We start from the raw sequence: 72,089 nt of genomic DNA, 5'->3' as shown, positions 1-72,089 counted from the left end.
ATTCTTCAATAAAAGATACTTTCAAGTATTGGATAGTTTGTTTCTAAACTTGTTCAAAGTTTTGAATTCGACGATGTGACAAAAGCTTTTAGGCACGTCAATCGAACCGTAAGACTGAATTGCATAATTAATTACTTATTAAAAGTGTATCAGATTATTCTTTTAAATGAGTATGTTATATTCCACTTGATAGGTTCTCTAAAATAATAATTTTTAATTTTATATTTGTTTAAAGTTTATTATTATTAATATATAATTTGTTTTGATAATTAAGTGCTTTTATTTATATCTAAAAAATCATTATTAAATATTTATGGTTTATTTCTTTAGCCCTTTTTTTTTGAGGATACGTATGCTAAAAATAAATAAATAAAACGTATTTTCGGGAAGTTACTAAGATAAAAAATGCCTAAAATAAATTATTACAATGTCGACCAAAAGTAAAAAAGTATGCTGAAACTTGAAATTAAACTGAAAAATTTATTAAAAGAGGATGGGGCTAAAATTCATGATGCACAATGCCTATATCCACAAAATGATTTAGGCCACCACTGAATAACATTCTCGATCCCTGGACAGCAATAAACACTGCTGACGCAGAATAAAATTGTTCCAGATCTGCAAGCACGTCAGAAACTTTAAAGCATCATTTTTATGCAAGCTGAAGCCCCTCCATACATTAGATTTTGAGTTAAGGACGAATCGAAATGTAATTTAAAAAATGAATTTTCCTTTTACAATTCCCACATTTCAGCGAGTGCAAAGAGCTTATTGTAGTTACTATCCTTTTCTTTGCACAAGAAAGTAAAAAGTTATGGATTAAGGGCCAGACATTCAATAAAGTTTGATATCTGCATAGATTCATCTAAAACAATATCTAGTCATAAGGGATTATTTTGATAGTGAATTCTACTTGATGTATGAAGCAATGCATCAACTTTGTAACTGGTACAATTCATTTTTAATTTTGTCTAAAAAAATTCTCCTACAACTGCTACTGAACTTTTTCCGAAATTATTTCATGGCTAATGATTAATTCATTAATTTTTTTATAAAAGTCTCATTCGTTGTGACATGGTCTCAAAGAGCCTCACAATAGAAGAATGTTTCATCTAGGAGTTTGTTTTCTTTCTATTTAGATATAAACCATGCTGTACAAAATTTTTATATTTGTAATTTCATCGAATTAATCCCAAAATATTTGCTTTGCTTCGATATTTTTGATTGATATTTGTTTTACTTGAGCTAAAATTTCGTTTATTTGTCTTAAAACAATGTCATTTGACAAATAAACAACACTGAACTTGGACCTGTGGACCTAGAATAAAAATATGTTCACCCTATGTTAGGCTGCAGATAATAAAGATTTTCAGCTGTAGAGTGTTGATTTTTTTTATCAATTTTGAAACAAACCAACTATGATGTTTCAACTACACGTTCGTTGATTGTAGTAAAAAAAAAAAAAAAATGAACGTTTCATTATTTTTCGTTCAGTCAAATTTCAATTATTTTCCAAATTCTTGGAATAATCTATTACTTATTTTAAAATTAAGTAAAAGTGGTTAGTAGTAGGACTTGTCTAACGTAGACGCCGCTTTCATTACCAAAAAAAAAAAAAAAAAAAAAAGAGAGAGAAAGAAATATATATTTGAGAGTGTTGAATAATCAGTTTTATAACAAAATTTTAAAAGTATGCTATTTTGGATTTATTTAAAATATTCATGAAAATATTGCATTATTAAAAGCTATTTAATTTAACAATGCGGCATATGGGTTGGGAATATATTCGTTACAATTAAGATTTATTATTCGTTTTCTATTTTAAACATATCAAGAAATTTTGGTTTATTATTATATTATTTAAATTTTATGTTCCTAAAATTTATTCAAAATTCATATTTCTGTCGCTTTAAAATTTTAACATCATAAGAAATCAGCTTTTATACATTCTAACTTAATCAATAAAGTACTTTTGAGTTTTTATTTTCAATTTCTTAAAAAGAATAAAAAATGATTACTAACTAATGAATGGTCTAAAACGTTTTGTTATAGTACATTTTTAAAATGATCCTTTGGAGTATATCTGTTAAAATTGTTTGGAATTTTCATTCTAGAACATACGAAAATAAAAATCGTAAAACTATTAGAGTTTCTGTATCGAAAAAAGCAACTTTAAAAGATTATCCTTCTTTAAAAGCTTCAGCCAAAGCAGAATGAATTTGAAATGGAAGCCATTGAAAATGGAATGACTATCCGCTTGAAATAAGAAAATTTTGGAGAGTGTATACATTCTCAACTTTAAGCGGCATTCCTACAACCTGTACGCCTTCAGACGAGGCACGTTTTCCCCTGTTTCCCCTCTCTTGCGGTTTTTTTGGGGTGCTTTGATGCCTATCCAAACTGGACAGACATCAAAGCACCCCAGAAAACCGCAAGAGAGGTATCAAGGAGGGAAAGTGTGCCTTGTCTACTGGCGGGCAGGTCGTAGGAACGCTGTTTTACAGTTACCAGTATTAAAAACGACGGCGTTAGTATGACATATATTTATTCTTCACAATAAGTAAACGTACAAACATATAAGTAATTTTTTAGAATAACAACATTAAAAGGTGATGTCAAGCTAAAAGTAACTGTACAGAATTGTTTGCTTGCTTTCTTGTCTCAACAATCTGTAAGATTAATTGCATGAATTTCATTGGACAAGAACTTTACAGATGAATGATATTTTAAGATGTTTGGGTTGACATTTTGCTTAAATTGTTTTCTAAGTAAATACTGATTCACACATTCAGATGGAGTCAAAATTAAATTTGATATTGAAACAGTAGTGATTAACAGATAATTCTAGATTTTATGAAGTTATGTTATGAAGTCAAACATTTGTAGTCAGAACAGCTAGTGGGGGTGGTCTCCCCGAAACTTTCGCGCACATTTTAATAAAGGCGTTATCTCAGATAACACTTTACATGACATTTATGTGCAATAGTTGCGAAATACTAATCTCTATGAATTTAGTATTTTTGCTGAATCTGTCTTGTGATCCTTGTGATCCTTTTGCCTTTTGGGTGATTAATCCTTGTCATGCAAGTAGTAGTATCTGAAAGTCGTATTTGTGTTTTAGACGCAATTTTCCCAATGGAATAGAACAAAAAAAAATGAAGCAAAATTGCAATTGTAATCACAAAATCTTATTTCAAAATTGATATATTTAAGCCTGAGGGTTTATTGATATATTAAGCCTTATCGGGTTTACCTATTTCTGAAAGTACAGATCAACAGACGGCGCAACCCCTTTTGAATTCTTTTCAAAATTTGATAGATGTCTACACTGTAGACTTTAAATCTGTGTACCAAATTTTATCCATCTAGCTCACTTCGTTTTGTAATCCTAGCGTTAATTTATAATGGAATAGCTGGACAGACATATAGCTTCTGAACGAATTTTGCTCAAAATTTTATAGAAATCAACAAATTTGGTGTAAAGATCGCATACCAAACTTCATCCATTTAACTCAAAACATTTGTGAGTTATCTTTATCACAGACTTACAGATAGATAGACTTATAGACAGAAAGATTGAATTTTTTGACGATCACAATTTTTTCTCTATTGTTTGTATGCAAGAAAGTAAAAATGATTATGCGCCAACATTTATAGATTTAAAAAATATTTTCTAAGTCCACATGATTGAATATATAACAGAGCAGTAAAAATTGACAAAATTAGTGATAAAATATAATTCTGTTAATTTGTTACTGGATTACTTGCACCTTGCTCTCAGTTCTTGAGAAGCAACATATGTTTTTTATTATTAAATAAGAATCATAAAATATATTTTCAGTCGTGTTATTTTCAGTCTCTAAGAAAAACAAGTAGTCATCATATGGAATAGATGAAAAAATATCATGAATGCTTTCTAAACATATTGACAACGAAATTAAATGTATGAAAAAAAGGATTAAATCAAACATTAAATGGTATTTACAAAAAGCATAATATTGCACACACCAATGCAAACTCTTGATAAAATATAGATACATGATATGCCAACTGGGCACGTTATGAATTTAATATGAGACAAAATGAGTTAAACAATGAAATGAAATTGTGGCATTTTTTAAAAGTAATGTTTGAACTTAAAGTTCTGTGCAGAAATATTGAAGGATGCTTCATTTACGAAATCAAAGGAAAAATAAATGCTCGGTGGCAACCACTTTGGCAAAAGAGTTCAATATCAATCTTTGGCAGAAGAGCTCAAGTGAGAGATGTGATTAATCAACGACATAAATTCAATTTTTTGAGGGGAAAAAGAAAGTTTTACAAAAAATTAATTAGAAAAATGAATAAAAAACTGAGAAATAATTGTACAAAAATAAGACTGATATTATTAAAAAACTAATTTTTAAAATTTCAAAATGTATAAAAATAATTTTTTTTGCTGTGCTATGATCTAACATTGTAATAGAAAAACGTTACGATATTTTTTCACACTTCCTTTAACTTCCTTAAAAGAAGCGTATGAGCTTTTTAATAGTTTAGTAACTCCTTTTTGTTCCTTATTAATATGTGTGCTAAATTTCATTCAAGTAATAAAGATATGAAGTATTGTATAAGATATAAATAAACTAACAAATATCTGATACTCATTACCACATATGTAAATAGATTATAATAAGTTTGATATCTTTAAATTAATATTTTTCTAAAATTACTCTCAGATGGCGCCACAGCTCCAGAGTTGAATTTAATTATTTCATTCGATTACTTGAAAATGAAAGTATTTAAACGGCGTATTGTTATAGAAAATAGGCAGGGATATAAAATTTGAGGTCCCAGGAAGTCACTAAAAAAATCTTTGCAAAATTGAGTCTTAACGAACACGAAATAGATTAATTTAACTGTACGTTAATGAAAGGGAGCGTGATTTTACTATATCTGACTATCAAAAAATTATCAATGCTTTATAATAGCATCGAATATTAAAAAAAAAAAAACTGATTATAAAGAAATTCGAATAATTTTCTTATAAATTTATCTTTGAGAACTGTTATTTATTCATTCAGAATTATCTATCAACAGTTATAAAACGAAAGTAGATATTACAGGTACTTGATATTTTTCCAAATAACATGGCCATCAAGGACAAGAAATTATAAACTCCTGATTAAATAAAAATGATTAGATTTTGTGGGTTATTTTTTAGGACTTATCTCTACTTTAATCATATTCAGATCGATTAATAATATTTGTCTCTCAAGGAAAACACATTTAAACAGAATATGGCAGATTTCAAAGTCTTTCCATATTCTTACAGTACAAGTTAGGTAGATAAGCAAGGTAAAAAAGTAATCGAATCGAATTCTCTTATGTTATTGGTTACTAACTTCTAACTAAACATTTTGATATAAAGCTGCTTTTGCATAATGAAATGACAGAAAACTTCAAATGCTGCACGAGTTCAAATTCAATTATTGCATTATAAGTAGCTTGAGAGCTAATAATTGGAAGTGGCAAATTGTTGAAATTGCACGGACTTAACTATATTTAGAATAATTGACTCGAAATCAAAAAATCGTTGTTGATTCTTGACTGTTAAACTAATTCAATTAACGCATTCGCTATAGCGCGCTTTCCTTGGAAACGGATAGGGCAACATCACGCTCCCCTTTTCTTCTACTTGGAACGTGAGTGCGATGGCACGTTCATCTATAAATTAAAAAAAAAAAAAAAAAAAAAAAAAAACGCGCTTGCATTCTCTTTACACCTGGCAGAATAAGAGGGAAGTGTGATTGTCTGTTTTATATCGGCGTTTTATTGACATTATTTGTTTCCAAGAAATACAATAACATGTTATTGAATAAACACAATAATACTTCAGACTATCTGTGAACTTTCTGAAGATTTTTCTGATATTTTGTCCTTAATACATTAACCCAGATGCTATTTTAACATATTGATCAATGGTGTGAATTCTACAGTTTGACTATTAATGCTTCATTTATGATTGGCCAGTTTGTGCTAATTTCATGAGCTAATCCATCATAATAGTACTATTAATTGATATTAACTTTCTATGGTGCTAAATCTAAAAATTTATCAATGGAAAATTGAATTGTTTAGTAGGATTACGTACAATGAAATTGTTCGGTAATTAACAAAATTCCTTGATTTCTATTGCCATTGGCATAGAATCAAGTAATTTTATTGGTTATTAGAACATTATATTTGAAATTTGATATCCGCCATTTACTAATTATCTGCAATAAATTCATGCAATCTAAAATTTTTAATGAATAGTAAATTTATGTATTCAATATAATATAAAAGAATAACATTGAAGATTTGGGGAACTAAAATCAATTGGTCATGGATACTTTTTTTTTTTTGATAAATGTAATAGATTTTAAAATTATGATAAATGTTTTGCCTTTGAAATCAGAATTTCAAATATTTTCAAACAATTAATTACAAGCCTAAATAATAAAACGTTTTGTTCTTCTATGTAGGTATTCGTGAACTTCTGGAATTTAATCTTTTTGATTTATGTGTGTGTGGGTGACAGAGAGAGAGAAACTGTTCAAAATAAGAAAAGCGGCTCATAATTTCAATGCAATATAAATGTATCCAATTTCTATCTGAATATTTTTAATTTTTCCTATATCTAATTTCTAATCTCTAGAACAGAGATAGGCTATATATGGCTTTCAGATCAGATGATACCCGTTAAAGGAATCAATTTGGCCTATTGCTAATTTTAAAATAACATAATAATTCAAAGTAATAATGAAAATCAATACATCTCGGTTGGAACTAGATAATAATAGGCTTTTAACCTATTATTAAGCCTAAGCCTGCATTTCGTTCATCCACTTCATATCTATAGATTTTTGAAATGATTTTTTTAAGTCCTTACTTCGTTTATAATAAATTAAATTTGCCAATTTTTTTTTATCGGAATGATCTTAAAATATTCGATATACCTGTTTCAGGATAATAAATCTTCCGAAATATCTTTAATATTTATTAATACTCTATGCATAAAGTAAATTTATTTATTTATCATTTAATGTGTAAAAAATTCATCAGAATTATAAAAGCATATTATGGGCAAATAAGTGGCCAAAGAAATATTAGACAAATGAAACTTTTTATTACTGTAAATAAGGGATATTATTAAGAATGCTTATAATCCCAAGGTGAAAATGTTATAATTTGGGAAATTTTTTTGCCATGAAGAACTAAATATCTTTAAAAAAAATTCTTTTGAATTCCCATTGTTTAGTTCATCATAAAATATCTGCAAAAACTTTTATAAATAATGATTTATTTAAAGAAATGTAATGTTTTTAAATATTCTCCTAATTCAAAATTAAATTTTTATATTTTAAAATTGTAATTGAAATTTTATGTGACTTATATTTATGGTCTTTTACTGGTATTAGCTTCAAAAAATTCTCCTCTTCTTTCTTCGTGTGTTTATGTAATTCTTCTGTGAGTTGCATTGCAGAGTATTTTGAAACAGAGACAAACCATGCTTTTCAGATTTTATTTAAAACTACCGGACGCTTCTGAATAATTTTTATATGTGTTTTATTAATAAGTGCAATAAATACTCAAAAAATTAATAACCATGTTTTTGTAAAAAAATGAAAACAAATAAAATAAATAAAAATAATACAAAACAGTTGCATAACACGTGTTGAGCTAATCCGTACAGAAAATGGTTATTTTAATTCATTCTCATTCAAGAGACATTATTTCAAAAAATAAGTTTAGTTTGGATCACTTTAATTTTGAGTGAAAAAATATTTTCTTCAAAATGGTTTATATCGAATAATATTTTAATTGTTGTATAAATGCTAGCAATATCATTAAGACATATATCACCATTTCCTTTTTACTTGAACATTATTTCAATTTGAAACGTCAACCAGCAGATGGCAGCACAAGTTTCAAATCTTATGTAACAATCTAATGGATAAGAAGAAAACGAATGAACATTTTCCTTCAAAAATGTAATTTTTGTGAGATGACAAATTGTTAAGCACTGATATTTTTATAAAAGTCAAAATCTAATATTATAAATTAAAAATACAGTTTTTAGAAATTTTTCCACGTTTTATTATTATGCTATTTCATAAATGTATTTCTAATCTTATCAGTAGTAAATACATATTTAAAAAACGGTCAACTGTGTATTTAAATTTCAATGGGATTAATTTTAGAAAAATTTCAGTTGCCAAAATTATCTGTACAAGGAATAATAAATAACTATGAATACATAGATGAATTGGTACCATGGTAAAAGTAATGCAAAATGTATGCTTAAATCTTCCTACTTTTTGATTTTTTAAAAATAATAATTATTTCATTTTTATGTGGCTTTTTTTATTATTGGTTGAAAAGCTCGCATTTAGATAACAACACAGGGTGTGCCATCGGGTTCAAACAGTGGAGGATTTCCAATTAGGCAGATTAGCCAGCTGCCTAGGGCCGTTGAACTGAGAAGAAGCCTCAAGTAGGCCGAATAAAAAAAAATTATAAAAAATATAAAATCTATAAATTTTGATTTATTAGGTTAATAATAACATTCTACGAAGCACAATTAGTCAGACTCCATTGTGTTTTATTACATTCATTTTGTTGTTATAGTATTTAGATCTAGAGAAGTAATATTGTGTACAAACATGCCTGCCTCTAAATCGTGAATCATCTAATACATAAAAATGAATTTTTGTTTGCTCGTATCTTATACGCTGCTGTACCGTTCAATGCGATTGAAATGAAATAGAAAATATTTAGTGCAAACGCGCACAATATTTTGTCTGCTGCAAACCGCACGTATTATTCAGATTTTACCTCATACATGCAAAATCGAATTATTATTATAATTTAAGTTATATATAATCGAAATTTTTCAGTCCAAAAAGTAATTTTTCTATGTATTCAGTGAATCGACAATCGACAAACGGTTATACAAGCACATATCGTGTTGATTGCTTCGACAAAATATATATCCTCAAACGTTCGTCACTTAATAGATCTACCAGCGTAGCACGTAGAAATAAGCTACTTGGAGCTTCTCAAACAAACGAAGAGCAACAATAGAGCAATAAAACAGATCGTTTATACGAATTGCAAATTCACGTGCTTCAGAATCTCAAGATCAACAGGCGGGAAGAACCGAGGCAACTACTCTTAACGGAAAGTCGAATGGAGAAGATGTAATTTCACGCATTTCTTTTATTTCCACTGATATGGCTTTTGATTTCAAACGATTGTTTCGACTTGCATTCTCGATGACCATCAACAAGGTGCAAGGTCAATCACTTAAAGTGTGCGGATTGAACCTAGAAAAACAATGTTTTTCACATGACCAGTTGTATGCTAGATGCTTACGAGTAGGACATCCAAGAAATGTATTTGTTTTTGCCGAAGACAGAAAAACAAAAAATATTGTCTACCCCAACGCACTTCAATAATAACGTAAAAAAAAATGAAATAAATATTATTTGTACTTCTCCTTTATATATCATTAAATTTCACTGAATGTATTCACTCTCGACAAGAAAATAAATATCATTCTTTCTATCATTTCTAATTAAACAAGGCAGGTATTTTAAATTTCAAACGATTTTTCCGAAATTATTTCTATATAATTCAGCCTGTAGAGTTAAAGGAGGTCAACACTATTTTATTTCTACTGTATGACAAAATTAACGTAAAATGCTGAATTTTATGAAATTACATGAGGAAATCGAGGGGAAAACATTACCTTCGACTTGGCATATGCGTGTTTTTGTTGTTTTTTTCTAAGAAAAATCTAGTTATCGCAGACTTAACTAAAACTTTATTTGCAGACTAGAACGTCTATACACCGCCGTTGTTTAAGAATCATTCACCCGATGCTCGAAGAAGAAGAAGTTGCACTTTACATCTACAACAAAAGAAAAAAAATGAAAATTAATTTTCGAGAGTGAAGAAAGAAAAAAAAAATCGGTGAATGAAAGCATCGCCTGATTCCAGACACCAAGAGTGACAATGAATGATGGATCGGTTGGAGTTGGCACATTTCTGAATTAGCGAAAGAAAACCATTAACTGATTTCGGGAAAATTAAGAAGTTAAGATGGCAAAAAATAAAAGAAAATCTTCTCGAATTACACTTTATATTATTAAGGTGATTACCGTGAAGCTGAATGCTTCGGAATAAAAAAAAATCGATCAGCTGAAAAATCTCTCTTCACTGTAAAGTAAAATATGTCTACGTGGTGATATATGTCGAGCGTCTTTATTAAGAAAGATTATTAAGGGTACAACAAATGTTTAACAGCAAATCACTACTTGTTACATTGATTCATTGACACAGTTAACATTAATGACTGGCCTGATATTAAACATTTATATTTTTCAAACTATTACTCATAATACAATAATATAATGAGTAATACATGCAAATAGCGAAAAGCATTGCTATTTTTTCCATTAAAAATGTTTGTTATGCGAATCTTCCACAACACGACAATCATCGAATGAACAATTAAAACTATTTTATTCATTTTAAAGTTTTATCCCATAAAGGGAGTTTCATGCAATATTATTGCGTTATTTGCGTTCATTGGCTGTTTAACTAGGTCTGGTCTTGGATGTAATTCCATAAAACGAAATCGCTTTAGATGAGATTTCAAGATTTTGGTACCCATGTAACGAAGGGTAAGTCAGTGTTACCAGCTCGTAATATCCAGAGTTTGGAAGCTTCTTATTCAGGTGGACAATGAATATCCAAACTCCAGTTGGATGGAACTACATTTTGTTGAAAGACGGTGTATATTTCCAATACATGGATACTTGATATGTTGAAATTGAGTGATTTTGGAAACAAAATTTGGGGTGTTCCTCTTCATTTGCTTGTATTACTATGATACATATGATAGTTTTGACAATAGGAATTTTAAAAATCTAATTATTCATTTAAAAATCTTGTATTTTAAGGTTTTTCCTTTTATTTTATCTAATAAGACTTCGCAGCAACCTAAATGCAGTAATATTTTAATGTGTGTTATACAATATAAAATTTTAAAATGTTTTAATAAATTTTTTTTATCAAGGAGCCAAAATATTAAAATTTAGCTTTAACAGATATTTCTTATAATATAAAAATGACATAATAAAATTGTAATGAAAATGTCAGGGGAATAACTTGGGAATTGAGAATTTTGTTTTTGAATGCTCATTGTGCTGTTACACAATGCATTAATTATTATTCAAAGAAAATATTCACATTTTATTTGATGCAATAAAATACCAGTTTACCAAATTAGGTTAAGCAAACGGCCAAAATGTCACTGAAATCACAAATCGAAATAAATGAAAGTGATCTCCCTGAAATTTTCTTGTATACTTGTGTATTATTAAAAGCATGCAACTAGTGAATAATAGTTACGAAAGAACCTAATAGCGTGCGACATTCAATGTACGATATGTTTTGATGAGAGTCACTGGGATTCGGCTAATACACAAGTACCAGAAACAAGTACCAACCACGTGCTTTTTTCCCAACAGACAGAAACTGAAATTTTGTATTGAGCTACAATTATAGTCACAAAATCACTTACTAATTTCATATACAGTACACTCCCGAGTATCCGGCTTAATGTGGCAAAACGTAGGTTTGATACAAAAAAGCCGGATGGGCCGGATTTATATGAATTCGTTTCTTCTCTCAACTATACCAGAAGACAAAATTTTTATAGCAAAACTCACTGTTATAATACGTATTTTATTACTTCTTATTGACTACAAAGCCCTCCATTTATCTCAAGCTACGAAGAATGCGAATGGTGTTTCTTACTTTTATTCCACTTCCACTAGCTAATGCGACACGGCACTTTTCACTTTGTACCCGATTTTTTAATAGTTCCTCACTGTACTTTTCCCAACTCCTAATTCCGATGTTATATTTTTTGCTTTTACACCAGAGTCCAATCGCTGTATAGAACTTAATTTCTCCTCCATAGTCAATACAACTTTTGTTTTTCCTTTATGAGACATTTCGAAATCTTCACTGTGGTGCACTTAAAAAACATCAAGCATATCCCAAGAACAATTTACGAGTAATGTACATACTGTACTTTTATTATCAAAGACAATAGCTACAATTGAGGTCCGTTACACACAGACGAAATAATGAACAACGAGTAGAACGCTGATCTTTTCCTGTCACAACTTGTATTTTGCAAACAACAGGTAAGAGGATCGTAGCAGACGCCCGCTTCCAATGCCTTGCAAATGTTTTCCTTGCCTTCCTCATTTAATTATGATTAAAAAAAACTAGACCGCATAGTACGGAAGCCGGATAGTCACAAACCGGATATTAGAGAGTGTATTGTATTGAAATCATTGCGTTTTTGAGTGAAACACATTTTTGAAAGCACAGACTAAGAGATTATCAATCTTTGGACATATGTTGTTCAAAATTTGATAAAAATTATCACTTTAGATTCTAAAATTATAAATTAAATTAAATTTACTTAGCTGTTATGTTTTTGAATTAAAGTTTTTAAAGCATAAAAAAAGTGCCGCCTCAGAGACGATCCATTCCTTGAGAGACTTGGTTTTTAATTTTTTGCATATTTAATCTTTAGGTATAAAATTTGTGTATCGAATGTTATTCATCTGGCTCTCTTCATTTTGTAGTTATCATATTAACTGTTATTCCAAGAGCCAGACAGACAGACTTCCTTGGGATCGATTTCGTTCAATATTTCATAGAAATCTATAAATATAGTATAAAGACCATATATCAAACTTCATCAGATCGTCTCCGAATTGTCATGTTCACAGACAGGTAGAAAATGTGCTTTTCGGATTCAGAAAGGTCAAAAATGAGGAGATTCGTCAAAATTTCGGGTTCGAATTTTTGGCATTTCTAATATTAAGTCTTAGTAAATTTTGCATTCAAAAAGTAAAATCATAAAACACATTACATGGACACAATTTCAAAGGTGAGAGTATGACTTGCAGAAGATGATCACCCGATTCCGAGTGGATTCCGCAACCACCAGATTCCGCTTTCGCACTATCAACCCTTTCAGCCCATACCGTAAACGTATTTTCTCTAAATATCGTCCCATCAATGCGGATTTGTTATACAATGATGCATTGAAAAGGTTGTTTATTTCCTTGTTGTCAGTGCATTTTTGTGCCATTGTTTTTAAAATATTACTTTTGCTTATAAATTAGCTGCTAGTACAGAAGTTGACTAGGCAGGTTCAGTCAAAATTGTTACTAGTTATTGAGTTAATATTTCTGTCTTTTCAGAATGATTGAAATCTAAATGTAATTTTTAGAACTAGGTGTGAAACATCTTCCTAGGAAAAATTGGAAACGCCTGACTTTGAAAAACGAGGTGAAGCTCTTTATCATTAGACAATGAAAAAAAAGTCATGTCATTGGCAGATGCTGTGGCGATTTGCCTGTAAGTTTACCTCAAAATCGGATAAATTTAAAGTTCTATTATAAAGCAAAAAGGGTCAAGAATTTTTTCAGTCTTGAAATCATCTTTCATTGATAGATACTCCAAGTTTTTATCGAATGACAAATAGCTTTTATACAAATAGATATTCAAGCCTGTCCTTATATATGCATGATCTTTCATTAATATGATTGTGTTTCTGTTTATAAAGTATGAGTTATGCAGAGTTGTTTTGGTGAAATGGATATCGAGAAATTACATCAATGCACTCTAAGTCTGGATCTCATTCCCATAGAAAAGCTGTGGATTGAATTGGAATGCCGAATTAAAGATAAATCACAAACACTCACATTTATAACAGAGCTTATTTCATTTACTAAAATGACGTACAATTCCTCCAAAATTTTTTAAAATCTACTGAATAAACTTCCTCATATAGTGGCAACTGTCATAGAAGCAAAAAGTGACACCACATGATGTTAGTAATTCACATATCCGAATGGTTTCAACTATATTGTAAATGAAATTACATAATGTTAGGAGTCTAATACTTGAGCAGATAATAATAAATTATAAAATAAACTTTTATATTTCGAACCTTGTAACCAAAGAATTCAGTTTTAATAACTCGAAAATTCAAGTTTTAAAGAATAGCAATCTATGAAAGTGCCTTGTAATTTAGTTTCTTTTCGAGAGAAAATGAAATTCAGCTCACTGCCATTACGATATTTTTTTGAATCTTAAGAGTATTCGACTCGAAATTTTATATAAGTTGCTAAATCTAGCTTCTAAATTAGAAGAAGAAATTTTTTGTTTAGTTTAAATACAGAAACGTCCCATTTTAAAGATACACTAGGGCTATTTTTGAGACGGACCTCGTCATTTTGAACCGCGATCAGGTGACGAAAACAACATCTGAGCGAGCACCCCTTCTCTTAATTTCCACATTACATAACGGGAGGACGTTTGGCTGAATTTAACGTTCACCACGCCCGCTTACATGACGATTCTTGAGTGGAATCGGGTCTCTAACTTGAAGCCCTCCAGTTCCGAAGCCGAAACTTTACCACCAGGCCACCGCGGCCCTAGGAAAAAAAAGAAAGATTTAGCTCCTTCTTTTTGATTAATCATAATTCAAAGACAATCTTAAAGAGAGTACAATCGACGGACAGAAATGAATAATTCCGAAATTTTTTCAAATTTGAAGTTTACTAAAGTATGGTAATTCATCAAAATATCGAGGTGAAATTTTTTTTTCACGATTTTAATATTTCATTTATATACGACACGATAAAAAAGTATAATAATAGTGGTTAACATGCAGCGTATCAAAAGAAAATAGAGTATAGAAGAGCTGATGCAAAAAGACATAACGAAGAATAGCTACAAAATCTTTTTTTTCTTGTATTAGTTCTCTATCAAAGATTTTGTTCTTTTCAGTTTAATAATAGACAAATTATTTGTATTAAATCGAAAAGCATTATTTATGAAATTAAGCAGGATAAGACTTTAGGAATAAAAGCTTAGTTTTAGAGTTGTTTATAAAAATGATCATGTTACTTTAAAGAAAAAATTGAATTTATCACTACTGTTGAAATTATCTTTAAAAAAAAAACATTTTAATGAAAGCAATTTAACCCTATTCAGTACTTTAAATTCATTCCACAAGTAAAGTTATTTAATTAAAATACCCAGCACAGAAATATTACTTTCCATTTGAATAACTTTTTCATAAAGGAGCGAAAAATGTGCTAAATTGAAAAAAAGGTGTCATTGAAAATCCTCTGGCTAAAGGTATGTTATCTTATTTTCTTACTTCATCCTATTTATTCAAGACAGGCAAAAAATAGAGATGTTGCTTTAAAACATTTTAAATGTGTCACAGCAAGATAAAAATATCTGATTTAAGCAAAATAATGAGTCTGTCTTCAGTTATCAACTCTGCTGTCCCGCTAGAAGAATAACTTTAAATATTCCACTTTGCATTCAGAAGATTATAAATATGAGGGTCCGATAACGATGCACATTCGTGAACTAAAAACTAAGAAACCCTATCTGGCTCTTCGAACAGACCAGTCTTGCCTGCGCCCCTGGATGGCAATACTTCATCGAGTCTAAAAGAGGGCAGAATTTCTTCTATCGGCAAACATCTAAACATGATTCGCGACAGTTTGGACATAAATGATGTCCTCGCCATTCTTTGCTGAAGAACTTCAAGGGCATCGTCGAGCAATGGTGATGGAGCAACTCATCATAGATTAGCATCATCTTTTTTTTCTATCGCTAATAGACTCAGCACGTGAGCAAGAAGCAAAATAAGATAATTTCTGGTTTTTGACTCAATGGAGAAGTCACTGTGACTAACTTAGGTTTGTTAATAGTTATTAATTGCAAGGTTTGGGATTTTTTTGTGACTACAAAGAACTGGGAAAGGGGGGGGGGCAGGTAAATACATTCTGTTCGCTGAACTTGAGCTTAAATAAACAGACTAGTCAGAAATAATGGAATAAATTTATGTTCATGCCAAATGCGCTGAGCCACTTTAATATTTGGATCCGGAATACATCTTACAAAAAAAAAAAAAAAAAAAAAAAAAAAAAACAGTCCGTCCTATCGCAGCGGAAAATTTTGAAAGAGAAAACAAAAGGAGACAAGACTCAACTGCAGCGGTAAATAAAGTGACGTGAGACAGCTTGTAAGGATCAAGTAACTGCCATATTTTACAAATAGTTAAAGCATAATTTATGATCTTAGCTACTGAATACTCAATGCCTTCTTTTAATAAGCTGAATTAATTTAAAGTAATTCAGATGGGGAGGTGTTAAACATCTTCCAGTCATATAACTCAGGAGAAGAAGGGACAAAATTGGAACGATCAAACTTTCTTATTCATCACATTATTTGTATAGGATGGATTTATTATTTTCAATTTCTAGTCATATTTGAATAATCTCAATACATTATATTGTTGAAAATAATATTTTTACCCTACTAAAATGGACTTAGAGAAAGTTCACTTTCTCTTAACAAATATTACAGATGTTGAGATGAAATAAAAATTTCCTTTGCAAAAATTTGGCAATCATACAGATACTGTCTGTTTTCTGTAAAATCCTGACTTCACACCGTATCTCTCGTAATATTCATGTGGTTATTATAAATGATATGAAGCGCGGAAATTCAAATTCAAACGTAGTATGAATCTAGGTTTGAGAAAAAGAACACTGGATATGTAAAAAAATAAAAATATGAACGAATTCTTTGATATTTGATTTGAGATGGTGTAAAAATTATTTGTGCGACAATTTGCTTTGAAGTTATTTGTATAAAATTCTAAAATTTAAATAAATATTAAAAATTAATTAAAACACTTTAAAATTTTGAAAATACTTTTTAGAGATCATCTATTGTCCAAGGAGCACCGTCGTTCCAAATTTGATAACTGTTGGTTTAATGGTACGCTTTGTTAATTATTGCATTTTATGTTTTATGTATTTCATTGCACTGACTTTCTACAAGTTTTGAATGATACAATTTACAAAAAGTATGCAGCCTGAAAATATCATCGTGTTAAGGAAAATACTACTTAAAAACATCAAATATATATCTTTATTCTTCACTCAACTAGTTTTAATGATAATACTGATGAAAATAAATTCTTAAAAATGGAATGAAATCATGCAAATCATAGTAGTAGTAAGTACTAATGTCTGTCTAGTTTTACCACCTTCCGAAAAAGATATCAAGTCAATATAAAATGAATTCGGACAAACAGACACATTGGATAAATTGGCAGTGAAATCTGACATTTTTAATCCTATATACTTTTTGCTTGCATATAGTTTTTTTACATCAATTCTTGTTAGTTTATACGAAAAATAAAGCATAGCTTATTAAAAGAAGCATAGATAATTCTGTGATCAACATATCATACGAAATCAGTTTAAATATTTGGAAGAAAATGCTATGCTAAATTTGGTATATTTTTTATTGTTTTTTTTAAGATTAAAAAAAATTATTGAAAGATTCATAATTATAAAATGAAACTGACAAAACATCTTTCTTAAATTCACTTTATTTTTTAAAATCTGTAACCTTAAATATGTTCCTGGTGAAAAAAAATCGTATATTTTAATGTGAGGAAAATCCAGCAAACTGTTCAATGTTTCTGGTGAAAACAAAATCGTATATTTTATGTGAGGAATATACAGAAAACTGTTTAGAAGCTTTTCTAGTGAAAAGAATCAACTGTTTCGCTTTAAAGTATAAAAGAGAAGTGCTCAAAAATAAGTGAATTGGATATTAATGAATCAAAGTTTATGTGATAAGTCAATAGGTGTAATATGTAGATAATTGCATTCATAATACATAGTGTACAAAATATATGTATCGAAAACAACATATCGATTTTCTATAGAAATGTTTATCTAATGAAGCAAAAACAACAAATGAATGTGTGATGGTCTAATCTGAACTGATTCTATTTTCATGTTTACATATAATACAAATCATTTATCACGTATAAAGAAGATATCATCCTTCTAAAGGATGCGGATAGAGCAAATTCCAAACAAATGGGTGGAAAACTCTCCCTTCACACATATCTCAACGGATCCATCTTAAAGTGCAAATAATACCCGTGAAATAACTTGTAAGCAACTCAAAATCAACGTAATAAGCCAAGGGTCTGGTGTCTAGATTTCATACGTTCAATGTACAGTGCCGTGAAAATTTAGAAAAACAACGTAGATATTTCCTGCGATCTTTATCACGTCAAGCAAAATCTTGAGCGAAACTTGTCAGTGATTTGTGTTGGAAGTGGCAGTTACAATGTCAGCGGAGAAATCAAGAGATCTTATGAATATGTATTAATTCCTTTTCCTCCGTATGCTTGTTTGTAAATTTCCATGCTATGCCTTTTTCTTTTTTAAATATTAAGAATTTCCTCAGTCTTTGCTTTAAATATATGGTGTTGAGTTCAATGTAGCAGAAAAGCGTGATGAGGGTTCGAATTTTATTCTCTTTCCTCCCCTTTCTTCAGAACACCTACTTAGTTGCTCAAAACTTACAAGTTCACGAATTGTTTCTTCCATATCTTTGTTTGAAAGTTGAATATTTTGCTCTGCGATAGCGCTTTCAGGATGAATGAAATGTATTTCCCCCCAAATGACTTCTCTTTTCTTAAAATTTGTGTTTATCGGAAAAGGGATCTGCCTTGCAACAATGTATTAACTTCGCCAAAGAAAATGCGGGGTAAAGGATCATTAAATATGCATTAGCTTAGACTTTAATTATAAACTTGATCTTTGAGCTGCCTAATAGTATTCTGAAAAATGATTTTAAACGATTCAGTTTTTCTTAGATTGTTCTCAGAGATCAGGCTCTTTAAAAGATATGCAAACTTATAGATAACAATTTTATAATGACGTGAATGTATAGGATAGAATGCGAACTTCTAAGAATTTAAAGAAGGGCGTTTTGCATTAAAGGGGAAAGGCTGAAAATGCAAGCTTTCATTTATAAGAATGATACATGATGTATCATTTTGAAGGGCCAGTGCTCAGTTTAGGTTTAGTTCCAAAGAGTAGCCATGAACAACATTGATGTAACGGCGGGAAAGCTTCATAATGGACCTCTGACTTTCTAATCATTTGTGCAATTGGAATGGCCTTTCCTTCGAGGAAATCTTAAACTAGTACTGATCTTACGACGTTAAGGTCGTGGTAATAATATCAAATTAAAAAATAATTCTATAGTTCTATGAAATGAAGCGAGTTTCGTTTAAAATGTAGATTACAACTTAAAATATTTATTACGGGTATTTAAAATTAAATTCGACTTAAATATATGAAATATTTTATGATACTACATTAAAAAGAGATTCAGAATGCTTTGAATTGTGTATAGTTTTATACAATGTTTATTTTGCTCACACAAGCAACTTGAGTATACCTATGTGGATGTGGCTTCGATTTTGGGATGGACCTGGTAATTTTGAACAGTGGTCAGATGATGAGGATGACACTGAGCTGGCACTCGCTCTCCAAACTTCCAAACCACACTAGCTGGAGGAAGTTTAGTGCCGACGGATTTAGCGTGCACCAGATCCACTTACACGACGGTTCTTTGGTGGAATCGGGTCTCGAACCTGCAACCCTTCGCTTCCGAAGCCGAGTAAATAACAAATGGAACAGATATCAACTGCATAGATATCTCAGTATTATTTGCGAGGAAAACGAATTCTTAGTGCCATGAAACAGGTGTCTAATTCTGTTAATATTAAGATTTAATTCCAGAATAAAAAAGTAAAGTTAAAGTAAAGTAAAGTGGTTGCAACTTTTGCTGTCTTCGTACCATTTGAGTGAATTTGGCAAGATTGAGTAGATTTTGTGGAATGGAAGCATGCGTTCATATACGAATAGATCAAAGAGAAAGCATGCTCGATTCCAGATAATAAAACTAACCTTTACCACTGGATATGTGTTACAAGCAAGCTGTAGTTTTTGAAGAATGAAGTAAAATTGATTGAACATCTTTTATTGCCCCTTTGTGAAATGTATATGCAACTGTATTTAATATTTGCAATCAATATATGGGCTATAATAAAGAATTTAAGTAATATGATATATAACAATGCAGTTTGTGATCCATCTGCAATTTTTCACATAATGAATGAACTGAACTGAAAAATGTCCCAAAGACAAAATATTAACTTAACATTTTATGCATATAACAAAAAAGTTACATTTCTTCGAATATTAGAAAAATATAGAGTTCAGTATCAAAGAAAAGTAATAGAAAGTTACGCAAAGTTTAAACTATTTATTGCATGAATAACAGATTGATCCTCCATGATAGTGGCGGAAAACGAATTCCCTCACAAATCCGTTCTCGTGTTGCAACAAACTTCCGTTGTTTTTTCCATTGTAACTTAAATAAAGGAAACAGCACATAACTGCTTGCATCCATGTGTTCGGGTCTTCTTTTTTTTTCCTGTCCTCACAGTGAAATCTTGCCAGTGACTATTATTTACAATTTCTGGTGGAAGAAATAAATATGTGAGTAAAAGAAGCGAACATGTTGAAAAAATAAATTCCGTCATTATTTACCTTTCTAATAAAAATTCAAATTATTTTTCTACTAATTAAGATGATAGAAACAGTAGAAACTGAAATAAGTACGTGTTCTTAAGAAACGATATATCTTCGAAATGGAAAAAATTATAATCGATGGCAATTGTTCAAAAATGCGAGGAAAGACACTCTTTGTATCATTATTCCCAATAAGATAATCAAGAATGTGAATAGAATTTATTTTAAAATAACCAATATGTTTCAACACAAATTCATTCTAAATTTCAATGATTGAAATTTTAAGTGTTAGTCTTTCACACATTTCTGCGTGATTTTATCATTATTTTTGTATTAAGAAGCATCGAATAATCAATTTACCTGCGATGCGATAGCTGGAATCTTCCTATTTTAATATAGATGCTTTGAATATATATTTAAAATTATCGCTATAAATCTTGAAATTTTGTGATGAAGTCAGATTTTTAAAAATAAAACTAACTAGCATTTTAAATAATGATATTCTCCATTTCGTATAGTTTAGTTTATAAAACGAAATTTTAATTCGTATCATACGTTTGGAGCAGCATAATAAAGAACGGATTTTGCACCACTAAACTCCACTCATTCGAATCAATCTCTATTTCGTTCAAATGCTTTATTTTTATGATGATCTTTAAATTGCCATGTCTCGAAAAATATCCTCTCGTATTATATCTTTCGCCAGTGATACAATTGCTTTTAGTTTTTTTTACTATCAATTTCAGTTAAAAAAATTCACCAAATATTATATAAATTTCGAAATATTGTTATGTGTTATGAATTATGTATCGCAATGTATATGAATATATACCGCGATTACCATTTGATGGTCTTGAGTCGCACAAACATCATTCATCTGAGTAGCGATGGATCACTTGCAGTTTTGTGAGAATTGCGAACTGAATTAGTTTCAGAATGTAGTTGGAAAATTTCGTCAATAAACTTAAAATTTCGGGATGGATTCTCAATAAATTCTGCATTTCTTATCGCAAGTTCTTAATCATTTGTCAAACGATTCATTCACATTCTCTGAAGTCTATGCAAAAGAAGGAGAAAAAAAATCGAATCAAACGTTAAAAAGTTATCTCCATATATTTCTTATGTTACAAATATATGCGATAGTCAAAGCCAAAAAATCGAGTGTCAGTTCAGCGTAAAGATAGTGAGGAAGATGGATGCTCGGAAAACAGCAGGGGAAGCATTAAGAATCTGTCGATTGCCTGTCAATTAAAGACAAGCACAAAAGAACTAAGATAACTTTTTTGTTATAACGCAGCGAATACAAAGTAGGTGGGTGGTTCCAACTTTCAAGCAGGATCAGAGATTATATAAATTTGATCCTTATCTCAATGCATGTCTGCCACAGAGTTTTTCTAACCCTTTTACCTCTTGTAAATGCGTACGGTGGCCGCTTTCTCATCACGTAGCTAAAGTTAATGTTAATTTGAATGATGCATCCTGCTGAATGCAGACGTCTAACGAAGGAAAGTAATGTCGTAGAAAAATCATTAATTCTCTGAAAAATGTGGTTAGAAAGCGGTTTCGATGAGTATTTGACTTGCTAATTTGGGCAGTGTTGTGGAAAAAGACTTGCTTTTGTGCCATTCTATCAGTTTAAAGGAACCGTAAAGTAACTAGGTGCATTTCTCGAGATTCTCGATTTTTAAAAACAGCAATATATTTAATTTTTATTTACTATGGTATTTTTCAGGATGTAACGATGAATTTCAAGTAGTGAATGAATTTCGTATTTTCAATGGTTCAGAAGAGAAAATACTTTGATTTTTAGAAGGCGAAACTTTACTTATTTTCTGAACACATCTTTAGAGACACTGAAAAAGTAATAATGGTGTTAAAACAACTAAAACTAAAAAAGTATATATTAAATAATATAAATCTAATACTACGTAATACATTTACATATAAATATATTTTAACAAGTTTTTCATCAGTTCTATTGACACATATTGTAACTAATGAATTTAGTAGATAAAGCATTTTATTTATATTTGTAATTACCAAACTGGGGTATAATAGCAGAATATATTAAGGAATTTATTTTGAATAATGTGAACCGAAATAAAGAGTGCAAAACATAAAATGAGGTATTTATTTTTAGAAGTTTATCTGCAGCTCGACTAGGATAAAAATTGTTTTCTAAATATTCATCAAATTTTATTAAATGAAGTTTGAAGAAATGCTACAACATACTGGGTGATCAAGAAGTAACAGGAGGTGTTCGGAGCCCTGTAGCGTGTTATGTACGGGACGAAATATAACAACATTTGGCCACCATACACATTAAAGTATGCGGTTTCGATTTATCAAAAAAAAAAAAAAAAAAAATAGTACCAAAAATGCTAATGGTGAAATCCTGGCGCTGCGATCGAAAACTTTATTATGTAATTTGCTCATATGGGTACTTTACGACGTGAGATCGTAGATAAAAGGAATGGTAGTGGGAATTTATGTCATTCTGCAAAAATTGCGTTGTCACTACGTGGAACGTGCCTTATTAGTCAAATTGTTTTATCAGCGGGATGAAAATGCCAGTGCTGCTCTTCATGAATACCGGCAGTTAAAATAGTTACTTAGAGGACCGATGATCATAACTAACTTACGAACAATGGTTGAAAGATTCGAAACAACAGAAATTCTTGGTGTGCAACCAGGCCGAGGAAGTAAAGCTTTCAATAGGAACAAGTTGAAGAAATTGCAACTCCTGTTACGGATCAGGCGATAGCTAATAAGCAGGTTATCAGCAGTACACGTTCAATATCACGACAAACAGATATCCCGTTCTCAACGGTGCAGAAAGTATTGCAAAAGATCCTGAGATTTTATCCGTATAAGATAACACCCATTAATGATGACACTGATCTGAATTTTGGCAATTTCTGGTTATGGGGCATTTCTGGTTTACTTGAAAGGCGTTGCGTATCAAGGATATATTTCTGACATTCCTACTTTAAAAGATCAAATAACGTTACATGTCAGACGAATAAATGCCGATATGCTGTGAGCCACCGTCGAAAACCTCGTGTACCACATGCAATTATTGGAATATCAAGTGGGTGGTCACCTTGTGCCAAATTTGTAAGCTGCTATAATAAACATTTTGCATTGGTATTTGGTGTGTTGCTATTTACTATTTCCATTGGCAATTATGCATTCTTTTTCCACGTATTATAGGCTTGCAGCGCCAAGATTTCCTCTATCGGTGTTTTTTGGTGCTAATTTTTTTTTCTTGATAAATCGAAACCGCATACTTTAATGTCTATGGTAGACTAATTTTGTTATATTTCGTCCAGTACATAAAACGCTATGGGGCTCCGAACACTTCCTGTTATTTTTTATCACCCTGTACGTTAAAGAGTATTCATTTAAACGCTGCGTAAAATTATTATAGGACAGATTACATCTTAGCCTGTACCCATCTCTTCAAACTTATGTGTCATCCAACTTGATAGTATATGCCACAGGTTGGCAGATTTAACATACCTCAGGACTACAGAGACGTCTTCACTGAAGTCACTTTCAAATTCTTGACCATCTGATACTGCATTCGAAATTTTAATATTATAAAAAAATGAAGCTAACTGAAGTTTTGAGAGTCATAAATGTGTCTATTATTATAACTAATTTCAAATAGGACCAAATTTTCAGATTATTAATGCCAAAATATTTGTAATAGGAAATGGAAAAATTCAAAATGATTCGAATTTTACAATTACGAATTCGATGATAGGAAAATGATGAATAAGAGATGATAGGAAATACAAAAATGGCAGAATTACATAGCGATGTACGATCAAAAAAGAAATATAGATGATCTGGAGTGTACACGAACACGTAGGAATGACAATCTTATTACAAACGAAATTCTATATAAAAAGATTATTTATTCTTGAGCTGGACGACACATGTCTAGTTTCACAGGGCAGCTCCCCACAATTTTTGCTATTCATATTTACGTACATTTCAAAATGAAGACGCTTCAATTATTGGCCAATTCTTTCCAAAATACAGAACAATTCTCGTACATTTGTAGCAGCGATGAAGATTCTATAATGAGGCTGGCTCATGTGTCATCTCAATACAAACTTATTTATTTTCTCCATTCTTAGTCTGAAATTCAGATGGCTAGCACTGAAAAAGAATGGACCCATCAAATTCATTCGATTAATGTTTCCAGGTGGCACTCCCCTGATACTTCAGTGACTTTAACCAGCAATGTAGTTTTTTTTTCTTCTATTTCGAAAAAATTCTAAGCCAAATCCTCTCCCCCTATAAACATAATTTATATCCTTTCAAATGATATTTCAAAGATCACCGACATTCTGTCGTTCGTTTTCCCTTTTGAAGAGCAAGAATGTTGCATCTTAGCCATTCGATCATAGGATAGTGAAAGGAGATTTTAAACCGGAAAAAGAATTTTGGCTATAACATGGCTAAAGTTTTACTGCTTTAATTATTTAAACAAGCTCTTCTCAAACGCTGCTTAGTTTTCAGTTTAGTTTAAATATATTAACATCCCGTTTTAAAGCAGCAGTAGGGTTGTTTTAGGATGGATCTTGTAAGTTTGAACTGTGGTCAGCCACTCGCCGAGCTTCCACGTCACATCAACGGGAGGACGTTTGGTCCCGACGGATTTAGTGTGCACTAGACTCATTTACAAACTATTTTCCAGTGGAATGGGGTCTCGAACCTCAAACCCTCCGGTTTTGAAGCCGACACCTTATCAATAGGCCATCGTGGCCGTGATCGCTGTTTAAAATGTGCCCTCTTAATTTGTGTTATAACATTTTCTGAACTCTACATCAAAACAAGGGACGTTGTTTCTTCATCTGATAAAAAGTCTACGATCTTTAAAACAGTGGAAAATCTAGACGAGCTTTTAAGCACATTTTCGAAATTTGATTCAGTGCTTTTATCATTGATAATAATGGTCTCAATTAGGCTTATAATAACATTTATAATATAAACATTTATAGTAATTACTGAATACAAAGTTACATGTATGAAAACCTTGATACAATGTTCGGTATTTTTACTGAAGTTAAAAAAAGGAATAAATTCGATAGGTATGACTGGTTAGGTTTTAGGATAATTAGATCAAAGTAACGTTTAGTTTCTAGATTGAAGCCATTTTGGTATGACACACATATTTTTGAACACTGGCCAATTAAATATTGCGGAAACAAGTAGGAAATCCAAACTTCCTTATTACACTTGCACACTTGTTTTAGTATACCATATTATGCATTTTTTTAAATTAGAATCTTTATTTTATTTGATTGTATGTGCCTCTTTCAAAAGAACGACGGTATTTTTTTTTTCGAAAAATAGAAAAATGACTGGAATTTTAATTAGATTTAGTACTTATACTTTTGAAGCAATGTGCATAATACTGGATTTTATTTTACATAGATTTTAATATAATCTATAACATTTTTGCACCAATTTTAGAACTAAATACATCATTTTCTAGAAATTTAGAAAAAAAGCGAAAAACCCCCCGTTTTACTTCACTTTTTCCGTCTAGAAGCCAGAACGCACCTCTCAGTAGGAGAGAAACTTCCGATTTCCATACTAGACCATTACTGAAATGATTAAAGCAATAAAACTGTATCCATCCTTTTCCTATATTTTGTGAAATTTCGCATCAATGCTTTATGCTGATATTCATAAGATACAATATTTTTACCTCCAAAAAATAGGGAAGCATATAGCAAAATGTGCGGAGAGCTTTGAAATATCATTTAAAGTAACACAGATTACGTCTCTGTGAAAAGGCAGACAAGCTTGGCTTTTCATTTTTTTGAAGAAAAAAAAGCTCAGTTTACTGGACTATAAGTGATTTTGATTTATGTTTATATTTCTTGCCTACATTAAAAATGTATATGTTAAGTTTTAAATTATTTTAAATAGTATAATAAATAATCTGGTAAGACTTCAAGATATAGAAACGTGATTCACTTTCATAATGCTAATAAGCTGAGTTTTTTTCTAATTCGATTAATATAAATGAAATAATCTTTTAAAGCTTATAGTGACATTCACATTTTGTTCTACCAAAGATAGTAAAAAATAGCATCACGGAGAATCCATGGATGCCATTTCATATAAAATTGTGATAAATGTGTAGAAAGTTTTTACTGTCCGATTTTCTTTCCTTTATTTCAGATGTCTGTTTTACAAACATCTATCTATATTTTTCTTATTATAGCATGTTTTTCTGTAAGTGCTAGAAACGTGATGCACAAATAAGCAATTCTGGACGTGTCTTGGATGAATAATTTTGCACGATGGCGAATTGCAAATGAAGTGAGTGTCAAATTTCATGTTTAAACAACACATCTCGCCTACTTATTCCCACCGACCTATTTTAAAAACTTATTTGAACGCTAGGAATAATGGACATCGGGGTTCTTTGTTATTTTGTGCGTAGTTCAAGAGCGGCACAGGTTTCAGAAACTTGAAATTGTTTATGCTCGCAATAATGAATAGAAGTTTGACCGACTTTGTGCTAGATATTATGAATTAGATTTGAAACCTGAACTTTATATAAGAGTATTTCAATCCTTTGAGTGAAGATCCAGATGATCCTGTTGCTACTGGCGATAAGCGAGGATCGAACTCGCAACCTTTGGGTTCGTAGCCGAGTAACAAGACCACTAGACAAAAGAAATTTCTCATGTCTTGTAGCTGTTATCTGGCTTATAAAGCGTCACCACATTACTCCCCCTTCAGTGCGTCGGAGGTGAGACGAACGATTTTTTGTCCTGTTTTTGCTGTTATTAGTGGTGATATATTGGCTGTAGCGTCTTATCCATTTTTTTTTGGCTGATTATTTATCAGCTTTATTTATTTATTGGCTGATTATTTATCAGCTGCATTCTTCTTTTCTTTTATTGGCCGATTATTTATCAGCTTCATTTTATTTATTGGCCGATTGTTTATCAGCTTCATTTTTTTTTCATTTTTTTATTGGCTGATTATTTATCAGCTTTGATTTTATTTATTTCTGGTAGAGGGCGCTACAACAGTTGTATGAAGGTTTTTTGCGTATCACGTCATCAAGTCACCAATGTTGCTACTGGCGATAGGCGAGGATCGAACTCGCAACCTTTGGGTTCGTAGCCGAGTAACAAGACCACTAGACAAAAGAAATTTCTCATGTCTCGTAGCTGTTATCTGGCTTATAAAGCGTCACCACAATCCGATTAGATGAGATTGGCTTCACAAGGCTGTAAGTTTAAAAAAGTGTCATTTTAAGATTCAATATATTTATTGTCTTGAATTATTAATTATAAAAGTTCAAAAATAATTAACATATTAATATTTTTAAAAAATATTAAAAGTATATGTTTTTTAAAAGCATTTATATTAAATGTGTTATTTTATTTATTTGCAGATGTGCGATTTAAGTGAGTTGAGCTCGAATGCTTTAATAATTCACATTTGTTCCTTGGATGCTTAACAAGTTGTCGCAACAATATACTTAGTAATATGTGAAGAAATAACAAAGATTTAAAGCACTGAATAATATTTAAAAATACTTTAACAAAAACTGAATGATTGAAATTCGAATGTAATCTTATTTGTTTTAGAAAACTGAAACATCTAAATAAAATAAATGTCTAATCTAAATCCTAGATAACATCTCCAAAGATGTTAATCTAGGATTTTGTCAAATTTTTCTTTTATTAAAATCTAAATTTAAATAAATTCTATATTTTATGCCATAATCACAAAATAGTATTAAAACTATTTTTTTTAATATTGATTATCAAGTGAATGGATGTGTGAAAGGTAAAGTGAAGTTAGAAAAATGAATATATTGAAGAAACAAATATTTTATTTGATTAGAGATTCAAGGTTACAATAGCATTTAAATAATCAGAAGAGCGATATAGAAAACAATTTTGAAAATGTTGTTTTCCTCTATCTTTAATCTGTTCTTATCCAACGCATCGTGGTTACGCCAAAACCACTACATTTTAGCCATTTATCAATATTTTTAAATTCCGTTTTCTAATTAATGACAAGCTTTATTAAGAAGGCGTCCATTTTCATAATAGAATTACTTTAACATGAGTTAAAGGGAATTTCTTGCTCTTTGTCTTCTTCTAATTGTAACTACGTATTAGTATATTCATTATTCTGTTTATTGTTACAAAATTAAAAAAAATATCAATACAATGTTAGGGGCTAGATAAATAGAGGGAAAAGCTTTGCCATAATGAACTTGAACAGTAATTCATTTTTTCTGATTATTATAAAAATGCATATTATATTTCCAACGTCTTGGTTATCACCTAAATTTTGTTATCACACTTGTTTAATAATGTTAATTTATTTAAAATAAAGTATATCTTATAATAACATTAAATAAATAAATAATTTGGTATAGTGAAAAAATGATTAATTGATTTTCATTAAATTTTTTTTCAAAATTTTCAAGGGAAAAAACATATTAATTTTTTACAATAAAACTATATATGAGTTCTAAAAGTATGATTCCACGTTACGTCGTTTTATTATGTATAAACAAACGTTGCAGTTCTGCCTGATGTTTACCGGGTTGATAAAATGTTCTTATATTATTTGTTAGTAAGATTTATCATATCACTAAAGGACTGAAACAATTAATATAATATTATTATAATTTGAAATAAAGTATTAAATAAGTTTGAAGTATAAAAATCTGTCAACATTTCTTCAAGTTTTCGATTGTTAGACACCTCTGGTGTCTTGTGGAAGTTTGGAGAGGAGGGTGCCAGCTCAGGTTTTGTCCTCGTCATCTGACCGCGGTTCAAAATCATGAGGTCCATGCCAAAATACACCCTAATGTTGTTTCAAAAACAGGACGTTAATATAACTGAACTAAACTCGATTGTTAGACACTCTTGCGCACCTTACCTTAAAAAAACGTATTTCATAATTTATAACTCCCAATTGTTCATAAACAGCATCGATATCTCTAATCAACACAACAACATCTTAGTACATAAAGCACAACAAAATGCCAAAAGTCCGGTAACGGTGCAGTGACGTAGCGGAACAGAATAAATGAATCTTTTGCACATCCTAACAGCTAAATATTAAAGCGACGAAAACAAAACCGTGGGACGAGCAGAACCGCTCATTGACTTCTAATGGATAGTGACCAACAGAATGGTTCAAATGATCCGAAAGGAAAATCAAATGTTCCTTGATAGTTGAGTTGAGAAATCGCCCTCTGAAACGGTATACTTTCCCACTGAGGTCAAAAGTGCGAGGAATGACGCGTATAAAAGAAAGTGTGAAATGTAGAAACGGCTCTTTTCCCATGTTTTCGATGAACTAGGAAACGCTCCGATGACTGTAAGATCGGAAATTTCTCGAGAGTACTTTAAAACTCATGAAGAATGTCAAGTGATCTGTGACAGTCACAAAGGAAAAATTTTCGTTAATATTGTCATCATGTGAGATGGAATAATCAATAGCTGCTTGTCTGATGCCAAGATAGGAAACATAGAATATGTTTCATACATCCAATTCTATATGAAATTAAAGATATAGAATATATTTTAGGCATCTAATGTCATCTAATATATAAAAACGGGAATTTTTGTTTGTTTGAATTTAATGCGCTGCCTTACCGTTCATCCTATCTCAATACAACTTTGCCAACTTATTGCTTGCATTTGCGCGAAAGGTTATAGGCATAGTACAATTATTAGCATTTATTTTAAACACAATAAAATTTACAAACAAATCATTTCATATGTTTCTATGATTGAACATTATTTTAAAATTAACAATCGACAAAAGATAAACAGTAAACAGCAAAAGCCACGAGTCATTCGGAGTGAATCGCACTTATATCAAACAATATAAAATTATTATCATCGATGCCAATCAATGTGAAATCGCAAACATTTAGTGCAAGCGCTAATTTTTTTTCTTCTTTTCTTTAATGAAAATAATCATCTACACAGGATGTTCTCATTCATCGTGCACAGTATTTTGTCTGCTGCAAACCACACATATTATTCAGTGTTTATCTCAAACGTATAAAATAGAATTATTATTATCGATGCCGATCAAATTAAGTTATGCATAATAGAAATTTTCCAATGTAGACAGTAATTTTTCTATGTATTCAGTGAATCGACGAACGATATTTCGATTACGCAAGCGTATATCTTATTGATTGCTTCGACATTTAGTAAATCTATCAGCGGAGCCCGTAGGAATGAGAAAATTCGAGCTTCTAGAACAAATGAAGAAAGACAAGCGAGGAATGAAGCAGATCGTTTACGAATTACAAATGACCAACATGCGGTAAGAATCGAGTCAACTACTCTTAACGGCAAGTCGAATGGAGAAGATGTAGTCATTCCACGCATTTCTATTATTTCCACTGACATGCCTTTTGATTTCAAACGATTGTTTCGACTTGCATTCTCGATGACCATCAACAAGGAGCAAGGTCAGTCATTTCAAATGTGCGGATTGAACTTAGAAAATCCATGTTTTTCACATGGCCAGTTGTATGCTAGATGCTCAAGAGTCGGACAGCCACGACATTTATTAGTTTTCGCTTAGGACGGATAAACACATAAAATAAAATACTGCTTACCCTAAAGCACTTCAATCTATATCTATATCTATACTTATAATAAAGCTCAATGTGTGTGTGTGTGTGTGTGTGTGTGTTGGCGTTCTACAGGCCAGACCGTTTGATATACAGCTACCAAATTTGGTACATGTATACCTTGGAGGTTGGGAATGTGCACCTGGGGTTTCTTTTTTCGAATTTTTAATTAGAATTTTAATTATTAATTAAAAATTAACTTTCCCGCCAAAAAAATCTTCCGTTTTCCACACCGCCAACTTTTCCGCCAAAAAAATCTTTCATTATCCCCAGCGCCAAACGAGAAAGGCTTCAGTTTTTTTTTCTCCCAACAGTAATGAGGCTAGGGTTAAAATTTTTCGGCGGATTATTTCAATCGGTTCTGTTTATTTTCTTAATGTTTGATGCATTTAAAATTAAACATTGTTAATGAATCAATCTTTCAGATTCATTCTGAAGTACTTTTGAATTAAAATAAAACAGAATAAAGGAAATTAAAAATTTCTAATCCGCATAGCGTTACCCCAAATGGCGTAGAAAAAAATCACGTATTTGCGTTACGTAACCGGCGAAGAAAATTCACGCATGCGCATTCTGTTCTGATTGTTGCTATGACAACGTTATCAATGGATGATTTAAATTATTTTTGGGTTAGTTGCATGCTTTTGTAAGTAAATTGTATTTATGTTAGTTATATATTTTTGTATATTCTTATAGTTTTAAGTACATCGTTTTTTAAGTAATTTTTTTAAAACCTGTTTTCAACCGTTTATTTTAAACGATTCGTTTTATTTTCTTAGTGTTTGATGCATTTAAATTTAAACATTGTTAATTAATCGATCTGCTCATAATGAATCTAAGAAAATTTTGTTGACCAACTCTTGAGATATTACATAAATTTAAAAAGATATTCTTTAGTGCCCATAAAGTTTAAACGCTGAGTGACTCTATTTTCAGTAATCAGATTATAAAAAAATGCTTTGTTTCAGTAAAAAATATTATTATATTAATTGAAGATAAATTCTTTCCACTTTAATTTAAAGCATAAATTCTACGGGTGCTAACAGAAAATGAGAGAGATACATATTACGTTATGACTGAAGGCCTTTAAAATATTATGAATGAATTATATGATAATCAAAATTTGAAGTTTTAAAATATTTTGATGAAGAAGCTATTAAAGTAGAAATTGCATAAAATATTTAATTATTAAAATTTTAACGAACATTAAGATTGGCGAACCGGCTGGTCGCCAAAGGCGGCTAGTAATAAAATAAAAATAGAATAAAAATATATTCTCCTTTATATATCATTACATTTCAATGAATATATTTATTGCTAAAAAGAAAATAAATATAATTTTTTCTATTATTCCTAATTAAACAAGATAGCTATTTCAAATTGCAAACGATATTCCCAAAATTATTTTTTCTGAGGCAATAACGGGCCGAGTACCAGCAAGTTTGAAATAAAAGATATAAAATATATTTTATGCACCTTATCTTATGCATATTATCTAAAAAAAAGAGATATAAAATGTTTTATTCATTTAATATTATTAAAAATAAAAGAATATTTTTAAGTTCATATATAAATATGGTATGTGCATATATAATATTTTAGATGTATAAAATATGTTTTATGCATCTAATATTATTTGAAATAAGAAATATAGAATATGTTTTATTTTCTAATATTTTAAATTTTTTTTATTTATCTTGAAAATCTATTCTAAAAAATATTATCGATTTTATCAGAGGTTTAGGCGAATGTATGTATTAGATTTTTTTCTCTTATAATATTAATTGGAATAAAGGTGAAATGAAATCCTTTCTTTTATTACCAAAATTTTTTTTCTTAATTACCAAAAGTCGTTTGTTTTTTTAAAAATTATTTTTATTGAATAATAAATCTTTAAAACAAAATATTTATCATCGAGTAATAATATGGTTTTATAGCTGTTTTACGACTTTTTATAAAAGAATGCTTTTTTTTCAGTGTTTTAAAGTTAAAAATAAAGTGATAATTTCATATTATGCTAAACACGTATCGCATATGCATAATTTGGAAATAGGGAGATATAGCCCTACATCACTATTTTTTCAACGTACCTAGAATAATAATTCAAATGCTTGAAAAATATGAATTTAGCCATTAAATTTTTAATTCAAATATAAATCATTTACGTATTCAAAATTTTTTAATACCCCATCACCCTATTTAAAATGGATTTCGACATGTCGGCCCACTCGAAAATCAATTAAATTCGTCTCCTGACAGGAGACTGGCTATTTAAATGGTTTAGAACAGTGTATCCCTTTGAGATTAGTTCCACCATGTCAATCATCAACCCTCGGTGTCTCATCCTTCCCATGCGCTCATTGTCCGAACGAAGAAATAAATATCAAGCCCATTCACCTCTCCCAAGCTTGTGCAAGAACATAAAAGATGAGTCTTCACCTGTTCTTTCATAGTCAACTCTCAAGAAGAAAATCGCTGGAAAATAAATTTTCACTCCTTGCCAATCTCAAGCTTCTTTTACAAAAGCATTTTCCAAAGCAGTTAGTGAATAGTTCAATATTAAAAACTTTTACTTCATCGGAAATAGTTCTTTTAAATTTTTTCTTCTTATTACCTGTGCTGCGACATCGGCTTAAGAGGTTGTCAACACTGCAAAGGTCAAAGTTAAAGGTCGTGCGAAGGCTTTGATTGAACTTTTCATGGCGAGATGTCAACGAATAAGAGAGAATTCAATATGTCGACGGTTAATTTTGAATATAATAAAGGGACACTCACAGTGATCAGTTGTTTGACGTCCATTGAGTCTGAATGAGAGATAATCTTTTCAATGACAAAGAATGAAATTCCTGAGCACCATTTGTTAGGAGTAAATCTGTCACTATAAGTAATTTTTGTGTTATATCTACGAGATAGCTAAACAATGTTCACTGTTTTCATTTCATATCCAAATACAATTATGGTTTCTTAGCTCTGTGAACAACTTAGCTGTTATTTATGTTATAACTTGTCACAGCTTTCAAAGGTATTTTTTCTAGAAAAAATCTTTGTCTACATTTTTTATTATAAGAGACGTCTTCCTGATTCGTTTATTTATAATGCATCTTCTAATTTCGAACATCAGAGACAGCTCACTGGAATTTCAATTGCTGCTTTGGTTAATTTGATATCAAATGCATATTAATCTTTAACAACTTGGAAATTACTGAAAAGTAATATTTGTAACAATATTTGAATTCAGAATGGAACTAAGGAGAAAAAACTATATTTTTAAACAGAATAGTGAAAATTACTTTGTTGCGATAAAATCTTAAATCTGCTTATTCAAGTAAACTTCAGTATAAAATAAAACATCTAGTCTTTTTTTTTTAGTTTCAAATACTTTGCATTTAAAACATTCATGGTATTTAATCAAAACCGAAAATCATACATTGTGATTAACATTTTTAAAAGTATAATATGTATCTACCTTTATAATTACTTTTTCTACGGTATCTACTTTGTATCTACGACTATTCTATTTACATTGATAATTATATATTATTCGTCTGATTCTTAATAATGAAAAGAAATCTTAATTGTATGAGAGGCAAAAGCAGAGCTTTTCATCGGATGTTGATGTCGAAATACTGACATTTAAAGAGTAAGATTCAACCAGAATTTCAAAAGAAACGCGTTAAGTGGGTTGTTTTCTGACAAAACATTTTTTTTTTTCTTTTTCAAAGGAGTGGGGGATAAACATGTATTCCCTTTTTAACGCCTATAGCGCCACCAGTTATTGTCTTCAATCATTAATAATAAAAACAAATCATCGCGCAAAGTAAGAATCGGAATAAAAAAATAAATAAATCTATAAGACAATCCAATTAACACCACAAGGAAGTAATATCATAGCAGTGTATTGGTATTACAATCTTTTCAAAAGAGGAAATTAATCTAGTTTTACAATATTTAGATGGCCTCTAAGCAAATGAAATTAGTGTACTACTGCATTAGATGTACATTAGAAAGCTTACGATGTACATTACTAAAATCGATTAGATGTTCATTAGTAAGCTACACTGTCGGTGCAATATTTTTAACGTTTGTAAGAAAGAGGTTAAGTTTACAGATAACTCAATGATTTGATGATCCGAATAAACCTCGTCCTAATTCGCGTCGGATAATCAAGATAAAGCCTTCGGCATCTTGTCTCGGTAATCACAAATTGAAAAATTGTTGAGCATCATATCACTGGAGTGCCATGAACTATATTTCATTTGTAACCCTACCCGTAAAAATGTCAGAATGGAGATCTGAGATATCCATTCTACAAATTATTCTCTTCTGGGTACGACTTATTTCATTTGTAACAAAAACAAATGGGAGTTGATCAGTTTTGCTTCGGATGATAAGATGCGAAGAAACCGAACACAATAATTACCGAATTATCCAATGAAAAATTCACTTATAATAAGAGTAACAACTTTCTTTCTCTTTCATTTTTATTTCACCTGCAGATATCGTGTTGCGAAGAGATTTCGTTAAAACACTAGCCAAGAATTATTATCATATTTCGTTTCTCGTTACGGTACCTGATATCAAAGAGATGATCGTTGTAATCTCTAGTTCGAGCACACCCATGCGGAACGCCTCTACATCACCATCGCAGCAACACCTGACCAGAGGTATTAGATTTCCGCCGATAACGTCCATGTCATTTAGATAAAGCAAATAGTTACCACATATTGCTCCTGGGGGTTACTGAGTCTAGTGAAAAAAAATGTATGAATATATTGCTATCTTTTGATTCCTACAGTGGTGAACTAAAAAAAACTTGGATACTTTTTTCTGAACTTCTACATTTAATTGTCATTAATAACATATTATCCAAAAATTATTTTTACTCATTATTTAAATTCACATTTCTTAAAGATTTCGTCTTTCTTTCTTTCAATGTTTTCACTAATAACATTATAACGTACTTTATTAGGCCATCATAGAATTAAACAAATATTTATATTAATAAGAGTTTGAGATTTCTGATCATTTCTTTAATCGACAATTTAACAAAAAATACTTGTTATGATAAATGATGCATTTTTATACATCAGAGTGATAATGCACATGTAAATAGACAGATAAATTTAAAAGTATATGACATTTTCATTAGATATGTATGACAAAGTATTCATAAATAGATGAAATTATTAAAAATGCGGATAATGTTTTTCCTATATGTTTATGGCAAGGGCTTGAACAGAACTTTCTAAATTTAATTTCGCAAATAATTCGAGTTAAATACGATAAAAGATGACCGTAGATCAAAATGTTAATATTTTCTTGTCCTCATAAGCGACTATTTGATCAATGCCATTTAGGTAACTCAGGCAACTGCTAAAATGCTCCAAATAACTTTGGTTTCGGTGTTGCGTCTATAAAAAAACGTTACAACGAAAGGACTAAAAAAAAATTCTAACGTATATTAGAATGTAAATCTGCAAGATGCTGGTGTAAAGTGAGTACACGATTTTTTTCTAATTTATTGGGTTTTACATTTCAATTTAAAAATATATTAATATATTAACTAAAGTCTTCATTAAATTCTCCTCAAATTTTCAGTTAGTCGCAACACTTATTTTTAGAAACCCATATGACATAAATAATTTTCCTATATATATAGAATTGTACATAACTAATTTCCGTTTTTTGCTTATGTTTTACAGGATTCTAAATATCCAAAATTCTATATCTAAAGAATAGCTAATAAGTTCTATGTATAAGAGCAGGTAAATATCTAAAATTCTATACCTAAGAAATATATATGCCTAAAGTATAGCTAAAAAAGTAATAATTTAAGCTAAGAGTAGAGCTTGCTTTTATAAATCTTCTCATATAACTCTGGAATAGTAATGGTGCGCTTTCTTAACTCCTCCTCCTTCATTAACTAAGAATTTCCCGCTTCTAAGTGAGACAGAGAGAGAGCGCGAAATACTGCTTATTTAAGCTTATACATATACAGATCTTTGAGACGTATGGGAATCAAACACCTTTCGTGTAAGTCTTTCAGCATCAGTTAAACAAGTTATTTAATAAATGCTATGCGTCAAACTGATTTCAAGTTTCAATAAAAGATTTAGGGTGTATTCATATTTCAATCCAAAATTATACTAGGGACGGCAGATTGAACCCTTGTTGCCTTGAGCATAATGTAAGATGAATAACTTGATTCCGTGTCTCCAATCTATACCCCTTTTACCGATTCAGAACATATAATCAGATGATTACATATTCTTTGCAATATGTGTAAAATATATAACAGAAAGCTTAACTGTTTTTGAGCAAGACTATCAAAAAACGAGGAAGAGGAGTCTTTAAACCTAGAAGAATTTTTTTCTGAGTTACAGGATAGGATAACGGTTTAATGACTGACAAAATAGCTAATTGTTACCCTGTTATTAATTTTACTTTTTTATTTTTCATCTTTTGAAATTGAGATCGACAAATAATTTTTTAATATTGGAACTTTTTATGAATACTTACATAAAACATAGTCAATATTTTTAACTATTTTTTAAATTATTGTATCTAACTTATACCTTTTAAAAAACATCAAAGCCTTTTTCTTAATCATTCTAGGTATTCGCTTATTAATTTGGTCATCGTGATGATTTTTTAGTCAATATATACAATATATTAATAATTTTAAATACCTATTGCCTCATTATATTATATTTTACATTTCTATCCACTATTATGTTCCTTTATATTTATGAAAATTATTTTACCGCTAAAAACTTATATTCAATTTATGAATTTACAATACCTGAAAAATTATTACACTTATTGTAGAGTTGATTTTGCTTTAATGATATTTTGATTTTGATTTTTAAATATACTTTATACACTTGTTAACTGTCGTTCTTTACCAAAAATATTACTCGTATTTTTAAAAAATTGCAACAGATAATAACTTCTGAAATTTATATGTGAAAATATAATTTATGAAGTATTTGCTTTTATTTTAATACATGAAAACAATTTCTGTTTAATTAAATATGCAAATATTTTTAACTGGATTAATCTTAGAAGAAGAATCAAATTGATTCAACAATTTTAGGATATACATGGACAAAGCTATCATTCCAGGCTTAAGGAAATATGACAAAAACAAACAAACAAACAAAAAAAGACCTTTCAAAATTTCGGAACTAAATAAAAGGTGAAGCCACCCAGCTTCACAGGTGATGATATCATTCATAATAAATGTTCAAACAACTGCAGTAGTCGGATATTAAGATATTCGAACACGATCCTATCAGGGATAATAGAACTTTGTGCGTGAAGGCATAAAAACTTAATGGATGTTATAAAACCTTTTGATTGTAAATATGAAGAAAAAAACAATAATAATTTGCTGCTGATCACACCATCTTATCGATTAAAATCAGAATGCTTTTGCTGTTTCGGCTCAATTCTGTTACGCAGCGCAGTAATTATTTTATCATCATTCAAACTGATTGCGTTGGTAGACGCAGGATGCGCAAATGCAATGATGCAATGTAGTCTCCGAAATTTCTCTAGAGTTCATTAATAACTCGAAATTGGGCAAATTTCTTCAAAAAATTTTTTTCTTTGAATCTTGTACAAAAAAAAGGAATTTTTATTTGATAAGTATTGTTAAAAGAAGTAATCAAATATATAAAAATTAATTTTTGTTTGTTCGTATTTTATGCGCAACTGTACCGATTGCGATAAAATGGCGATTGCGGTCCTCCGATTGCAACACAAATTTATGCTTGCACTTTTGCAAACTTATTGCTTGCATTTGAGTGAAGGTTATAGGCATAGTTCAATTATTATATCTAAAATAAAAAATATAGGATAAATATTATTGATACTTCTCTTTTATATATCATTCAATTTCAATGAATGCATTCATTGTCGGCAAGAAAATAGTTATCATTCTTTCTATCATGTCTAATTAAGCAAGATAACTTTTTCAAATTTCAAATGATATTTTCAAAATTATTTATTCTATGACTGCAACATGCTGAGTACCAGATACTTTTTAATAAAATATTTTTTGATAAGTATATATACTGGGTGATTGGTAAAGTTATTTTAAATCATTTTAAATTCAAAATGGCGTCTCGTATAGATAGGGAAATACTGTGTATCTACATTAAACAATCAATGCTGAATTTATCGAACAGGCTGTAGCACCTCTAGTGGCGAATTAAAGGATAATTGAGGTTTTTCAAAAAGTACAATTAGAAAAAATGTACATTGTACAACAATAAAAGTGTTTGTAAAATTATCTGATTTATTTGTGATTAAAATTATGAAGTTTCAATGACTTAAAAAAAGGATTCTTCTAAAATTGAAAAATATATTCTCCGGTATTCAACCCCCCCCCCCTCCAAGCCCATTTTTCAGATGTTTCATTATTAGTTTTGTTTACTTCGCTGTTTGCTTCGGAAATTTTTTTCTAAGTCTCGGAAAGTTCATAATTTTATTAGCACATATCTCTACCAATTTTATAGATAACTAACTCCCTAAGTTTTTATGAGCTTTTGGGCCTTTCTCTTTCATTTTTGAGTTCTTTTTCTGTAATTATTTTATTTTACCTCTAGGGGTTGCCGGAACCTTCAGCTTAATCATTTTATCTGTTTTGAATATAAAGGGATTAAAAGGACTTTACCAAGCATCCTGTATATTTTTGTATATAATTTAAGATAGGAAAGGATGAGTTGATTTTATTGTAGCAATCCAGTGTAATTTGAGAATGGAAAAATTGCCTAGTATTATTTTTTCTTCTTTCATGCCAAACTGTTTACCCACCTGATCAATTTTGAGCTACAAACATTTTTATTTTATAGATTATTTGCATTGTCTCTCATATTTTACCATCAGATTTCTATTATCAGCTGGGAATTATTCGAAATTTGTAATGAAAAATTAATTTCATTATTACTAATAAAACATTGAATTTGAAAACCACGCACATCGATATGAAAGTTAACTTCATCAATTATATACAAATTATTTATAATTTTTACATTTTTTATTACCCTATCATTTACTTCAACAAAAATCACAAACGATGTTTAGAGATACATTAAAAATAAATTTTACTTCAGAACAATATAATGAAAAAATATTTTGTACTTGTAACTTGTTTCTATACAATTTCCACGTAGCTATTCCAAGAATATAGGATCTAGCAGTTTTTCGGAATCTAGGATCTAGCAGCTATTCGAAATCTAGGTTGAAGCAGCAATTACCTTGCATGGCATTGGCGAACGATAGTAACGAAATATGGATCTTGGGCATGAGTTTAACATTTTTACTGAAAATATGGCGAGAATACGTATTTTGTTTCGATAGTTGGATTCAAGATAAAGTAGTTTATTTACTTCATGTTTAATTCTTTTTATAAATTAGAACCTATTTGCTAAAAGAATTTAGCTATTGACGACAACAAATATATGAAAACAAGCGGAAAGGTTTTCCACTTCATTCAGAGTATGGGTCAGAAACTGTCTCACATACTCTGCCATAAAGGACTTATTCCCTTTCCCTCACGTAAAATTAGAGATCTAGGATAAGGCAGCGATTACCTTGCATGGCGTTGGCGAACGATAATTATGAAATATTGGTTAACATTTTTACAGAAAATATGGCGGGAATATGTATTTTGATGACGTTTTTGACGGACGATTAACATCAAAATTCGACAAGTTGCGATTGCAGTCACTAGATATTGTACAAATTCCATTCATTAAATCTTTGCGTTTACCCCCATGCGGAATTACAGTTCGAGACGGTCAACCAATTGATGAATTAGTTCAAAATTCGATAAATGTGTATGTTTCAGATGCTAAACCTGCGTGCAAAATTCAATGTCTTTACATATTGGAGTCCACTTGCACTCGATTGGCGGTCAGACAGAATTTCTCTGAATGGAATGTGCTCAAAATTTGATAGAAATCTGCAATTTCGATCTAAAGACTGCATATTAAATTTCATATAACTAGCTCAAAGAATTTCTAATTTATCTTTGACACAGATAGGTAGACATTTTCTAAAAGTGTGTTTTATGAACTCTGAGAAGGTCAGAAATGTAAAAATTCGTCAGAATTTCGAGTTCGAATTTTTTGGCGATTCAAATACTTCCTGTATACTTTGTATACGAGAAAGTAAAGAGGAGACGAACATTTTTGAGTTTATGATTTTTTTTTATGTTTAAATCCATCCCAGGATTTAAATTTCTAAAGCAATTCATAAATTTCTAATATCATCGTATATATTACATTCAATATATAATCATTCTTCGAAGATGTTATACATTCTTGCCGAGTACCATTTTTGGGTCATAAAATTAGTTTGTTTTGGTTTGAGTGTTTTGTTTTCAATAATTTTAAATGACTTAAAAATTTACAGTCAAAACAAACATATATATAATTACTTTTACGTGTACATAAACACTAGTGTGTTTTAAAAGAGCTCTCATATTTGTAGTCATCCATTATCTAATCGATTTATAATAGCCAAATCTTGTAAACACAGGTTTTCGAACCAGTTATTGGTTTGATTAAACGCTCTGTTGAGAGTAAGCTGTTTACTACACCGTTGATTAATTATGACAAAACGATAATTTCTGATTTAGAAGATGAATTTATTTGTTTAATGTCAAAATGGCTTCATTTCTAAGTTGTTGAACATGATATATTACACAGATTTGAGAATATAATTGTAGTCTTTTGAAATGAAGTCGTCATGCCAAATCGGAATTCAAAATCTTATTTTGTTCTGTAAAAATGTAAATAACCTTAAATATATCAATCTTATACATTCAACCTTTATAAACACATTTCAAAAGAGAAGAAAATTCAAATCAATTTTATGATCAATAATAATTTTCAAAAAATATAAATAAATATGTAGAATATGATGACATTAATATATTAAATACCAGAGACACGGAAAAACAAAAAATTTCAGAGATATATGAGTTGAAGTTATAATAAATGGGACCCTATAAAGAAGTGAAATTCTAATTATTTATCTTATTTTATGATGAAAGATTCTAATTATTTATCTTATTTTGTGATGAAAGATTCTAATTATTTTGTGATGAAAGATTTATGCTTCTATTTCTAGCTTAGCTATTATCCTGTTTGAAAACTAGTTTTCAATTCACGGTTTGTGAACGTTGGTTTTAAAAATTGTAAAGTGAATTTTTGAAATCATAAATTATTTTATCGACTTTTCAGATAAAATGAATGATGCAGCAGATATTAAGAATGAGGCCGAACATTCTTAAACCTTTATTAACATAGTTAAAAATTCTTAATTCATTAAAGTTATTTTCATTCTTTTAATATTTCGTTTAACGATTTTCTGTTTATAAATACTGTATTCAAATGAGAATGATTCGTAGGACTAAGTATTCTTAGATTTTCCTGGCAATTAAGTTGAAAAAATTACAGATTGTTGAACTTAAATGACTTATGCATATTTTATGAAATTCGATTTTTATCTAATTAAAAGTAAAGTAGAAGCAAAACGTATCTTTCACATAATACACACGAAATTCTCAAACCTCTTTCATTTATATTTCGCAGTTATGCATTTCATTTCGCACCTTCAATAATTACTTCTAAGTATCTTGATTTTCCTAATGTTATGAAGGAATATGTATAATTTCGTTTAAAGTTTTTGAGCAATTGCCCATGTATTGATTGTATTAAGTTTCTCAGCATCCCTGACTTTTAGAGGGTTGAAATAAGCACTGCCAAATTAGCAGCCTTTTATTTTTATTATATCCAAAATATATAACATCAACACTAAATGATAAAATGTCTTGTTTTTAAGGGAATTAAATGTCTCATTTGATAATCTAATTGTTTTAAGAAAAAATTGTTTATATATATGTACACTAAAGTCGATGCAACCAGTAAGCGCGTTTCTGCTTTCCAGTTAAAGTTGATCTCTGAATTAATAGATTATTATTTTTATTATTAAAATAATTATTATTTTCACTCAAGACTAATGATTTATTTTTAATTTAGTGCTTTTGCATTCAAATGTAGTTTGAATCACTGCGAGTAGTGGTTAGCGCATGTTTAGAGGTGATTGGAAGGTGTTGTTTTTTGAGTAAAACATTACTGGCACTATGTTTTAAATAAGCATGGCAAGTTTCGGCTATAAGCAACATATTGAACAGATTTCAAATGCATAGATACCTGTATATTATTTGCGAATAATACGCATTCTCATAGCAATGAGACTTGTGACTAGTAATTTTTAGTAGAAAGTTTCAGTGAAATCGATGAAAGTTAAATGACAGCGGTTAGAAAGTTTGCGAGCACTGGTGGAGTAAATTGAGGAAAAGTGTTTTGTTCTTGACAGAAAACGAAAACGTGCGTTCATGTATAAATGCATAAAAGATAAAGCAGGCTCCAGATAATAGGACTAACTTTCACATCTGTATCTGTGTTACAGGCGACCAGGAACTATTGAGAATGAAGTAAAATTGACTGAACATTTTTATTGCACATTTGTGAAATGTATATGCATCTGCATTCAATATTTGTAATCAAAATTTGGGCTATAATAAAGACTTTGAGTAAAATGATCTGGAACAATGGAATTTATGATTCATCTACAATATGAACTGAAAAAAAAGTCGAAAGACAAACTATTCATTTAAAATATTACGCATATAATGAATGAAATGTTACATTTCTTCGAATATTGGGGAAAATATCAAAAGAAAGCAACAGCAATTTAGGCAGAATTTAAAGAAAAAAAAGATAGAAAAAGAATTTATTGTATGAATAACAGATGGATGATCGTATTTAATTGTTTATATAGTTTGTTATACTGAGAAGGGAGAAAAGAAAGCTCCACTTTTCTCTTCTAAGTAGGCCTTCATACATAACAGAGTTGTACATACCTTTGAAAGGATATATTTACAGTAATATGTTTATTTCCTCTAGTGGAAAAATGTCGTGTAATTTTTAGTGATTTTTATCAGTGATTATGTTTCAAGGCCAACATTCGTTGTCTTTGATGCAAAAATTCTGCAGAGTACAATGAGAAGCATAATGCACTACATGGAATAACATTGGTTTAAGAGTTTTGCTTCGTAGCTACTTCTTGTGAAATGGGAACTCGAATTTTAAAAGAATTCGAATTTTAAATAATAATTTTAATTAGCTAAAATTTAATCGAAATTTAAAGTCTATCTTTTGTGCCTTATAGGACAAAAATCATTTTCACTCAGCTTTAAAGTTGAAAAAATTAGCTTGTCAATGGTACCAGTTTTAGTTGCAATATTTTTCTAATTTTAATACATTTTTAAAATTTATTTTTTATTATCGATTTAAAATTCAAATAATTTTATAATTTCTTCGAATTTTTCTCTTACATTTTTTTTTCCAATATTCGAATTTTATTAACATGGAAGTGTTTTTAGGTTATCATTCTTTCTGAATGCCTGATGAATGAATGTGATCAATTATTATCATGAATTAAATCATTATTATGAATTATTCAGTTATTCCTTCACGTCCTAAAACTTTCTAAGTACAAAATGCAAAGACTAGCATAAAAAAGTCACATAAGGATAATGCAGAAGTATTAAACCTAAAGCTGTATCATACAACATTGTTAAGGTTTAGATATTCGAAATTTAAGTAGACTTTAATTTTACTTGAGAATCGAAATCAATAACTGCCTAAGTTATTGTGATATTTATTATTGATAATTATTTATTTTATATATTTTCTTTGATTTTAAATAATTTTCCTTCCTGTTTCAGAAATATTATATGATTACCGAATGTTTTGATGGTTATACAAATTTTTTAGTATAAAGAAAATTGAGAAAAAAAATTTTTAGAATTAGATTTTTAAAATTAGTATTTTTAGAATTTTAGATTTAGTAAATAGATATAGCTTAAATGTACAAGTTTTCATTGGTTAAATAATAGTTTTTCGACTTTTTTTTGTTTCTTGAGAATTCTTCGACGCATTAGACGCAGCCGAAAATATTGATTTCTTTCTCTTAATCTGTCTCTTAGATATGGAGACATAAGCGGAGCCTTCACTAAGAATGAGATTAATCGTATATTAATAACAAATTATTGAGAAAACAAATGACTCTAACACAAGTTCTATAATTCTGATATTATCAAAACTCCCTTTGAGTAGAGCCGATGATTAATGGCTTATTAACCGTATATTAAAAGCAAAATAAATGATGGCAGCCTGAGTTATTTCGGGTCATCCCTCATAAAAATTCTGTAACAGTTCTTGCACTCTATAGTAAACATTATGTGAATCATTTAAGAGTGTTGAATATTTGTAATATTTCTGAAGAAAATTGTTTTAGCAATGAATGTTTTAAATATAATTTTAGATAATATAAAAGAGTTTCGTAGTAACACTCTTTACTTATTTTGACTTTAGTTAAAAATATTTAATGGAAATTATCATCTTCTGGGAGAAGTCTAAAACAATTTGTTTGGAATATTTAATGAAATGTTTTTGAAGTTTCAATTAAATGTTAGCAAAATGAAAAATTCATTAATTTTATTATCAAACAAGACAAGTAATACTTTAAAATTATTTTTCAGCATAAAGTTTTGCATTGTGTAATTTACATTGTCAATATTTGAAGGCATTTAGCTGTGAAAAAGTGAAGTAATTATAACTTCGAGATATTTCTTACCATGCTTAATAATTATGCTTTAAAGTTATTCACAGGTATTTGATAGAGATATCTGTAAGAATGGCATAGATGACAAATGAAAATTATTAAATCATAAACAGTGCGAAAAGCTAGGTCAATTCAGAGATTTTAATCATCTTCCAATCATCACCCCTTTTCTACTGAAATAAATTTTTACTTTAAAAATTATGTGCTTTTCCAAGGAAGTAAAAAAAAAAAATAAAAAAAAATAAAAAAACACAATTATGAAAAAGTAAATGAAATGAATAAAAATGAATAAAAAAAAGAAAGATGTTTACTGCCCTTAATACTTACAGAAAAATTGAGGAACATTATATTGCAGAAATGTTTTAATTTTGGGGTATTCTTCTCATGACTGTTAAAAAATTTCTTTCTCCGATCTTTTTGAAACCCTTAAATTCTTCTTTAGAAATATACATCTTCTTTTAGTTCTTTAAACTCTACAGAAAGTTTTAAAATATAAAATTCAATGAATTTAGTATTTTTATCACTTTTGATATCATTTACAATATTTTAACAAAGGTTCCAAATCGGAGAGGAAATGAACCAGGCTTGAAATGCTCAATATGTTTGATTTCCGGTTAACCAATGTCCTAGTGACTTATTTCCACTTCTCTCCCAGTATGTTTTTTAAAACATCGGATCATTTCATCCTTTTTGAGAAGAAGAAATACATTTTTTAGATAAATATTACGACGGTAATTTTAAAACCTAGAATTTTTTCTAACATTTGTCTACAGATAGAACAAACGGTTTATGAATTATGAGATTAATTCACCTTCCAAGTACGAGCAGTTGTATAAATTGATGCATTAAGATTTTACCTTGCCGCCTTGAACTTCACCAAACTAATTTGTATTACCGCTTATCATCTTATAGAAAGTTTTACTATCTTGCTGTACTATAGGCCCAGGAGGTCTCTTAAGATAATAGATAAAGATGAGAAATTATCATATAAATACATAAGTATATACAGTATATCACATAAGTATGCGATTTCTCGGTTTCCCTGATAATGTTAAATAACGGTCGAATCATGCTTGAATGAGATTCCATGCTCCTGAAATTTATTGTATTATCTATTACGCCTGTTTTACAATACTCGTATTATTATTTGTAGTGATTTGGCATTCTACTTTTCTGTACTTCCATATGAATGATCTTGTGTATTCTGTATGATTTTTCTATCCAATTGTACATTCGTAATGATGAATCAATTATTATTAGAGAAGGACCACAAGAATTGGTTATTTCATGCGCGATCATAAGTGGCGAAATCATTTCCTTATTTCATCCTCGAATTTTCTGTTTTAACACGATATTTGAGAATTCTTTTAGATATTTTGGGCCTCGGTGGACTGTTGACAAGATCTCGGCTTCGTAACCGGAAGGTTTCTATTATTAAATTATTATCTACTATACATCTATTATTAAATGATAAATTGTCGATATGTCCACGTTATGACTATAGAGTAACCGTTTATCATCCTTATTCAATGCCCATATTTTAATTCTCAGCGCCTGTTTTATTTCAAAATAACAGTAGCGACTTTGCCATTATTGCTTGGCAGAGAACCACATAAGAACCTTTTTGTCTTTTTAAAATCTATGGAGTTTTATTCCTAAATTTGAACTCACTATTATGGTTCCGTTATGACTTTTTGTAATTTATCATCGTTTTACCAATGGTTATTTTTGTATCACTTTTATAGAAACTTTTTTATTAAACTATTGAGTTAGAAATAAATTTGGCCCAGTATGACCTTTAGATTGGTTCTTGTGCCATAAAAACCTCACACCAGACCTCAGCTAGGATCTCTGAGTTTCTGGAATATTATTTGTTGAAGGTTTGAAATCTGATAAACTAAATGCAGATTAACAGCTGGCATTTATTTTCCGCTTAAGGCCATCACGGTTAAATGAATGCTTCCAATGCAACGTAATATTTCTTCTTTATTCACCATAATTGTATTCAATAATGCAACTCTAAGTACTTTTAGAATTTATTTAACACGATTTATTTCATGTTCCTATCTTGTTTCCTATGTTTGTGAATTTTAAAATGATGCACTCTCAATGACAATGCACAATGTCATGTAGAGACTTTAATATAGAATTCAATGACAGACACAAGAAGTAGAGCTAAACCAATTTATTAACTGAACTCAGAACTGAGAACATAGTGACTGACAAATCTTCTGCTTTTATAGTAGCAGAGAAAGTTCCAGAATACTCTTCTGGAGACAGTAAGAAAAGTCCAGAACACTTGTCTGGTAAACTAAAGAAATGCCCAGTATCTTCAGGAACATGAAATAAAGGAAAACATAAAATCAAGTAATTAAATATTTACACATACTATGAATCCCATTGTCTCCAGCGGGTTCGATCTCAAGGTCTCTTGATTATGAGACCAGTGCCATGACCATTCGGCCATGGGGATTCGATTATCTTTCTTCAATGTGGCAATATTTATATTTCTTGAAATTAAGTACGAGTCAATCGATTGCTATTATTAAATTGCGAATCAATTGACCTAGCAGTATCTAGTAATAAATTTTAGAAAAAGATATCAAGTTTGATAAATTAAGTGATCATAGACTAAAAACAAAAGAGTGAAAAAAATAAAAAATAGCTCTTTGTGTATTAATAAATACAAGCGGACGTTCAAAAACTGTTTTTATTCGATTCATTTCTGATACTCTGTTTTCAAAAGTGTTTCCTTGAATTGTATTTATATCTCTCATCCATTAGTTACAAGTTGATTTTTGTTTCATCTTTATCAAATATCATGCGTCTTAACCTTCTGCGCTAAATTTGCACTTTCAGCTGTCATCCTTGCCAGAGACGGCCTCGATCTGCTGTTTAAATGAAGGCTAATTTTTTTTCTTATCTTCATTTTTTTTCGCAGCTAAACTGTAATGGGCTGAGAAAGCGACAGGTGTGCTCTCATCAAAGTAGCGGCCGATACGCCCTAACGAGTCTTGTCTTAAAGGGAGAAAAAAGTAGAAATTAATCGTGTCTAGAAACGCGCCCACCAGCAGTCCAATTTGTTTTTCTATAACGAACTTCTGTGTAACATTGCGTCATTGAATTACGACTGTAAGAACGCCAGACAAACATTGAAGCTTAATAGAATTGTTATAACTTATTGCCCGAAACCAAAAATTCAAGTAAAAAGACGTGTAAAAGTTATATGAAAACTGGTTATTGAAAGTTGGAGATCAAATTATATTTATGAATGAATCGTAATCATTGCTTATTGAGGTCAAATTATTATTTTTCATACAAATGATACTTTGCAATCTGAATATATTGTGGATTTAAAATTGATACATGGCCGAATTTTATATTAGGGACTAAATTTTTACCATCTTTCCCTTGCAATTTATTTGTTCGAGGATCATTTCTTGTAACATTGTTTCAAGAATCTGAAGGAACTCGACTCATGTTTTATTTTTTAAACAGCCCTGTAATCCAAATATCTGGTTTACATCAAATGGCAGTCTTAAGCTTCTTATATGATACTAACCACAAAGCCTTCGCATTCATCTGTTGAATTTCACTGTTATTTAATAATTAAAGTATGTTTCTGTCTTTTTAAGGAAACACAAATGTCTGAAACTGCTGATGTGATGCTCAAAAAAGTCCTCATGTAGATGGGGAGACTGCTGATTTTCTTTAATCTGAAAATGGACCAGATTCCACGAGTTAAGCATTGGATATTGTGTGAAAAGGGAACGTCAAGCTGGGAATGAAAGCCAAAATATGAACTCTTCCAGTTCATTCGGGGCTTTTAATGATTTGAAAAGTTTCACTGATGATGGTAGCATAGTTTTTACTAATATGCTAAGGAACTTCGATAAAGAATTGGCACAATTTATCAAAATGAGGAGCTATAATCTAGATACTGAAAAGAAATTTTTTAGAAGTTAATGTTCCACTTTCATGCGTTTTGATAAGGTATGTGCCGCACTGATTGAGCATATCCAACCAGTGAAATTCATTTTTGTTAACATGTTTTCGTGAATACGGCTTTTGACAAATATTTTCTTATTGATTTACGCATATCCTTAAATTTTCGATCATACATGTCAAAAACAAACTGAATAATATCCTAAAAAATTTATTTACTCTCATTATCACAATTCTATTCTTATGAAGAAGAATGCTAAAAAAATCTGATTTTAAATAGCATCAGAAATTTTATCTGAACTGTGAAAATTATCATCCATATCGAGTATTAAATGAGTAGAATCAGGCGATCACCACGAATAGATGAAGAGAAGACATGCTGGAAAGGAATGATTGTTAGACTTAAATGCTATAGAGTTAGTTTATAGTCTGATTGCTGTTGTCTGAGAAGGAAGAGAAAACTATCGAAAGCTTAAAAAGTCATATTAAGTTAATGAAGGAACAAAAAATTTTTCCCCTATTTATTAAAAATTCATTGAGTTGATAAATGTATTGAAGTTTCACTTGCGTAACTTAGAAATGATGTTGAAACATAAAAATTTTGAACTCGATTAACTTTTTTTGAAAAGTGAACAAATTATGATGTCCAATGGATTAAATTTAACACACGACCGGCCAGCAAATTATATAATATTTATTAAATATTTTTGTCATAAGCATTTCATTATATATATTTTTGAATGACATTCAATGTTACAATCTTTACTCTTGGGCCATCAATTATGTTGTATTATATATATAATAGTACTTCCAACAACCGATTTCATATAATGATTGTTTGACAGATATTACTTTCTATGAATTTAATCCATTAACCGTCGACTATTCGGCATCTGAATCTGAAAAGGGCCCTTATCGTAAAAGGGGAAAGCATTTAAGATTTTTTACGACAGAGTCGTTGTTAGGATAATTTTCAGAAAAAGAGTTTTTACGTTTCAGCTGGTCTTAGAATAATCAACGATGAATGACATTCTGCGTTCGAGCCATTACATGGAAGTTCCATTGGGTCGACTTTCTATGTCCCTGCCTGTTGTAGGGTTGAATGCATGTACAAATTCAAATATATATAAACTAATATTTAGATATGTAAGAAATATATAAAGTATTTAAATATAAGTTCATTCTAATCAAAATAGAATTCAATTTTAGAATCAAAATAATGCAGTTACATTTCATGAATCAGTTTTTATAATCTTCTAACGGATAAACTTAACAACTTTCAAACATGCCGTAAGATGGACTCATGATTACACCATGGTATGAAAAAGCTGGGCAAATAATGGTGATTTCGTGTATAAAAATTACAAGTATGCATTGATCATTTATATTTATTTCTATCTTTTCACAAAATGCAGACGTTTCAATTTCAATTACTAAAAACTTAAGATAAATTTGCTTTCTGGGTTTGATTATAACAATAGATTTCTAGAACTCCAATGGAACGTATTATTTATCAGGTCGTATTTCAGTCAGAGAACCATTTTAAATTGCAGGTGTGGCGAAGTATTTTCTCTTCCAACTTTTCTTGCTTACTATTATTTTTGAAATTTTTTTATCCGAAATGATAGGTTATCCTGTGAATTTTCCCCGTTTCTTTTGAAATTTGTACACCTTTTTTTAAAATCTTCAGAAAATATAAAAAAAGATAATTCCTCATTTTTCAAAAGGAAATTTTAGAGTACTAATGCAGGATCTGTTATTACTAAGTACAAATTTGGAAATGGAAAATTTGGGTTTCGTTCCTTACCGAAAAAAAAATGAGACTTAGTTCTCATTGTCCAGACAGCCAAAAATCGAAAAAAAAAAATCCTCATTGAAATGATTTTTTTTGGCGGAATAGTGGGTGTTTTAGTGCTTTTCAATCATTTCTTGACGGAACTGCAGCAGAAAAAAAAATAAAGAAAGCGAAATATGTTTATAATGTAAACCATTTTTGGTAGTGCTTTATTTATTTATTTAATTTTATTTAGTTGGATTTGAATGATCTTACCTTATTGTCGTTTTAGTCATGAAGGTCAGTGACCGCACCCAGGATCTTACTTACTAGAACCACTTAAAACATTATTCATATCCCCCTTCCCCCTCTATTCAAATAAAACTTCACCAAAAATATTTTTTTTCCTATCTAAAGATCCTATTCAAACACAAACTCGGCGTGTCCTTAAATTGTAAGCGTTTTTTTAATCACATTTATCCAAACAAATTCGGTCGGTATTAAATCCTTGAATCAACTATATATAATTTCCGGTCAAAGCGCCTTTCATAGTGGGCATTTTATTAATTTGTTATGCGGTATATTACAAATTTTTCGTTTAAAGAGCGGTACTTTAATGAAAGGTCTCCCAGAGTCGTTTTGCAAATACTGTTTTGCTGGATTTCCATTCCTGCGTAATTGTTGATACGATTCATTTGCATATTTATTTACTTATAGACTACAAAAATAAGACCCGTAAATGTCGTTAACCTTTTCAGGCTTTCACAAAAATAAAGAAAAGGAAGTGAAAGTTGATCGATGGTTCTTTGGTGCAAGCGGGTTATTTAATTTATAAGGGGACATTTTATTTGAAAGCGGGAAAATTTATTTGGAATTTATTATTTTTAAATAACTGTACAAATACGTTTTTTGATTAATTATCAGTCTTTGTCCATTTGATGTCCAAAACCTCGTACTCTGAATTGATTCATTTTTTCAATTCCTCACCTATAAATAATTAGCAATAAAAAAAAGTAAACTTCGTTCAAACCACTCTAACATTTTCCGCATTTTTCACTGACAGATTTCCGTCAATCTCATTTGTAGCTTACCAAAGGTAAAGGTTAGCTGTCAAAATCATGTTATAAAAAAATTGATTCAAATCATTTCTATCATGAAAAAAAACACGATTATCTTCATCGACGTCGCGGTTTTTCTGTTTAGCTACAATGCTTTAGCATCCCTGCTGTTATTTCAAAGGCTAATATTCTCTGTAATTATTTCAACACAACTTTTTTTGCAATTATTTCAAAACATTTTCTTTTTTTTTCTAAGTATTAGCCGAATTTTTTTGATATTTATATTTTAATTATTTAATCTAAATACAAATAAAATTGCATAATTATAAAATCGCATAAAGAGTTGCAATTTGAATGTGAAATTCTGCTTTATTCTATAGGATCTTACCATAAAAGAAAATATAGGTAACGAACAAAACATTTCAAGCTGTCGCATGTTGTGCGTATTGTAAAATGAAAAATTTTAAAAGCGGAACTGGCATACAACCCACTCCCGAGTAACCGATTCACGACTATCCGGTCTAGTTTTCTTTTATCGTAATTAAATGAGAAAAGCAAAGCATTGCATTGACAACATTGCCAAACAAAAAACTAAAAACTGTAGGATTTGAATCCTATCTTAGGGTAAACTTTTCAATACATCTGTGTAATCATTTAACAGCGAAAAATAAAATCAGTTTGAGTCAATTTTCTTATGAATTAGGCCTACTATTTACGTTTTGTTTGTTTCTAGCATCTAAATGAGGCATTACAGAATTTATGTTAAAATGTGAGCAGTTTATATCCTTTAATTTACTTTTTCTCTAATAAATTATTGAAAAGGGCAGGGCAGTATATAAACTACCTATACAGAGTCCCTCTATTTTAACTAACAGACAGAGGATTGGTCCTCTGTCTGTTTCAGAGATTCTTGTAGAATGTCCACGGTTTTCTTTACAGTGCCTTGCATATTTTCATAAATCTCACCTTGATTTGGGTGAATTGCTTTCTAAAACTCCACATGAAAACCTTTTTAGTTTTCTAAAAAAATATTGTTTTTTATAATCATATATAAACATTAGCCACGCTTATTAGTACATATCTTACATCATTATTATGCTTTTTCATAACTCACATTTTTGCGCTTTTAGACATCTGGATTTTGTAAACTTTCCATGCTTTGATTTCATTATAAATTGATTCAATTATTTTAATTTCATAAACGTAGCACAGCTTAGCCAAAGTTGATTTTTGTATCATAAAAATCAAACTCAACTCGACTCGATTGAATTATTTTAACTCGATTTTTACATTCTACATGACTTAAGATAAATGGAGGAAGCTTAGTACTCAATAAGAAGTGAGAAAATGTGCACTATAACAGTGAGTTTTGGTATAAAAACTTTGTCTTGTAGTATTGGTGGGCAAAGAAATGAGTTCAAAGAACTCTTGCTTCTCCGGCGTTTTTGTTATCCGGCCTGCCCTTCCGCCACATTAGGCCGGAAACTCGGAAGTGTACTGTATATTTATTTCTTGACGTTTGACTCGCAAGTTGTAGTATTCTTTTTCTTTTGTTCTTCAAATGAGCATTAATGTGCGCCATTTTTTAAATATATTTTATTCATATTATTTAATTAATTGTTAATTCTTTCGTTACGAAAAAGAAAAAAGATAATCCTTTCATATATGGAAGATAAAAGAAATAGATAAAAAGATAACAGGACAAAAATAAATTATTGTTCTTCAAGATAAATGAAACACTATAGAGCCTAAGGATTAAAAAAATCCTCGTAATACTTGTTAATATGTATAATATGAATTAACGAAATCCTAATGTAAAACGAAACATCAACATAGCAGAAATGTGCGGTCCCAGAATAATCAGAGGAATCTGGATTTTCTGTTAATTGCCATGAATCTCAAATGTGACAGATTTGTATTCAATTTCTTTGATTGTCGCTCTTTTTACTCCTCTGTAAATAAATCAAATTAACTAAAATTAATAATTAAAAACTATCATTTGACTGATTTTTCTTTCCAATTTCTCTACTCCTACAAGGGAGCATCGCAGACATGAGGATGAGAAGCTTCCGAAATGGTTTTTGGCTCTCGCCTTAATGATGGGTATAGAAATGGTGTGGAAGTAAGTTCTTCCTACTGATGGCGGGGCGCGATTCCTATGGGAGGGGTTGTACCGTGGCCGGTGAAGGCCCCTAGGATTCCATCTTAGTTCTTGCTAATGCTATCATGTCTGTCCGGTAATTCATATTTGTTTACTTGTGGGCGGTTCATTTAGTTTAGTTATATTAACGTTGTGTTTTATAGCAGTACTGGGGCTATTTTGGGACGGACCTCGTCATTTTGAACCGTAGTCAGATGCAAAAACGACACCTGAGCTGGCACCCCCTTTCCAAGATTCCATATCACACTAGAGGGAGAACATCTGGCCCGACTGGAGTAGCTCTCTTTATGGTTATGGTAGCTCTTTACGATTACGGAGTAGGTTATGGTTATGGTTTCAGGAAATATAAGAATAATGAAGATGAATTAATTCCAAAGAAAAATCATAAAAATAATTTTAAAAACATTTTATTTATGTTATCTTTCACAGCTTTGAAATTTTTCTGGTGTTTAATTCTTTCCTTTATATTCTATCTATTTTTTATCGGGTTTTACCAATAATTCTGCATTTTACCAAACTCGTCTTGGGTAAGCGTTTCATTGAAGTTCAGAAAATATAGACATTTAAATAGCCATTATTAGAAAAATTTTATATCTAATAAATAGTAGTAAATTTCCTAAATCAAAAATTCGTAGTTTTCTGGCATGATTTTTAAACTGTTTTCAATATAATTGAAACGGATTATCTTTTGGTGAACTGAGATTTTTTGGGGGGAAATGAAACAGAATTTTCTTACATCTGTTACAAAATTTATTGTGGCATGCAGCCCATAGAAAAAATCAATTTCGGTTTTAATTAGAAATTCCAATAATTGTAAAAGAAAAAGAAATTTCTCGTTTTAAAATCAAGTTTAGTCCTTTATTTCTTTTAAATACTTGTGCATTAATTTTTATTGATTGAAATTCTCAGTTTTCTTCCATGAGAAATTTAGTTTGAAGACGAATTTCCCTTAAATATCAATAATTTCAAAAGCTTTGTTAAGTTTACTTTCAGTACGCAAGAAGTTGCAGAAAATATATTAAGAGCAATGAACTTAAAGTTTTGCAAAGCTCTCTTTTGGAAAATAATGATAGATTCTTCAAATTTTGAAAAGAAACGAATCAGAAATTTGCTGGCAGAACAACTCAGTTTGATTGATCGAATTAAATTAAACTTTTGAGGGTTGTTTCCAATTCATTGCTAGTAGCATTTCTAAATTTTCCTCCAAACAGCAAAAAAATTTCGAGTCCATTTATAAGTGCTACTCTAAATTAGTTTCGCTATGAGTCTTTCGAAAATTCATCTCTTGCGTTTCAGAAAACAGACTTTCTAGATTTGACCTTTCCCATCAACGCCCTCCTAATAATCGCTGGAATTTTCCTATACCCAGGCTGGTTTTTGTATTAAGAAACTCGAGCCATATCAATCTCAATCGTTCACAAACCAGACGTAAATAAATCCCGTCCAATTTTTCAAGCTATAACATTCGTATTACAAAAGAAATAAAATATTTTGTTTTGCAAGAAAGTTTACGTATTATTTTATAGGCTTCAATAGGCTAGTAGATATTAAGAATTTAGACTCACCCCCAACTTTTTTTATACTATACAAACTCAAAAGCAGACTTTTTTTTTTCAGACGAGTTCAAAGATCGTGCTCTGACTTTGCTTGTTGCAAGATTTATTGATGTTATTACCCCCAAGTGGTATCCTTAGGATATTGTCTTTTTCTGTTGACTTTTCCCTTGTTGCTTATTTGTTATTTTTTGCGCTGTTCCTCCCCCCTCCCCCACATGATTTTATGGATGAACTGTTTTAGTTCCTGGTTTACCTGATTTGATGGCTGTCAGCAACAAGTTGCATATTGGCAAGTTGGTTCGAAAAAAAAATAAAGAATCTCTATTGCTCTTCCATAATGTAATTTATGTAATATAATTCGAGGAAATTTCCATCAGACATGATAAATGAAGCAATGGAATTCGAAATCTTTTTTTTTTATCTCCTTCAAGAATAGGGATCAACTTTAGGGGTGAGAGACGCTCGTTGGGAAGACAGGCATACATAAGATCATATTGATGGACTTAGTAGATTGGCGAACTGTGAAAATGTAAGGAGTAAGAACATCATAAAATTTCGCTTGCTCGTAACTGCATACATTTCCTCATCGAATCGTCTTTACGATCGAGCATTTGAATAGAAGGGCATAATCAAAAGTAACGAATGTCAGTCTTTACGTTCCTGGAGGAAAACAGGTGTTTGCCACCATTGATTGGGAGAAATCACGAAGGGAAAAAAATGGATACTTCGCTTTTATTTAGAAAATAAAACATTATTTCAGTTAATTCAAATGTAAAATGTTCCCATTGTAACTTACACCCATTCACTTATTATAAACTCATAAAATGTTATGCAATCGTTAAAATATAGGATTCTTTATTAATTGCCATGATTAATATGATAATTTTGTGACCTCAGAATTTTAAGAATCATTGCCTAATCATATTTGTCTTTTTGAATTCCAAAAATTTTATTAATTAAAAAAAATAACTAAGACAAACTATGAAAATTTCTAGCACATATACATCCATGTAGGAGCAAAGGGATTTAAAATTTCTTATCAATACATTATCTTAAATTTTAAAAAATATCGCTAAAATTCAGAAGTTGTTCCCTAGCAAAATTCGCCACATAAGTAGAGGAATACCAAATTATCAATCATGAATTTAATTCCCCAACGTTGCAAAAAAAGCAGAAAATGTGAAGATCTGTAATATAAGATTTAAAAATTTAGGTATTATTTTTATATTCTGCAATTTAGTGGTTAAAAAGTAATGCTTAACATAATGTCTTTATAAAATTACTAATATATTTACATATATAAGTTGATAAATTGAAATGAATGATCATAAAATGCTTTGAAATTTTTTAAATTTTATCTTGGAAAAAAGTTGCATATTTTAGTGTCAAAAGATTATTTAAGGTTTGTCACTGAGTCTTTTATAATTTCTCAGCGGATAAACGAAACAAAAATGTTTGATTAGAATTCTTGACTTCTTTTGCGATTCATGTCTTCATCTACGAGAATTCCAAATGTATGATATGATTTGTCTTTTATCATTAAGTTATTTATTAAATTAATTTATTAAGTTAATCCTTTATTAAATTAAATTATTTATTACAAAATTATGTAGCATAATGCAAATATGTAAACCGAACTATTGAAATCATCCGATTCATTATTAAATAATATAATTTGGAGAATAAAAAGTTGCGTTTTTAACGAAATTCAAAGAGGAATCGAACTTCTAATATGAAATACTTTAGCATGATGATTTTTTTTTGTTTTGATCTGTTTATCTTTGTTGATAAAAAATAGATAAAAGAACTTTTCAAAGATTTAATTGCAGCAACGATAATGGGCAAATATATATATATATATATATATATATATATATATATATATTTAATATCGTCACAGTGTGTGTGTGTATAAACACAATTCAGAGGTATTACTGTGAAGCATTAAAAAAATTAATTTGCTAAAAATAGAGAAAACATTTTATAAAAAGAAACTGGTATCACCGAAAAACTCATTTCTTTTTCAAGCACTTCAAATGCATAGGAAATTTGGGAGCTTTAAGTCCAATCTTTTTCCTATGGAACGGTTAAATCGATTTCATATCAAGCATTTTTCATCATGCGATTTATGAACACTATGTATATAGTAAATTTTATTATGTTAAAATCCTTAAAAGCTGAATTCCATTTCCAACAACAGATTAAAATAATAAACAAAATAATGATAAATATTATTAGACTTATTCAAACTCAAATTCGCATGCTTTTATTTTAATAATACCATTGATTTTGCAGTGTCTAAGAGAAATGCACTCATAAACAGCATTAGAGTTAGTATTGATATTTTTTCCTGAAAATTTTAAAATATATCGCATTATTTTGTAGATTGGTTTGCGCGATTTTATGATATTTTCTAAACATATAAACAATTCTTTTTTTTTGTACTGAAGAATTGCCTTTTTCCGGTATTTAGAAGATTTACAAAATTGGAAAATATTATCATATTTGAATGATTTTTCTTATTGTTTAAATATGCATAAAATATAAATTTTCCGCACTACAGTAACTTGAAAACATAAATTTGAACTTTTTTGTATCACCCAAATATTATCCTAGCGAATATTATTGCATAAGCGGATAAAAACATAATCAATCCAATGATCACTTCTTGATATGATTCTTCTTGAAAACCTTGATTCAATCTGTTCTAAACTTTTCGGACACAGGTTTTCCATACTGAACTCCAATAATATTTTAAATCAAACATACGCTTCGAGTGAGGTCGATGGCAAGAGAAACAGATTACATTTTTTAATACATCTAGCAATTTATTAGACGATTAACAATAAATTTATATTTTTAATATTTTCTTAAATATATATTTCCAGTGAGTTTTTTACTCATCAATGTAGCTTCAAATCTGATGAAATTTAATAAGAATAATAACAATAATTTTATACATATTTAAACAACAATTTTATATTTTTATTTAAGCAGTCATTTTACACATATTATTCCTACGAAATGACGGTACTGGTAAGATGAGAGTAATAGAAAGTTTAAAATAGCGAGTCATCTATAAATTCTAATGATAGGCCAGATACATTGAAAGCGTTCTTCTCTTTGAACATGAATAGCAAACGCAAAAAGAAACCATTGGGATTTTTTTTCAGAACGTGCCAGAAGTGGTTTAGTGCAATGCAAACGCACAATAATATAACAAAATAGTTGTATTAATAACAAAATGCGATGCGTGCACAATTTCGTGCGAAAATATCTTTGAACACTTACTTTAATTACTCCGAAATTTTTTTTTGTTGATATTACATCTGATCTGCTACACACTGCTATCGACTTGTTATGCTGTTTTTTTGAAATTTTCAATAGACAGTTTGTAATCTATCACACACATGTCGTGCAATTTATCTGATGTATTTTTCTTTGCTTTGATTTTATTCAGGTAGCGGCCGGCAATTGCACTCTTCTGTGCTATGAATGTTGAAAGTAATAATTATTATTCCTGACCCATCTTTAAAATTTCTTTATCTTTATAATTATGATTTTAAATAAAATATATGGACTGTACGTAAAAAACATAAAATTCAAAAGTTTCATATGAAGAACTTGGAAATGAAAATATTACCTTTAAATTGAATATTCCACTCTTCCATTCCACTTTTGCTACTTAATTAATTCAAGAAAAGCTTTGTAAAAATGCTTACATTTGCACTTTCAAAGCTCCGCGTGAAGGGATAGAAAAATGTCCAGCAAGCACATTCTTTTAAAAGATCCCTGTTTTTCCCATATTAGAATTAACACGTGTGAGAAATCTTTATCAGAATCTTAATAGTATATAAACATTGTGAAAAATATTTTACCTATCACAATATGGTATATAAGATCAGGGATAATTAATTTCTCTCTCTTTTTGCCTTTTTCGCTCTTGTGCCGCGCTGTGAGTGGACGTTCCTTGTCCGCGCCTCTTGTAAATAAATTATGCTTGGATTAAAGCGAACTTAAACAATTCAAAGTCTTCTTCTATGTCTCCGGCCACGACTCCGAATTAAAATTATGTATTACGATAATTAGTCAACAGGATATTTTCTGGATTCAGTATATATATATATATATATATATATGTATATATATATATATATATATATATATATATATATATATATATATATATATATATATATATATATATATATATATATATATATATATATATATATATATATATATATATATATATATATATATATATATATTTTCCGCGTATCTTTTATCGTTACTATAACTAAACATTCGAAAACAATAAAAAGATAAAAGAAAACTTGAATTTATACTAATTTTAATTTGAAAATCATTAGTAGTAATTTCTACACACTTTTAAAATTGTAAACTACAAAAAAATGTTTTTTAATGCAATAATTTTTTTAGCTGACGTATTGTCTGTAAATTGTCTGATGTAAAACTCTGTTCACGTTGAAAACAAAGGATATGCAATGAGGTGAAGCGAAATGAATTCAAGTAAATCAAATACAAAACAGCATCATGTTTTGAATTAGAGATTTGTTTTTATTTTCTTTTTCAACACATTCATTATTTACACATCACAGAAAGGTCTGCACTTAAAAAATTTTGTTTGTGAAGCGATAATACAAAATTCGAATATGAAATTTTGTATTACCTTTTTCAGTTAGGATTTACAATTGTGGTTACATGAGTTAAAAGATACATAGCGGATTCTTTGAACCCGGCATTTCCAAATTTAGCTTTTTCCAAATTACACCTTTTTATTTAGAGCATAATAGCAAATCGGGCAACTAAACAGCGTTAATATATTTCATCATCCTTAATGTTTGTTTTACTTAAGCTGAGATTTTAGAAGTCGAGTTTTTTTTATCTTTCAATCAACTTCTATCTCAGCGTATACGAAAAATTATACGTCCTTGAAATAGTTCCAGAAAATAATTATACTATACGATAGTAAAGTTAGTTTCATTTCGAGTTAAAATCTGCTGTTTAGCTTTCACTTAATAGTTTTCAAGAGATAATTGTCCATCTTAGTGACTGGTTCTCTATTTCTGGGAGCTACGAGACATATACATAAGGGCGTTGTCCGACGGGTTATAGGAAGGAAAAAAAAATATGAGCTATGAAAAAATATCCCTCTGGAAATAATAATCGAAAAACTGGTTTCAACCGCCCGAATTTCAAATAAAGAATGCCAGAGCTGCGTGTGGTGTGTATTCGTTTTGTTTATTTCAAAAGCCCCTTTTTCGCTTCATTTTATTTTATCATTTTTGTTCTTCCACAGTTAGTTGGTCACTGGGAAGTGAAGGCGAATATTTCGTCAGGAGCTCAAACCTATGTTCAGGTTTCACATGAATTGTTAGAATTCTGCTTGATAACCGTTATTAAAAAGGGTTCGCTCTCAACGTATTCTTTACAGTACCTGCACTGCTGCGGCTCAGAGGCTTCATAAACAAAACACATCTGGATATGAGTCATTTTTTTTTTTTTGAAAAACATAAGAATTTATGTTGAAGTTAGATAATTAAAAATAAAAGATAAAATTTTTAAGCTTCTGAGTTTTGAAACCAAACAAGACTAAACAATGTTCATTGAACTTTTTTTTTGTCCTGTGATGAACTATTGGTATTATTTCTAAGAAATTGTAAGTAATTCAGAACCGGAGTTTCTTTTTGAAATTATTGTTGTGTTCTTGGTCTGTAGCAATTTTTTTTGTCTCTTTTGAGATACAAAATAAGATTTTAACAAAATAGTCCATTAATACACTTTCATTTTTTTTTTTTTACCATTTTGATGGGGGGAAAAATCGATTACCAATACTAATGCAAGCGCAAAGTTTTTTATTAATGACGAATACGCGCTCCACTAAGCATGATAATGAATTATTGAATTAACGGGGAACACTGAACCCAAAATTATAATTTCTTGAAAACGAAATTCGGGAGTTATGCCTTTCACCAAGATAGTCTCAATATCGTATCTTCTTACAGCGTTCGAAAGAATATTTATTCTCTACAGTTAAAAATTTCGAAAAAGAAAAATTTTGCGATTGTAAAAATTAATTGTCAAAAAAGCAACGTAAAAGAAAAAATTTTTAACTTGATTTGTCGTAGAACTAATGTTTCTTCTCAAAAGTGAACAAAAAAATGAACTTGATTAAACATTCTATAAAATAAACAAAATTGAACCAAAAATTATAATTTCTTGAAAACGAACTTCGGGAATTATGCCTTTTATCAAGATAGTATCAATATCGTATCTTGTAATAAGGTTCGAAAGAATTTTTATTTTCTAAAGTTAAAAATTTCGAAAAAGAAAAAGTTTGGAATCTAAAAGTGTCAAAATTTTACATAACAAAGTAAAAGAAAAAATTGAACTTGATTTATTGTAGAACTTATGTTTCTTCTCAAAAGTGAAAAAATGAACTTGATTGAACATTTTATGAAATAACAAAGGAATTAAATAATTATTGTTTAGAAAAAATTTCAAAAATTTCAAAATTATAAGTTTATCTGAAATATTAATTGCAATATCGGTATACCGGAATATCAAATACTGGTATTTTGAGTCATTTGTACAATTTTGTAATACCGGTATTCACAAGTTTAAATACCGTTTTTTCGGTATTTACTAGAAATTTTTTAAATTGTCTTCACTATATGTTCAGGGATCGCCAACATAGAAAAATAGTATATGTTTTTGTTTTTATGTCTCCCTAATGGGCGAAATAAATTAGACTGTGAATACAAAGTTGCATCGTACAATCAAAAGAAGTGATAAAATATTGTTCGACAACGGATTGTAAAACCCTCCTCGCTTTTGCGCATGCGTTAGGATGGGTTTAATTCGACAAAATAGGGGTGAGAAGAAAGATGAAAGGTGGAGATGTTCACATTTAACAATGAAGACTCGCGATTTTATGAGACGTAAACATTACAGGTAATTAGGAATACAGAAGAAAAAAGGTACTAATCAATAAATGAATATCAATTAAGAAAATCACAATCCGCCAGAGGTTTTAAAAATCTACCGACATCGATTAACACAATAAGAAGAACTGTTATAAACTACAGTAACGGTGTTCGCAATTCTTTGAAACACGGGATAATACAATTAAAAGTAAATGGTGAAAAATTTAGTCTTACATTTGATGAATGGACAAGTGTAAGGAACAGACGCTATTTAAATATAAATATTCATTCAGGAAAAAAATGGAATATAGGACTTACCCATGTCTCGGGAAGTATGCCAGCCGAAAAATGTGTGGAAGTGCTTAAATATAAATTAGCGAAACATGGATTATCCCTGAAAGAAGATCTTGTATCCATAAGGACTGATGGAGAAAAAGTTATGAAAAAAGTTGGAAAGCTGATTGGTGAAAATCGGCAATTGTGCTATGCTCATGGAATTCAATTAGGAGTAATAGTTGTATTAGATAAAAAAAAAATAAAGAACAGAAAATTCCAAATACTGTGGATATAGAAACTTCCCATTCCGACTTTGAAGAGAGTAATATTGACAATGAAGATAATGACAATGTAATTCTTGAAGAATATATTGCTAATGAGGATAAAATATTAACCCATCAAGAATTGCTTCCACTAATTTATAAAGTTCGAAAATTTGTTAAGATATTTAAATGCTCCCCTACAAAAAATATATACTAACTGAAAGTAAAGCAGAATATATGTTAATATTCGAATCTAAAACACTTTGGAACAGTTTACTACTAACGATGGAACGATTTTTGAAACTGGAAAATCCAATCCAAAAAGCAATAATCGACTTAAACCTGCAAATTAATTTTTCAGATAGTGAAATCGACATGATTTTCAGAACTGTATCAGCTCTACTTCCAATAAAACTGGCTGTTGAGGCATTATGTCGGAGAGATTCTAATTTATTAACAGCTAAAGCAACAATAAATTTCATGATGCAGTTACTGCAAGAACAGCACACATCACTATCTGAAGAATTATATATTACATTGAAAAATCACACAGAAGAAAGGCATACGAAAATAGAAAATGTCTTACGATATTTACATAACTATAATGATTTTAAAAATGAAAATGAAAAAGAAGAAAAGAGATTAATCAATTCAAATCTGATCAAGTTTATAGAAAATTTTCTTAAAATTTTTTACCCAGAAACCTATTCATATTCAGAAGAATTCGGTACAGTTATCGAAGATGATGATGCACTAATGTCGATAGTGAAAAGGAATTGTCTCTTGAAATAAATTAGAATTAGAGATAAATAAAAAAAAATCAACGAATCAAAATACAATATAGAGATCAGCTATATCCAAAACCATCCGACGAGAAATCGATTTATTTGAAGATGAGGGATTTAGAGGTAAATACTTGGAAAAAGTATATCGCGCATTCCTAAATGCACCACCAACTAGCGTAGATGCCAAAAGAGCGTTTTCGACAGGTGTTTTTTTTTCGTAAAATTTTAAAATTTTTGCACAAAATTACGTTCCAGGCTTAATGATAGTACAATTGATGCATTATGTTTTTTAAGATCACATTTTAAAAATTTGTAATAGTACCATAGATTGAATAGTGATATTTACACTTATTTTCGGGATTTAAATAAATAAGATGTTCCTTTTTTTTCCTGTGATTCTTTATATACTGTTATAATTTATAAGTTACAATTTATCTTTTGTGATATTTACAATCTCTTATAAAACTGGCAAATAAAACAAATAAACACCTGTGTTTTCTTTCTTTTTCTAAAATTTCTACTGCCAGTATTAAAACCGCTATCCCGGTATTAAGATCTAAAAAATACCGAATACCGGTATTGAACTTTCGGTCCGATATTGCAATCCCTAATCTTAAGGCCTTGGAATAAATATTAAAAGAGATGAAAAAGAAATATAAACGAAATATCTGATTGCAACTGAAATTATTGCATTCTTTTCTGTATATAACATTAAATCTATTAACATTTAGTTGAAATTCAATCCCGTGACTCAAACTTGCTTTTTAAAAAAATAATTTATTACGCTTTAATTTGAAACCCTGAATATGATAATGACTGCTTGAAACCAATAGTCAAATTTGTCACATTTTAGAACTGCTATTTTAAATGTTTTTCTTTGATTTTTCATAAAAAAATACAATTATCTATTTGTTTAACCCATGAATAAAAGTGCCTTTTTAACTATTTTACTTTTGTATTCTTATTACATCCCATAATTTTAAAGTGGATACAATAAAGAACTTTCCTCATATGTGGCATCAAATACCCCTTATGAAATCAAATCAAATTAAATTTTAATCTATCGACTTATTTAAAATTAAATTTTGAATATATTGACATGTTTTATTGTCGTCGGAAACACAATCTACTCAGAACTACTCATCATTTCGGAACTCTTGCGTCAGAAAGAAAGTGATTATAAATCCCATCTTTATAAGCAATAAAGAAATCAAGTTAAATAAAAGCAAATAAAGATACATTTAAATTGCATTATTCCCGTTTTTTTTATCTAAACCTGAAATCCCATAAAGATGAAGATCGATTGAGTTGAATCAATTACTTCAGGATGAATTTTATTTGAATTCCTTGAATTGAGTTGAATTTTTTTCGAAATTCCTCGAGATCTAGTTATATTTCTTAAAAACTATAAGAATCGTATGACGCGAATAATTGTTGAGATGGTATATTTGGCTTTTCTTAAAAATAACATTTCTGTATAATCGTTTGCTCACAAAGTGTTATTAACAAAAATTGACTCGAATTTTGTGCCTTCAAGTCTAACAGGAATAAACTGAACCCTTTTCTTAGTTGCGGCTATTTAAAATGCTCCCTAAGAACTATGATTTTGTTACATACATGTGTATGATAAAATTACAGACTATGTAGATAAAAAAAAACAGACAGTAAAGAACTCTTTCCTTTGTCGGTAAATAAGAGTCAATTAGAAGAATGATTTTCCTCTCGAGAAGAATACAAACATTTCTTAATCGTATGACTTTATTTTGTGTGGTCCGATACTTTTAATTTTTTAAATTATAGCTTGAGATAAATCGCTGTCAAATTTGACGGACTGGAAGAATCCTTTTGGAGATTTTTAAAGAGAAGTCTTTTTTAAAAAGAATTTCAGAGGTTTTCCGGAAAATCTACTAAGCAAAGCAAATTCGTATGATCCATTCCATTTGATTATTTTTTTTTATTTTCACTCTTTCAAACCCCTTGTCAAATTGATAAATATTCGATCATTCTTGTTTTCATAGTGACGAAAATGAGATGAAATAAATAAACTTATTTTGGTACATGTAATTAAAGGCTTCTAAATTTAGGAGGGAGCAGTGGCCTGGTGATAAAGCTTCAGAACTGGAGGGTTTCAAGTTCGAGACCTAATTCCACCAAAGAATCGTCATGTAAGCTGGTCTGGTGCACGCTAAATCCGTCGGAGCCAAACGTTCTCCCCCTAGTATGACGCGGAAGTTTGGAGAGGGGAGAGCCAACCTCGGCATCTGACCTCGTTTCAAAATGACGAGATTCCACCAAAATAGCCCTAGTGTTGCTTTAAAGGCGACGTTCATAGAACTAAACTGATCTAAATTTAAGAAATTCCGATGCTTACTTTTGAGGGGCGAAGTAAGTGATAAAGCTAATGCAAAATAGGATTTTTTTTTTCTTTGAAGGAGGGATTTTGCTTACCAACGAATATTATATGCCAGCTCAGAGTATAATTTTAAATACTTTATCCTGCAAATTCAAATATTCTTATCAGTAACGGAAAATTCTCGACAGTTTTTCGATTTATTTCTCTTTACATTTCGAAACATCAAATTTTTATCTTCACAATTTGCATTTAATCCATTTATTATAATGTAAAATGTATTCATGAAAGAATGAACAGTATATCTCGAAACAAAACTCTCTGATCTTAGTTCAACGTACAATTTAATATGACTCTTCTGTTAAAAAATCGTATCAAATTTTCATTCATCAATGTAGTTTCACTGATAAAATCATCTTTAGCATCGAGACTCTCGTCATTTTTTGTTACTGCCATTTGATTATCGGATTAGAACTATTCGACTTTATTGATAAACTCTAAACATATATAATGAGGTTCTGTTAGCAACATCAATTCAGTTAATATCTTTGTAGTAGTTTTCATGCGTCTTAATCCCATAATAATTTTAGTTTCGTCCCCAGAAGTTCGATAAAAGAATTATCTTAGCTATTTCATTTTGTATGTAATGATAATCCGTTGTTTTCTTATATGTTTATATGCTTTACTTCCGTATTGCTTGACAATGCGGAACTACTGAAAAATCGGATGGTGCGTGTTTTGACGATAATATTCTTATTTTTAATGAGTTCATATTTTAGATATTTCTGCATCATTTATTTTAAAAAAGGAGCACTGTTTTTCCTTTCTAAGCTGTGGTCAAAGCATTTTGAGATTATGTTAGAATTTAATAGATTCTAACTTTCTGCTTAATCTTCCGTACTATGCTTTATAAGTTCATGATTTGGTTCAAGATGAAAATTTTTTCCCCATCACCTGTCTGCGGTGCTTAGCGATAAGGTTACGAGTTCAGTATCAGAGACTAAATAAGGGGTGGACAGACTTTTTCAGGGTACGAGCTACTTCTAATATTTTCAAAGTGTTGTGGTCCGCCCAATGGTGCAAGTGTGGTGAACTAAAAAAAGCTCTACAATATTTATTATAAGTTAATAATAAATACGGAATATGGACTTGCCAACATAACTGCAAAAATAATAACAATTGCAAGATACACACGATATAATAGCCTCAAATATAACAATATCAATTGATGTATTTAATATCAAACAATTCGAAATACATTTAAAATATTTTCATCGAAAGTTAGTTCTAGTAGTTATGGTTAGTAGAAGATTTAGTCTGCATACTGTCCGCCAATCTTGAATATATCGATGTATAATTACTAACTGCTAATCTTGCACTGGATTCTAAGAGGTCGTCTGTGAACTGTCTTAATTATATACATCATTGAGAATGCAGATTCACACAGATGAGTAGAACCAAAGAAAAATGGGAAATGATATGCAACTTTTTTTTAAAATTAGGATACTTTACTTCGTTTATTAGATTCCAAAAGTTATTCTTACGTTCTGAACTACATGCTTTTAAAATTTTGTCATTTTAAAGGAGAAAACTTTTTCTTCAAGAGATAAAGAGAATATAGAATTTATATTATATTGGTGTTTCACAAATATGTTTCTTTTAGTATGCATGTCTTAAAACTTTGTAAAGGCGGTCACCTCCAAATGTCTTGGTGGTCCATCAGTCGGCTCATTAGATTCAACAGACCGGGTATTTTGCCTGGTGTTGGTTAAATTAAATGTTCTCGTAATAAAGTAGCGCAGTCGTTGGCGAAAATAATGGTAAGATTGGTAACAGTTCCAGTGTCGTTCTTGTAGATGGCCATGTGTGCAAAATTGCAAAGTTTAATAGTTCTAGTGCTCTACAAAATGAAACAAAATGAAGCTATAGGGCCTTTAAGATTTTAAGATTTTTATTTTTATTGCCTTTTTGGAATCATTTCAAATATTTTAAAGTATTGAATTTGTAGACAATAATTTTAATTAATATCGAAGATATAACCTAAGCCATGCCCATGTATATATCCTACTTACTAATTTAGATGTGTTAATACTTTAAAGGCTTTTAGGTGAAAACTACATTTTCAGCATTTATTAATAAGATTTTGAAACAAGTGCTAATTGTAAAATTAAGAAATTTTCTGTTTGCACAGTCAGCTTGAAGAAAATAATGGAAAAACAAAGCATTTCATGTTTAAGCTAGCTGCTTAGCAAATATAAAACACGTTTAAAAAAAACGGGAACAAAAGAGCAGGGGATTGGGGAAGACATCACATATTAAAAACAAAAAAATGAAGCGAATATATCTTGATATTAACAAGAATGCATGAATTCTAAGATCTATTACTTTGGAATAAATTTTTATGACATTTATCTGTATGAGTTTTCTAGCTTTTTTTAAACTGGGTAACCAATGAAACATATGTGTGAGACGTTATACAAAATAGATTTACTTTGCATTTGCAAGGTTTAAAATGACTGCATTCATTTTAAAATTTATATTAGAAAAGGGGCATATACTATAAAATTTTGGTAAAAATATTTAAGAAAGCATTTATAAACATGTTACGTCATAGACATTCGCAATTTTTTCCTTCTTAAAAGTTTCTTAAAACTATAACTTTTAATATTTATGAATAGCTAAAATATTTTAAAGATTTTTTTAAGTTGTTGCGTGGTAGTTTGGAGTTGATAATACTGGCTTTCGATCTTTACATTTGATCACAGTTAAAAAAAAAAAAAAGAAAGGTTCAACCCTAAAAACCTAACATGTTACTTCAAACGAGACATTTATAAAACTAAAACTGAAGTTTCATCATATCAATAAATGAAATTAAAAAAAAAAAGAAAAAAACCTTTTTCAAAATATTTATCTTTATATAGTAATTGCAGTATGTAAATATGTAACTACAATTTAGTAAAGAATTTAACACACATAAATTGAAACGAAAGTGAGGACATCGAAAAGAAGAATTTGTGGAATGTTTCTCAGGGCTTAAAGTTCCTTGGCAGACGCTTCACTTCAAGGTTACCTGGATGAATTATCGTCAAGGTGGAGTCGGAATCCCGCCAGTGCTGAACTACAGTTGTGTGTCCCCGCTCAGAAAGAAAGTGAGGGTGGAAATTCCCGAAACATGAGTGTGTTATCCATTACTAGATTCTGGAATGGCTGAAAAGTGATCGTATCGACTTGGAGTTCAAGGACAACAATTGCAAAAAAAAAAAAAAGAAAAAAATGTTTAAGTTCGGTTTGATTTTTCCTCTGTTGATACTTCATCCATTTTTACTGAAACTAAGAAGCTTCGCTCACCCTCCCTTAAGAATCACGCTGTCATTCTTTTCGGATCATATGGAATCCCTTCATTTCGCCTCCTCTCTATACAGCTGTGTGTTTCTGTTTGTAATAAGAAATTATAAATATATTCACGATTAAAAGTGAACTACTTAAATTGCAAGAACTGTTATTAATTTTCCATCCATTACAAAAAAACTAAAAATCATTTTCTTAAATTATAATCTTCTTGTGGTAAAAATCGATATATGCTAATGTTAGAAGGCAAAAGTATATATATATATATATATATATATATATATATATATATATATATATATATATATATATATATATATATAACGTTAATAACATTGAAACGAGACGGTAAATAATAATATAATATAATTTAATCATATCAGTCAATTTTAATGAACTACATCTTATTGCAAAAAAATATACCATTGAAATTTAAATTGTACTTGAGCAGTAATGATAAAGAATTCTGAGTGGTTAGCTGTTCTTTAAAGTGGAAAAATTAATTGGTGGCGAAAATTAAGCATTGCTCCTGTTACACACACACACTCATATATATATATATATATATATATATATATATATATGAGTGTATATATATATATATATATATATATATATATATATATATATATATATATATGTGTGTGTGTGTGTGTGTGTGCGTGCGTATGAGGGAAAGGGACTCACAAATGAATATGAGGTTTTATGAAAAAGAATTACATAATTTAAATATATGATTTATCATGGAAAAACTTAGTTAAAACTTTTTTTTTTACATGTTAACTTGGTTATTGAAATTTGTATTCTTTTGGAAATTTTATTACATTTATTACAAATATTAGACAGCGACTTTCCATTCCGTCATCGAAATGCAAAAGGAAATGTGTGCTATAATTAAATTAGTGGACAAGATTGAACATTTCCCATCGGTTGTTTTTATAGTTTTTATAATTCTTTATACAAAACATAAATTTCCTGTTTTGAAGACAACTAAATATAAAATCCTTAAAGGGTGAGCTTGATTCACAAGAATAAAAATAAATTCATCATTTTCGAATGAATAAAAATGATTAGATGGGTCAAATTACATATGGATTACCTTTTATTATGTAATTGATAATTAGAAACAGTATGTTTCTGAAAAAATAATCCACTGATAGACTTTTATTTGTCTATATCACAAATGACAATATTGATGCATATATATATTGGATATTGTCATTTCTAACTTAGCTGCGTCTATAGATTTTTCATTATAGCTTTATACTTACTAGATTAAGCCACAGAACTTCAAAAGTTCACAGAAAATTATCTGTTACGTAATGCTTAATATATCTCTGATGATACCATCATCCTATAAACTAAATCGTTATTTTGAGCTAGATTGAATAAATCAAAATAACCACAATATAATCTTGAGATTTTCGTCTTAGTCTGACGACGCTTTATTACGCATTGAAAAAAGAACACATCATTTTATAGAATTCAAACAACGTTGCCATACAGTAAAAAGTAATACAATGTTGCCATTCAAAGGATAAATTATGAATAATAAAATTAAATAATAATTATCATTAATTGTAACAACTTCAATACCTAACATTTTCCATTAAATTGCAGTTACTTGTTTTTCAGAGTAGAGAATTTTAGGTATTATTTGGAACATATCAAAAGGAATTTCATTCAA

The sequence above is a fragment of the Argiope bruennichi genome, chromosome 1, assembly GCF_947563725.1.
Source record: "Argiope bruennichi chromosome 1, qqArgBrue1.1, whole genome shotgun sequence".
Classification (NCBI taxonomy): domain Eukaryota; kingdom Metazoa; phylum Arthropoda; class Arachnida; order Araneae; family Araneidae; genus Argiope; species Argiope bruennichi.
Note: the sequence above shows the minus strand (reverse complement) of the source record.